Raw genomic sequence first — 72,089 nt, 5'->3', positions numbered from 1 at the left:
CTAGAGGTTTGGGCGTCACCCATTATGGATGGGAGCGCCCGGGGGGAGGCGGCCATTGGCACCTCAAACGGGGAGGCGGTCCCCTCTAAGGATGGGGACGCCGAAAGGGAAGGCGGCCATAGGCCCCTCCCTGGGGAGGAGGGGCTACGGACCCCTCCTCGGAATTTCCCGGGGCCCGGACATCTGCGACGGCAGATGTGGTAAGTTGTGTGGGGTGGGAGGGGGGTCTACGCTACCTTCTAGACACCTCACACGAGTCCTCGGACGACCACTAAGATGGCGTCGAGTTAACAGGGGGCCCCCGATAAGACAAGGGAAATTGGAAGTAGGCACAGAGGTACAGTCCGCTGTGCGACCGCCCCTCACAAGTGAGGGGGGAATTCTGGTATTGGGGATCTGACACCGGTTACGACCTTGCCGTTGGCCCGTAACGTTAGGATGTACAATTTCAATGTTCAGAAATGCATTTGCAGGATGTTTAGTATCGGCTAGGAGAACCTTTGTATTAGAGATGTGTTAAGGTCAGCCAAGAACATCGTAATGTGTAAATGAAATTGTACATGATATGAAACTGTTATTTTAATGTTTTAATTTTGTTTCATATTTTAATAAATACGGCCGGGAGGGTAACTCCCTCCCGCCTTCCAAAAGTTCAGAACCGTTTCCGTCTTCCCATCCTTGGGGAATTTTTGTGTTGAGAGGGGGTGGCGGGTATCTCAGCCATATGACTCGAAGAGCTGGTAAAAAGTTCATGAGTGTTTCACCAAGGTTGGTGCGAGTAAGTACTCGATATTTCTAGTATCTCTAGACACGAGACATGGCTCGTGTTTCAGGATAGTATCTCTCATCAGTAGAGAAAAGTTCTGGGGTGGCAGAGAAGGCCGCCAAACAACCGTCACAGGCCTCGCTGCCTCTCAGGCGCGCGGGTGCGTCTCCAAAACCTCATCAGCTTGGGGGCTCACGGGATCCCTATAACAGGAATCAACGATGGGAGCACACTGCTAGCCTCTCTGCAGGATCGCCCCTCTGCATTCTGGTATATGCAGTGCGTGTGACTCGAAGAGCTGGGAAAAAGTTTATGAGTGTTTCACCAAGGTTGGTGTGAGTAAGTACTCGATATTTCCAGTATCTCTAGACACGAGACATGGCTCGTGTTTCGGGATAGTATCCCTCATCAGTAGAGAAAAGTTCTGGGGTGGAAGAGAAGGCCGCCAAACTACCGTCACAGGCCTCGCTGCCTCTCAGGCGCGCAGGTGCGTCTCCAAAAGCTCGTCAGCTTGGGGGCTCATGGGAGCCCTATATCAGGAATCAACGATGGGAGCACACTGCTAGCCTCTCCACTGGATCGCCCCTCTGCATTCTGGTATATGCAGTGCGTGTGACTCGAAGAGCTGGGAAAAAGTTCATGAGTGTTTCACCAAGGTTGGTACGAGTAAGTACTCGATATTTCCAGTATCTCTAGACATGAGACATGGCTTGTGTTTCGGGATAGTATCCATCATCAGTAGAGAAAAGTTCTGGGGTGGCAGAGAAGGCCGCCAAACAACCGTCACAGGCCTCGCTGCCTCTCAGGCGCGCAGGTACGTCTCCAAAATCACGTCAGCTTGGGGGCTCACAGGAGCCCTATAACAGGAATCAACAATGGGAGCACACTGCTAGCCACTCCACCGGATCGCCCCTCTGCATTCTGGTATATGCAGTGCTTGTGACTCGAAGAGCTGGGAAAAAGTTCATGAGTGTTTCAAAGGGGTTGGTGCAAGTAAGTACTCGATATTTCCAGCATCTCTAGACATGAGACATGGCTCGTGCTTCGGGATAGTATCCCTCATCAGTAGAGAAAAGTTCTGGGGTGGCAGAGAAGGCCGCCAAACAACCATCACAGGCCTCGCTGCCTCTCAGGCGCGCAGGTACGTCTCCAAAAGCTCGTCAGCTTGGGGGCTCACGGGAGCCCTATAACAGGAATCAGCTATGGGAGCACACTGCTAGCCTCTCCGCCAGATCGCCCCTCTGCATTCTGGTATATGCAGTGCGTGTGACTCGAAGAGCTTGGAAAAAGTTCATGAGTGTTTCACCAAGGTTGGTGCGAGTAAGTCCTTGATATTTCCAGTATCTCTAGACACAAGACATGGATCGTGTTTCGGGATAGTATCCCTCATCAGTAGAGAAAAGTTCTGGGGTGGCAGAGAAGGCCGCCAAACAACCGTCACAGGCCTTGCTGCCTCTCAGGCGCGCAGGTGCGTCACCAAAAGCTCGTCAGCTTGGGGGCTCACAGGAGCCCTATAACAGGAATCAACGATGGGAGCACACTGCTAGCCTCTCCACCGGATCACCCCTCTGCATTCTGGTATATGCAGTGCGTGTGACTCGAAGAGCTGGGAAAAAGTTCATGAGTGTTTCACCAAGGTTGGTGCGAGTAAGTACTCGATATTTCCAGTATCTTTAGACATGAGACATGGCTCGTGTTTCGGGATAGTATCCCTCATCAGTAGGGAAAAGTTCTGGGGTGGCAGAGAAGGCCGCCAAACAACCGTCACAGGCCTCGCTGCCTCTCAGGCGCGCAGGTGCGTCTCCAAAATTACGTCAGCTTGAGGGCTCACAGGAGCCCTACAACAGGAATTAACGATGGGAGCACACTGTAGCCTCTCCACCAGATCGCCCCTCTGCATTCAGGTATATGCAGTTGGTGTGACTCGAAGAGCTGGGAAAAAGTTCATGAGTGTTTCACCAAGGTAGGTGCGAGTAAGTCCTTGATATTTCCGGTATCTCTAGACACGAGACATGGCTCGTGTTTCGGGATTGTATCCCTCATGAGTAGAGAGAAGTTCTGGGGTGGCAGAGAAGGCCGCCAAATCACCGTCACAGGCCTCACTGCCTCTCAGGCGCGCAGGTGCGCGTCTCCAAAAGCTCGTCAGCTTGGGGGCTCACGGGAGCCCTATAACAGGAATCAACGATGGGAGAACACTGCTAGCCTCTCCGCCGGATCGCCCCACTGCATTCTGGTATATGCAGTGTGTGTGACTCGAAGAGCGGGTAAAAAGTTCATGAGTGTTTCACCAAGGTTGGTGCGAGTAAGTATTCGATATTTCTAGTATCTCTAGACACGAGACATGGCTCGTGTTTCAGGATAGTATCTCTCATCAGTAGAGAAAAGTTCTGGGGTGGCAGAGAAGGCCGCCAAACAACCGTCACAGGCCTCGCTGCCTCTCAGGCGCGCAGGTGCGTCTCCAAAAGCTCATCAGCTTGGGGGCTCACGGGATCCCTATAACAGGAATCAACGATGGGAGCACACTGCTAGCCTCTCCGCAGGATCGCCCGTCTGCATTCTGGTATATACAGTGCGTGTGACTCGAAGAGCTGGGAAAAAGTTCATGAGTGTTTCACCAAGGTTGGTGCGAGTAAGTCCTTGATATTTCCAGTATCTCTAGACACGAGACATGGCTCGTGTTTCGGGATAGTATCCTTCATCGGTAGAGAAAAGTTCTGGGGTAGCAGAGAAGGCCGCCAAACAACTGTCACAGGCCTTGCTGCCTCTCAGGCGCGCAGGTGCGTCTCCAAAAGCTCGTCAGCTTGGGGGCTCACGGGAGCCCTATAACAGGAATCAACGATGGGAGCACACTGCTAGCCTCTCCACCGGATCGCCCCTCTGCATTCTGGTATATGCAGTGCGTGTGACTCGAAGAGCTGGGAAAAAGTTTGTGAGTGTTTCACCAAGGTTGGTGCGAGTAAGTACTCGATATTTCCAGTATCTTTAGACATGAGACATGGCTCCTGTTTCGGGATAGTATCCCTCATCAGTAGAGAAAAGTTCCTGGGGTGGCGGAGAAGGCCGCCAAACAACCGTCACAGGCCTCGCTGCCTCTCAGGCGTCCAGGTACGTCTCCAAAATTACTTCAGCTTGAGGGCTCACAGGAGCCCTACAACAGGAATTAACGATGGGAGCACACTGTAGCCTCTCCACCAGATCGCCCCTCCGCATTCAGGTATATGCAGTTGGTGTGACTCGAAGAGCTGGGAAAAAGTTCATGAGTGTTTCACCAAGGTAGGTGCGAGTAAGTCCTTAATATTTCCAGTATCTCTAGACACGAGACATGGCTCGTGTTTCGGGATGGTATCCCTCATGAGTAGAGAGAAGTTCTGGGGTGGCAGAGAAGGCCGCCAAATCACCGTCAAAGGCCTCACTGCCTCTCAGGCGCGCAGGTGCGTCTTCAAAAGCTCGTCAGCTTGGGGGCTCACGGGATCCCTATAACAGGAATCAACGATGGGAGCACACTGCTAGCCTCTCCACCGGATCGCCCCTCTGCATTCTGGTATATGCAGTGCGTGTGACTCGAAGAGCTGGGAAAAAGTTCATGAGTGTTTCACCAAGGTTGGTGCGAGTAAGTACTCGATATTTCCAGTATCTTTAGACCTGAGACATGGCTCGTGTTTCGGGATAGTATCCCTCATCAGTAGAGAAAAGTTCTGGGGTGGCAGAGAAGGCCGCCAAACAACCGTTACAGGCCTCGCTGCCTCTCAGGCGCGCAGGTGCGTCTCTAAAATTACGTCAGCTTGAGGGCTCACAGGAGCCCAACAACAGGAATTAACGATGGGAGCACACTGTAGCCTCTCCACCAGATCGCCCCTCCGCATTCTGGTATATACAGTGCGTGTGACTCGAAGAGCTGGGAAAAAGTTCATGAGTGTTTCACCAAGGTTGGTGCGAGTAAGTGCTTGATATTTCCAGTATCGCTAGACATGAGACATGGCTCGTGTTTCGGGATAGTATCTTTCATCGGTAGAGAAAAGTTCTGGGGTAGCAGAGAAGGACGCCAAATAACCGTCACAGGCCTTGCTGCCTCTCAGGCACGCAGGTGCATCTCCAAAAGCTCGTCAGCTTGGGGGCTCATGGGAGCCCTATAACAGGAATCAACGATGGGAGCACACTGCTAGCCTCTCCACCGGATCGCCCCTCTGCATTCTGGTATATGCAGTGCGGTGACTCGAAGAGCTGGGAAAAAGTTCGTGAGTGTTTCACCAAGGTTGGTGCGAGTAAGTACTCGATATTTCCAGTATCTTTAGACATGAGACATGGCTCGTGTTTCTGGATAGTATCCCTCATCAGTAGAGAAAAGTTCTGGGGTGGCGGAGAAGGCCGCCAAACAACCGTCACAGGCCTCGCTGCCTCTCAGGCGCGTAGGTACGTCTCCAAAATTACTTCAGCTTGAGGGCTCACAGGAGCCCTACAACAGGAATTAACGATGGGAGCACACTGTAGCCTCTCCACCAGATCGCCCCGCCGCATTCAGGTATATGCAGTTGGTGTGACTCGAAGAGCTGGGAAAAAGTTCATGAGTGTTTCACCAAGGTAGGTGCGAGTAAGTCCTTGATATTTCCAGTATCTCTAGACACGAGACATGGCTCGTGTTTCGGGATGGTATCCCTCATGAGTAGAAAGAAGTTCTGGGGTGGCAGAGAAGGCCGCCAAATCACCGTCAAAGGCCTCACTGCCTCTCAGGCGTGCAGGTGCGTCTCCAAAAGCTCGTCAGCTTGGGGGCTCACGGGATCCCTATAACAGGAATCAACGATGGGAGCACACTGCTAGCCTCTCCGCAAGATCGCCCCTCTGCATTCTGGTATATGCAGTGCGTGTGACTCGAAGAGCTGGGAAAAAGTTCATGAGTGTTTCACCAAGGTTGGTGTGAGTAAGTACTCGATATTTCCAGTATCTCTAGACACGAGACATGGCTCGTGTTTCGGGATAGTATCCCTCATCAGTAGAGAAAAGATCTGGGGTGGAAGAGAAGGCCGCCAAACTACAGTCACAGGCCTCGCTGCCTCTAAGGTGCGCAGGTGCGTCTCCAAAAGCTCGTCAGCTTGGGGGCTCATGGAAGCCCTTTAACAGGAATCAACGATGGGAGCACACTGCTAGCCTCTCCACTGGATCGCCCCTCTGCATTCTGGTATATGCAGTGCGTGTGAATCGAAGAGCTGGGAAAAAGTTCATGAGTGTTTCACCTAGGTTGGTGCGAGTAAGTCCTTGATATTTCCAGTATCTCTAGACACGAGACATGGCTCGTGTTTCGGGATAGTATCCCTCATCAGTAGAGAAAAGGTCTGGGGTGGCAGAGACGGCCGCCAAACAACCGTCACAGGCCTCGCTGCCTCTCAGGCGTGCAGGTGCGTCTCCAAAAGCTTGTCAGCTTAGGGGCTCACGGGAGCCCTATAACAGGAATTAGCTATGGGAGCACACTGCTAACCTCTCCGCCGGATCGCCCTCTGCATTCTGGTATATGCAGTGCGTGTGACTCAAAGAGCTGGGAAAAAGTTCATGAGTGTTTCACCAAGGTTGGTGCGAGTAAGTACTCAATATTTCCAGTATCTCTAGACACGAGACATGGCTTGTGTTTCGGGATAGTATCCCTTATCAGTAGAGAAAAGTTCTGGGGTGGCAGAGAAGGCCGCCAAACAACCATCACAGGCCTCGCTGCCTCTCAGGCGCGCAGGTGCATCTCCAAAAGCTTGTCAGCCTGGGGACTCACGGGAGCCCTATAACAGGAATCAACAATGGGAGCATACTGCTAGCCACTCCACCGGATCGCCCCTCTGCATTCTGGTATATGCAGTGCTTGTGACTCGAAGAGCTGGGAAAAAGTTCATGAGTGTTTCACCAAGGTTGGTGCGAGTAAGTACTCGATATTTCCAGTATCTCTAGACATGAGACATGGCTCGTGTTTCGGGATAGTATCTATCATCAGTAGAGAAAAGATCTGGGGTGGCAGAGAAGGCCGCCAAACAACCATCACAGGCCTCGCTGCCTCTCAGGCGCGCAGGTGCGTCTCGCAAATCACGTCAGCTTGGGGGCTCACAGGAGCCCTATAACAGGAATTAACGATGGGAGCACACTTTTAGCCTCTCCACCAGATCACCCGCCTGCAATCTGGTATATGCAGTGGGTGTGACTCGAAGAGCTGGGAAAAAGTTCATGAGTGTTTCACCAAGGTTGGTGCGAGTAAGTCCTTGATATTTCCAGTATCTCTAGACACGAGACATGGCTCGTGTTTCGGGATAGTATCCCTCACCAGTAGAGAAAAGTTCTGGGGTGGCAGAGAAGGCCGCCAAACAACCGTCACAGGCCTTGCTGCCTCTCAGGCGCGCAGGTGCGTCTCCAAAAGCTTGTCAGCTTGGGGGCTCACGGGAGCCCTATAACAGGAATCAGCTATGGGAGCACACTGCTAGCCTCTCCGCCGGATCGCCCTCTGCATTCTGGTATATGCCGCGCGTGTGACTCGAAGAGCTGGGAAAAAGTTCATGAGTGTTTCACCAAGGTTGGTGCGAGTAAGTACTCAATATTTAGAGTATCTCTAGACACGAGACATGGCTCGTGTTTCGGGATAGTATCTCTTATCAGTAGAGAAAAGTTCTGGGGTGGCAGAGAAGGCCGCCAAACAACCATCACAGGCCTTGCTGCCTCTCAGGCGCGCAGGTGCGTCTCCAAAAGCTTGTCAGCCTGGGGGCTCACGGGAGCCCTATAACAGGAATCAATGATGGGTGCACACTGCTAGCCTCTCCGCCGGATCGCCCCTCTGCATTCTAGTATATGCAGTGCGTGTGACTCGAAGAGCTGGGAAAAAGTTCATGAGTGTTTCACCTAGGTTGGTGCGAGTAAGTACTCAATATTTCCAGTATCTCTAGACATGAGACATGGCTCGTGTTTCGGGATAGTATCCCTCATCAGTAGAGAAAAGTTCTGGGGTGGCAGAGAAACCTGCCAAACAACCGTCACAGGCCTCGCTGCCTCTCAGGCGCGCAGGTACGTCTCCAAAATCACGTCAGCTTGGGGGCTCACGGGAGCCCTATAACAGGAATCAACAATGGGAGCACACTGCTAGCCACTCCACCGGATCGCCCCTCTGCATTCTGGTATATGCAGTGCTTGTGACTCGAAGAGCTGGGAAAAAGTTCATGAGTGTTTCACCAAGGTTGGTGCGAGTAAGTACTCGATATTTCCAGTATCTCTAGACATGAGACATGGCTCCTGTTTCGGGATAGTATCTATCATCAGTAGAGAAAAGTTCTGGGGTGGCAGAGAAGGCCGCCAAACAACCATCACAGGCCTCGCTGCCTCTCAGGCGCGCAGGTGCGTCTCGCAAATCACGTCAGCTTGGGGGCTCACAGGAGCCCTATAACAGGAATTAACGATGGGAGCACACTTTTAGCCTCTCCACCAGATCACCCGTCTGCAATCTGGTATATGCAGTGGGTGTGACTCGAAGAGCTGGGAAAAAGTTCATGAGTGTTTCACCAAGGTTGGTGCGAGTAAGTCCTTGATATTTCCAGTATCTCTAGACACGAGACATGGCTCGTGTTTCGGGATAGTATCCCTCACCAGTAGAGAAAAGTTCTGGGGTGGCAGAGAAGGCCGCAAAACAACCGTCACAGGCCTTGCTGCCTCTCAGGCGCGCAGGTGCGTCTCCAAAAGCTTGTCAGCTTGGGGGCTCACGGGAGCCCTATAACAGGAATCAGCTATGGGAGCACACTGCTAGCCTCTCCGCCGGATCGCCCTCTGCATTCTGGTATATGCCGTGCGTGTGACTCGAAGAGCAGGGAAAAAGTTCATGAGTGTTTCACCAAGGTTGGTGCGAGTAAGTACTCAATATTTAGAGTATCTCTAGACACGAGACATGGCTCGTGTTTCGGGATAGTATCTCTTATCAGTAGAGAAAAGTTCTGGGGTGGCAGAGAAGGCCGCCAAACAACCATCACAGGCCTTGCTGCCTCTCAGGCGCGCAGGTGCGTCTCCAAAAGCTTGTCAGCCTGGGGACTCACGGGAGCCCTATAACAGGAATCAATGATGGGTGCACACTGCTAGCCTCTCCGCCGGATCGCCCCTCTGCATTCTAGTATATGCAGTGCGTGTGACTCGAAGAGCTGGGAAAAAGTTCATGAGTGTTTCAACAAGGTTGGTGCGAGTAAGTACTCGATATTTCCAGTATCTCTAGACACGAGTAATGGCTCGTGTTTCAGGTTAGTATCCCTCATCAGTACAGAAAAGCTCTGGGGTGGCAGGGAAGGCCACCAAACAACCGTCACAGGCCTCGCTGCCTCTCAGACGCGCAGGTGCGTCTCCAAAAGCTCGTCAGCTTGGGGGCTCATGGGAGCCCTATAACAGGAATCTACGATGGGAGCACACTGCTAGCCTCTCCGCAGGATCGCCCCTCTGCATTCCGGTATATGCAGTGGGTGTGACTCGAAGAGCTGGGAAAAAGTTCATGAGTGTTTCACCAAGGTTGGTGTGAGTAAGTACTCGATATTTCCAGTATCTCTAGACACGAGACATGGCTCGTGTTTCGGGATAGTATCCCTCATCAGTAGAGAAAAGTCCTGGGGGGGAAGAGAAGGCTGCCAAACTACCGTCACAGGCCTCGCTGCCTCTCAGGCGCGCAGGTGCGTCTCCAAAATCTCGTCAGCTTGGGGGCTCATGGGAGCCCTATAACAGGAATCAGCTATGGGAGCACACTACTAGCCTCTCCGCCGGATCGCCCTCTGCATTCTGGTATATGCAGTGCGTGTGACTCGAAGAGCTGGGAAAAAGTTCATGAGTGTTTCACCAAGGTTGGTGCGAGTAAGTACTCAATATTTCCAGTATCTCTAGACACGAGACATGGCTCGTGTTTCGGGATAGTATCCCTTATCAGTAGAGAAAAGTTCTGGGGTGGCAGAGAAGGCCGCCAAACAATCATCACAGGCCTCGCTGCCTCTCAGGCGCGCAGGTGCGTCTCCAAAAGCTCGTCAGCCTGGGGGCTCACGGGAGCCCTATAACAGGAATCAATGATGGGTGCACACTGCTAGCCTCTCCGCCGGATCGCCCCTCTGCATTCTAGTATATGCAGTGCGTGTGAATCGAAGAGCTGGGAAAAAGTTCATGAGTGTTTGACCAAGGTTGATGCGAGTAAGTACTCGATATTTCCAGTATCTCTAGACATGAGATATGGCTCGTGTTTCGGGATAGTATCCCTCATCAGTAGAGAAAAGTTCTGGGGTGGCAGAGAAACCCGCCAAACTACCGTCACAGGCCTCGCTGCCTCTCAGGCGCGCAGGTGCGTCTCCAAAAGCTCGTCAGCTTGGGGGCTCACGGGAGCCCTATAACAGGAATCAACGATGGGAGCACACTGCTAGCCTCTCCACTGGATCGCCCCTCTGCATTCTGGTATATGCAGTGCATGTGACTCGAAGAGCTGGGAAAAAGTTCATGAGTGTTTCACCTAGGTTGGTGCGAGTAAGTACTCAATATTTCCAGTATCTCTAGACATGAGACATGGCTCGTGTTTCGGGATAGTATCCCTCATCAGTAGAGAAAAGTTCTGGGGTGGCAGAGAAACCTGCCAAACAACCGTCACAGGCCTCGCTGACTCTCAGGCGCGCAGGTACGTCTCCAAAATCACGTCAGCTTGGGGGCTCACAGGAGCCCTATAACAGGAATTAACGATGGGAGCACACTGTTAGCCTCTCCACTAGATCGCCCCTCTGCATTCTGGTATATGCAGTGCGTGTGACTCGAAGAGCTGGGAAAAAGTTCATGAGTGTTTCACCAAGGTTGGTGCGAGTAAGTACTAGGGGTGCGCTGCCAGCTACGCTCCGTGCACAGAGTGTGCGTAGTGCCGCCTACTCCGCATTTTGCGTAGCGGGCGTAGCCAGGCGGCACTACGCACGCTCCGCAGACGGAGCGTAGCTGGCCGCCACCCGCCTCCCTCCCGCCCGCCCTAAATACTTTCAATTAAAGGAATCAAATAATTTAAAACGCACTTACCTTGTCCGCCGCTGCCCGCCGCGTCCCCGGGGCTCGCTATCTTCCGTCTTCCGTCTTCTTTACTAATGCGCATGCGCGGGCGGCCGCGCATGTGCATTTTCTCGTGAGAAATGCGCATGCGCGGGCGGCCGCGCATGCGCATTAGTAAAGAAGACGGAAGACGGAAGATAGCGAGCCCCGGGGACGCAGCGGGCAAGGTAAGTGCGTTTTAAATTATTTGACTCCTTTAATTTAAAGTATTTAGGGAGGGCGGGAGGGAGGCGGGTGGCGGGGCTGGCGGCCAGTGGTGTTTGCGGAGTGGGGCTACGCGGAGTGCGGAGGTGGGCGTAGTTTCTCGCCCACTTCGCGTAGCTCCGTGAAGCCCCACTCCGCCAACTCCGCCCAGGGTTAGTAAGTACTCGATATTTCCAGTATCTCTAGACATGAGACATGGCTCGTGTTTCGGGATAGTATCCCTCATCAGTAGAGAAAAGTTCTGGGGTGGCAGAGAAGGCCGCCAAACAACCATCACAGGCCTCGCTGCCTCTCAGGCGCACAGGTGCGTCTCGCAAATCACGTCAGCTTGGGGGCTCACAGGAGCCCTATAACAGGAATTAACGATGGGAGACACTTTTAGCCTCTCCACCAGATCACCCCTCTGCAATCTGGTATATGCAGTGGGTGTGACTCGAAGAGCTGGGAAAAAGTTCATGAGTGTTTCACCAAGGTTGGTGCGAGTAAGTCCTTGATATTTCCAGTATCTCTAGACACGAGACATGGCTCGTGTTTCGGGATAGTATCCCTCACCAGTAGAGAAAAGTTCTGGGGTGGCAGAGAAGGCCGCCAAACAACCGTCACAGGCCTTGCTGCCTCTCAGGCGCGCAGGTGCGTCTCCAAAAGCTTGTCAGCTTGGGGGCTCACGGGAGCCCTATAACAGGAATCAGCTATGGGAGCACACTGCTAGCCTCTCTGCCGGATCGCCCTCTGCATTCTGGTATATGCCGTGCGTGTGACTCGAAGAGCTGGGAAAAAGTTCATGAGTGTTTCACCAAGGTTGGTGCGAGTAAGTACTCAATATTTAGAGTATCTCTAGACACGAGACATGGCTCGTGTTTCGGGATAGTATCTCTTATCAGTAGAGAAAAGTTCTGCGGTGGCAGAGAAGGCCGCCAAACAACCATCACAGGCCTTGCTGCCTCTCAGGCGCGCAGGTGCGTCTCCAAAAGCTTGTCAGCCTGGGGACTCACGGGAGCCCTATAACAGGAATCAATGATGGGTGCACACTGCTAGCCTCTCCGCCGGATCGCCCCTCTGCATTCTAGTATATGCAGTGCGTGTGACTCGAAGAGCTGGGAAAAAGTTCATGAGTGTTTCAACAAGGTTGGTGCGAGTAAGTACTCGATATTTCCAGTATCTCTAGACACGAGTAATGGCTCGTGTTTCAGGTTAGTATCCCTCATCAGTACAGAAAAGCTCTGGGGTGGCAGGGAAGGCCACCAAACAACCGTCACAGGCCTCGCTGCCTCTCAGACGCGCAGGTGCGTCTCCAAAAGCTCGTCAGCTTGGGGGCTCATGGGAGCCCTATAACAGGAATCTACGATGGGAGCACACTGCTAGCCTCTCCGCAGGATCGCCCTTCTGCATTCCGGTATATGCAGTGGGTGTGACTCGAAGAGCTGGGAAAAAGTTCATGAGTGTTTCACCAAGGTTGGTGTGAGTAAGTACTCGATATTTCCAGTATCTCTAGACACGAGACATGGCTCGTGTTTCGGGATAGTATCCCTCATCAGTAGAGAAAAGTCCTGGGGGGGAAGAGAAGGCTGCCAAACTACCGTCACAGGCCTCGCTGCCTCTCAGGCGCGCAGGTGCGTCTCCAAAATCTCGTCAGCTTGGGGGCTCATGGGAGCCCTATAACAGGAATCAGCTATGGGAGCACACTGCTAGCCTCTCCGCCGGATCGCCCTCTGCATTCTGGTATATGCAGTGCGTGTGACTCGAAGAGCTGGGAAAAAGTTCATGAGTGTTTCACCAAGGTTGGTGCGAGTAAGTACTCAATATTTCCAGTATCTCTAGACACGAGACATGGCTCGTGTTTCGGGATAGTATCCCTTATCAGTAGAGAAAAGTTCTGGGGTGGCAGAGAAGGCCGCCAAACAATCATCGCAGGCCTCGCTGCCTCTCAGGCGCGCAGGTGCGTCTCCAAAAGCTCGTCAGCCTGGGGGCTCACGGGAGCCCTGTAACAGGAATCAATGATGGGTGCACACTGCTAGCCTCTCCGCCGGATCGCCCCTCTGCATTCTAGTATATGCAGTGCGTGTGAATCGAAGAGCTGGGAAAAAGTTCATGAGTGTTTGACCAAGGTTGATGCGAGTAAGTACTCGATATTTCCAGTATCTCTAGACATGAGACATGGCTCGTGTTTCGGGATAGTATCCCTCATCAGTAGAGAAAAGTTCTGGGGTGGCAGAGAAACCCGCCAAACTACCGTCAGAGGCCTCGCTGCCTCTCAGGCGCGCAGGTGCGTCTCCAAAAGCTCGTCAGCTTGGGGGCTCACGGGAGCCCTATAACAGGAATCAACGATGGGAGCACACTGCTAGCCTCTCCACTGGATCACCCCTCTGCATTCTGGTATATGCAGTGCGTGTGACTCGAAGAGCTGGGAAAAAGTTCATGAGTGTTTCACCTAGGTTGGTGCGAGTAAGTACTCAATATTTCCAGTATCTCTAGACATGAGACATGGCTCGTGTTTCGGGATAGTATCCCTCATCAGTAGAGAAAAGTTCTGGGGTGGCAGAGAAACCTGCCAAACAACCGTCACAGGCCTCGCTGCCTCTCAGGCGCGCAGGTACGTCTCCAAAATCACGTCAGCTTGGGGGCTCACAGGAGCCCTATAACAGGAATTAACGATGGGAGACACTTTTAGCCTCTCCACCAGATCACCCCTCTGCAATCTGGTATATGCAGTGGGTGTGACTCGAAGAGCTGGGAAAAAGTTAATGAGTGTTTCACTAAGGTTGGTGCGAGTAAGTCCTTGATATTTCCAGTATCTCTAGACACGAGACATGGCTCGTGTTTCGGGATAGTATCCCTCACCAGTAGAGAAAAGTTCTGGGGTGGCAGAGAAGGCCGCCAAACAACCGTCACAGGCCTTGCTGCCTCTCAGGCGCCCAGGTGCGTCTCCAAAAGCTTGTCAGCTTGGGGGCTCACGGGAGCCCTATAACAGGAATCAGCTATGGGAGCACACTGCTAGCCTCTCGGCCGGATCGCCCTCTGCATTCGGGTATATGCCATGCGTGTGACTCGAAGAGCTGGGAAAAAGTTCATGAGTGTTTCACCAAGGTTGGTGCGAGTAAGTACTCAATATTTAGAGTATCTCTAGACACGAGACATGGCTCGTGTTTCGGGATAGTATCTCTTATCAGTAGAGAAATGTTCTGGGGTGGCAGAGAAGGCCGCCAAACAACCATCACAGGCCTTGCTGCCTCTCAGGCGCGCAGGTGCGTCTCCAAAAGCTTGTCAGCCTGGGGACTCACGGGAGCCCTATAACAGGAATCAATGATGGGTGCACACTGCTAGCCTCTCCGCCGGATCGCCCCTCTGCATTCTAGTATATGCAGTGCGTGTGACTCGAAGAGCTGGGAAAAAGTTCATGAGTGTTTCAACAAGGTTGGTGCGAGTAAGTACTCAATATTTCCAGTATCTCTAGACACGAGTAATGGCTCGTGTTTCAGGTTAGTATCCCTCATCAGTACAGAAAAGCTCTGGGGTGGCAGAGAAGGCCGCCAAACAACCGTCACAGGCCTCGCTGCCTCTCAGACGCGCAGGTGCGTCTCCAAAAGCTCGTCAGCTTGGGGGCTCATGGGAGCCCTATAATAGGAATCTACGATGGGAGCACACTGCTAGCCTCTCCGCAGGATCGCCCCTCTGCATTCCGGTATATGCAGTGGGTGTGACTTGAAGAGCTGGGAAAAAGTTCATGAGTGTTTCACCAAGGTTGGTGTGAGTAAGTACTCGATATTTCCAGTATCTCTAGACACGAGACATGGCTCGTGTTTCGGGTTTAGTATCCCTCATCAGTAGAGAAAAGTTCTGGGGGGGAAGAGAAGGCCGCCAAACTACCGTCACAGGCCTCGCTGCCTCTCAGGCGCGCAGGTGGGTCTCCAAAATCTCGTCAGCTTGGGGACTCATGGGAGCCCTATAACAGGAATCAGCTATGGGAGCACACTGCTAGCCACTCCGCCGGATCGCCCTCTGCATTCTGGTATATGCAGTGCGTGTGACTCGAAGAGCTGGGAAAAAGTTCATGAGTGTTTCACCAAGGTTGGTGTGAGTAAGTACTCGATATTTCCAGTATCTCTAGACATGAGACATGGCTCATGTTTCGGGATAGTATCCCTTATCAATAGAGAAAAGTTCTGGGGTGGCAGAGAAGGCCGCCAAACAACCATCACAGGCCTCGCTGCCTCTCAGGCGCGCAGGTGCATCTGCAAAAGCTCGTCAGCTTGGGGGCTCACCGGAGCCCTATAACTGGAATCAACGATGGGAGCACACTGCTAGCCTCTCCGCCGGATCGCCCCTCAGCATTCTGGCATGTGCAGTGCGTGTGACTCGAAGAGCTGGGAAAAAGTTCATGAGTGATTCACCAAGGTTGGTGCGAGTAAGTACTCGATATTTCCAGTATCTCTAGACACGAGACATGGCTTGTGTTTCAGGATAGTATCTCTCATCAGTAGAGAGAAGTTCTGGGGTGTCTTAGAAGGCGGCAAACAACCGTCACAGGCCTCGCTGCCTCTCCAGCGCGCAGGTGTATGTCTTCAAAAGCTCGTCAGCTTGGGGGCTCACGGGAGCCCTATAACAGAAATCAACTATGGGAGCACACTGCTAGCCTCTCCGCCGGATCACCCCTCGGCATTCTGGTATATGCAGTGCATGTGACTCGAAGAGCTGGGAAAAAGTTCATGAGTATTTCACCAAGGTTGGTGCGAATAAGTACTCAATATTTCCAGTATCTCTAGACACGAGACCTGGCTCGTGTTTCGGGATAGTATCCCTCATCAGTAGAGAAAAGTTCTGGGGTGGCAGAGAAGGCTGCCAAACAACCATCACAGGCCTCGCTGCCTCTCAGGCGCGCAGGTGCATCTGCAAAAGCTCGTCAGCTTGGGGGCTCACCGGAGCCCTATAACTGGAATCAACGATGGGAGCACATTGCTAGCCTCTCCGCCGGATCGCCCCTCAGCATTCTGGTATGTGCAGTGCGTGTGACTCGAAGAGCTGGGAAAAAGTTCATGAGTGATTCACCAAGGTTGGTGCGAGTAAGTACTCGATATTTCCAGTATCTCTAGACACGAGACATGGCTTGTGTTTCGGGATAGTATCTCTCATCAGTAGAGAGAAGTTCTGGGGTGTCTTAGAAGGCGGCAAACAACCGTCACAGGCCTCGCTGCCTCTCCAGTGCGCAGGTGTATGTCTTCAAAAGCTCGTCAGCTTGGGGGCTCACGGGAGCCCTATAACAGAAATCAACTATGGGAGCACACTGCTAGCCTCTCCGCCGGATCACCCCTCGGCATTCTGGTATATGCAGTGCATGTGACTCGAAGAGCTGGGAAAAAGTTCATGAGTATTTCACCAAGGTTGGTGCGAATAAGTACTCAATATTTCCAGTATCTCTAGACACGAGACCTGGCTCGTGTTTCGGGATAGTATCCCTCATCAGTAGAGAAAAGTTCTGGGGTGGCAGAGAAGGCTGCCAAACAACCATCACAGGCCTCGCTGCCTCTCAGGCACGCAGTTGCATCTCCAAAAGCTCGTCAGCTTGGGGGCTCACGGGAGCCCTATAACAGGAATCAACGATGGATACACATTGCTAGCCTCTCCGCCGGATCGCCGCTCTGCATTCTGGTATATGCAGTGCATGTGACTCGAAGAGCTGGGAAAAAGTTCATGAGTGTTTCACCAAGGTTGGTGCGAGTAAATACTCAATATTTCCAGTATCTCTAGACACGAGACATGGCACGTGTTTCGGTATAGTATCCCTCATCAGTAGAGAAAAGTTATGGGGTGGCAGAGATGGCTGCCAAACAACCGTCACATGCCTCGCTGCCTCTCAGGCGCGCAGGTGCGTCTCCAAAAGCTTGTCAGCTTAAGGGCTCACGGAAGCCCTATAACAGGAATCAGCTATGGGAGCACACTGCTAGCCTCTCCGCCAGATCGCCCCTCTGCATTCTGGTATATGCAGGGCGTGTGACTCGAAGAGCTCGGAAAAAGCTCTTGAGTGTTTCACCAAGGTTGGTGCTAGTAAGTACTCAATATTTCCAGTATCTCTAGACACAAGACATGGCTCGTGTTTCGGGATAGTATCCCTCATCAGTAGAGAAAAGTTCTGGGGTGGCAGAGAAGGCCGCCAAACAACCATCACAGGCCTCGCTGCCTCCAGGTGCGCAGGTGCGTCTCCAAAAGCTCGTCAGCCTGGGGGCTCACGGGATCCCTATAACAGGAATCAACGATGGGAGCACACTGCTAGCCTCTCCGCCGGGTCGCCCCTCTGCATTCTAGTATATGCAGTGCGTGTGACTCGAAGAGCTGGGAAAAAGTTCATGAGTGTTTCACCAAGGTTGGTGCGAGTATATACTCAATATTTCCAGTATCTCTAGACACAAGTAATGGCTCGTGTTTCGGGTTAGTATCCCTCATCAGTACAGAAAAGTTCTGGGGTGGCAGAGAAGGCCGCCAAACAACCGTCACAGGCCTCGCTGCCTCTCAGGCACGCAGGTGCGTCTCCAAAAGATCGTCAGCTTGGGGGCTCACGGGAGCCCTATAACATGAATCAACAATGGGAGCACACTGCTAGCGTCTCCCCAGGATCGCCCCTCTATATTCTGGTATATGCAGTGCGTGTGACTCGAAGAGCTGGGAAAAAGTTCATGAGTGATTCACCAAGGTTGGTGCGAGTAAGTACTCAATATTTCCAGTATCTCTAGACACAAGACATGGCTCGTGTTTCGGGATAGTATCCCTCATCAGTAGGGAAAAGTTCTGGGGTGGCAGAGAAGGCCGCCAAACAACCATCACAGGCCTCGCTGCCTCCAGGTGCGCAGGTGCGTCTCCAAAAGCTCGTCAGCCTGGGGGCTCACGGGAGCCCTATAACAGGAATCTAGATGGGAGCACACTGCTAGCCTCTCCGCCGGGTCGCCCCTCTGCATTCTAGTATATGCAGTGCGTGTGACTCGAAGAGCTGGGAAAAAGTTCATGAGTGTTTCACCAAGGTTGGTACGAGTAAGTACTCAATATTTCCAGTATCTCTAGACACGAGTAATGGCTCGTGTTTCGGGTTAGTATCCCTCATCAGTACAGAAAAGTTCTGGGGTGGCAGAGAAGGCCGCCAAACAACCGTCACAGGCCTCGCTGCCTCTCAGGCACGCAGGTGCGTCTCGAAAAGCTCGTCACCTTGGGGGCTCATGGGAGCCCTATAACAGGAATCAGGAATGGGAGCAAACTGCTAGCCTCTCCCCAGGATCGCACCTCTGCATTCTGGTATATGCAGTGTGTGTGACTCGAAGAGCTGGGAAAAAGTTCATGAGTGTTTCACCAAGGTTGGTGCGAGTAAGTACTCGATAATTTCAGTATCTCTAGACACGAGACATGGCTCGTGTTTCGGGATTTTATCCCTCATCAGTAGCGAGAAGTTCTGGGTTGGCAAAGAAGGCCGCCAAACAACCGTCACAGGCCTCGCTGCCTCTCCAGCGCGCTGGTGTATGTCTCTAAAAGCTCGTCAGCTTGTGGGCTCACGGGAGCCCTATAACAGGAATCAACGATGGGAGCACACTGCTAGCCTCTCCGCCGGATCGCCCCTCTGCATTCTGGTATATGCAGTGCGTGTGACTCGAAGAGCTGGGAAAAAGTTCATGAGTGTTTCACCAAGGTTGGTGCGAGTAATGTCTCAATATTTCCAGTATCTCTAGACACGAGACATGGCTCGTCTTTTGGGATAGTATCCCTCATCAGTAGAGAAAAGTTCTGGGGTGGCAGAGAAGGCCGCCAAACAACCATCACAGGCCTCGCTGCCTCTCAGGCGCGCATGTGCATCTGCAAAAGCTTGTCAGCTTGGGGGCTCACCGGAGCCCTATAACTGGAATCAACGATGGGAGCACACTGCTAGTCTCTCCGCCGGATCGCCCCTCTGCATTCTGGTATATGCAGTGCGTGTGACTCAAAGAGCTGGGAAAAAGTTCATGAGTGGTTCACCAAGGTTGGTGCGAGTAAGTACTCGATATTTCCAGTATCTCTAGACACGAGACAAGGCTTGTGTTTCGGGATAGTATCTCTCATCAGTAGAGAGAAGTTCTGGGGTGTCTGAGAAGGCGGCAAACAACCGTCACAGGCCTCGCTGCCTCTCCAGCGCGCAGGTGTATGTCTTCAAAAGCTCGTCAGCTTGGGGGCTCACGGGAGCCCTATAACAGAAATCAACTATGGGAGCACACTGCTAGCCTCTCCGCCGGATCGCCCCTCTGCATTCTGGTATATGCAGTGCGTGTGACTCGAAGAGCTGGGAAAAAGTTCATGAGTGATTCACCAAGGTTGGTGCGAGTAAGTACTCGATATTTCCTGTATCTCTAGACACGAGACATGGCTCGTGTTTCGGGATAGTATCCCTCATCAGTAGTGAAAAGTTCCGGGGTGGCAGAGAAGGCCGCCAAACAACCATCACAGGCCTCGCTGCCTCTCAGGTGCGCAGGTGCGTCTCCAAAAGCTCGTCAGCTTGGGGGCTCATGGGAGCCGTATAAGAGGAATCAGCTATGGGAGCACACTGCTAGCCTCTCCGCCAGATCGCCCCTCTGCATTCTGGTATATGCAGTGCGTGTGACTCGAAGAGCTCGGAAAAAGCTCTTGAGTGTTTCACCAAGGTTGGTGCGAGTAAGTACTCAATATTTCCGGTATCTCTAGACACAAGACATGGCTCGTGTTTCGGGATAGTATCCCTCATCAGTAGAGAAAAGTTCTGGGGTGGCAGAGAAGGCCGCCAAACAACCATCACAGGCCTCGCTGCTTCTCAGGTGCGCAGGTGCGTCTCCAAAAGCTCGTCAGCCTGGGGGCTCACGGGAGCCCTATAACAGGAATCAACGATGGGAGCACACTGCTAGCCTCTCCGCCGGGTCGCCCCTCTGCATTCTAGTATATGCAGTGCGTGTGACTCGAAGAGCTGGGAAAAAGTTCATGAGTGTTTCACCAAGGTTGGTGCGAGTATATACTCAATATTTCCAGTATCTCTAGACACGAGTAATGGCTTGTGTTTCGGGTTAGTATCCCTCATCAGTACAGAAAAGTTCTGGGGTGGCAGAGAAGGCCGCCAAACAACCGTCACAGGCCTCGCTGCCTCTCAGGCACGCAGGTGCGTCTCAAAAAGCTCGTCACCTTGGGGGCTCATGGGAGCCCTATAACAGGAATCAACAATGGGAGCAAACTGCTAGCCTCTCCCCAGGATCGCACCTCTGCATTCTGGTATATGCAGTGTGTGTGACTCGAAGAGCTGGGAAAAAGTTCATGAGTGTTTCACCAAGGTTGGTGCGAGTAAGTACTCGATAATTTCAGTATCTCTAGACACGAGACATGGCTCGTGTTTCGGGATTTTATCCCTCATCAGTAGCGAGAAGTTCTGGGTTGGCAAAGAAGGCCGCCAAACAACCATCACAGGCCTCGCTGCCTCTCCAAAGCGCTGGTGTATGTCTCCAAAAGCTCGTCAGCTTGTGGGCTCACGGGAGCCCTATAACAGGAATGAACGATGGGAGCACACTGCTAGCCTCTCTGCCGGATCGCCCCTCTGCATTCTGGTATATGCAGTGCGTGTGACTCGAAGAGCTGGGAAAAAGTTCATGAGTGTTTCACCAAGGTTGGTGCGAGTAATGTCTCAATATTTCCAGTATCTCTAGACACGAGACATGGCTCGTCTTTTGGGATAGTATCCCTCATCAGTAGAGAAAAGTTCTGGGGTGGCAGAGAAGGCCGCCAAACAACCATCACAGGCCTCGCTGCCTCTCAGGCGCGCAGGTGCATCTGCAAAAGCTCGTCAGCTTGGGGGCTCACCGGAGCCCTATAACTGGAATCAACAATGGGAGCACACTGCTAGCCTCTCCGCCGGATCGCCCCTCTGCATTCTCGTATATGCAGTGCGTGTGACTCGAAGAGCTGGGAAAAAGTTCATGAGTGTTTCACCAAGGTTGATGTGAGTAAGTACTCGATATTTCCGGTATCTCTATACACGAGACATGGCTCGTGTTTTGGGATAGTATCCCTCATCGGTAGAGAAAAGTTCTGGGGTGGCAGAGAAGGCCGCCAAACAACCGTCACCGGCCTCGCTGCCTCTCAGGCGCGCAGGTGCGTCTACAAAAGCTCGTCAGCTTGGGGGCTCACGGGAGCCCTTTAACAGGAATCAACGATGGGAGCACACTGTTAGCCTCTCCGCCGGATCGCCGCTCTGCATTCTGGTATATGCAGTGCATGTGACTCGAAGAGCTGGGAAAAAGTTCATGAGTGTTTCACCAAGGTTGGTGCTAGTAAGTACTCAATATTTCCAGTATCTCTAGACACGAGACATGGCTCCTGTTTTGGGATAGTGTCCCTCATCAGTAGTGAGAAGTTCTGGGGTGGCAGAGAAGGCCGCCAAACAACCGTCACAGGCCTCGCTGCCTATCAGGCGCGCAGGTGCGTCTCCAAAAGCTTGTAAGCTTGGGGATTCACGGGAGCCCTATAACAGGAATCAACGATGGGAGCACACTGCTAGCCTCTCCGCCGGATCCCCTCTCTGCATTCTGGTATATGCAGTGCGTGTGACTCGAAGAGCTGGGAAAAAGTTCATGAGTGTTTCACCAAGGTTGGTGCGAGTAAGTACTCTATATTTCCAGTATCTCTAGACACGAGACATGGCCCGTGTTTCGGGATAGTATCCCTCATCAGTAGAGAAAGTTTCTGGGGTGGCAGAGTAGGCTGATTTGCATATGGTCATGTCTGAACTGTGGTGGCTTAGTGAGCAAAATAACGATGGACTAGACCCTGGTCTTTGACGGGGGTGAATGTTTTGCCATAATGCAACATTCCGTCTATCATCTAATTTGTTTTGCTGTTCACCCTATGTGGGAAGGGTATGCCCAGACGTGGGTCCCTTGCTCACTATGCCACTGGAGTCAAGCTATCATGGCTGAAGACGGCTTATAGCCAGAAACTGGTCCTAGGTTGCTTGATTCTGGTCCAGGGAAGACATGGCTTGGCAGTTCAGGCTGGACTGTTCCCATCGGGGTCAAGACTAATTTGCATAAGACCATGTCTGAACTGGGGTGGCTTGGAGAGCAAAATAATGATGAACTAAACCCAGATCTGTGACTGGGGGTGAATTTTTTGCCATTGTGCAACATTCCGTCCATCATCTTGTTTGTTTTACTGTTCCCCCTATGTGGGAAGGGTATGCCCAGACGTGGGTCCCTTGCTCACTATGCCACTGGAGTCAAGCTTTCCTGGCTGAAGACAGCTGATAGCCAGGAACCGGTCCTAGGATGCTTGATTCCGGTCCAGAGATGACATGGCTTTGCAGTTCGGGCTGTACTGTTCCCATGAGGCACAGGGTCAGGACTGATTTGCATATGGCAATGTCTGAACTGGGGTGGCTTGGTGAGCAAAATAACGATGGACTAAGCCCACATCTGTGACTGGGGGTGAAAGTTTTGCCATTGTGCAACATTACGTCCATCATCTTGTTTGTTTTGCTGTTCATCCTATGTGGGAAGGGTATGCCCAGACGTGGGTCTCTTGCTCACTATGCCACTGGAGTCAAGCTACCCTGGTTGAAGACGGCTGATAGCCAGAAACCGGTCCTAGGATACTTGATTCCGGTCCAGGGAAGACACGGCTTGGCAGTTCAGGCTGGACTGTTCCCATGAGGCCCAGAAAGGACTATGAGACAAGCAGCACTATAAGGAAAGACAAGTGTCAGAGTCACCAAATGTCCACAGGAGCCGATGATGGTGTGCACGCCACTCCACCTCAAACGCCACCCGAAATATTAAATTAAGGGGTGTGCCTCAAGCAGTGGGGAAAGTGGAAGTGGAGAGAAAAGAGAGACACAGCCTTCTCCTGTAGTATGCAGTATACTTCACTTGGTCAATGTGGTTTCTTCACTGGTTTGGTACCTGCATAGGGAATATGATTGACAAGCATGCAACTAAACATTTATAATACATTAATGTTTCACTATTATAACAAGTACCACCATAGTTCTTACCAAGTTGACCCTAGGCTGTCGCTTCTCTCTTGCATTTGTTTTTTGATTGTATATTATGCTTCACTACATGGGAATAAACATACTATTAATACAGTTCTAATTCCTGTTACTGCTCAAATTTGCTGTCTTTTGTATTATATAATTGAACAACAACGGTCCTTGACAAAAGGGAGATACACATTTGAATAATTATAGGCTACAATCTGCGCTATAATGAACACGAAGTCCAGCCGGACTTCAAAATTTAATCAATAGTATAATAGGTAAAATAAACAGAACAACAAATAAACAGTGGGACACAGTTCTGTATCCACAAGGCTGAACAAACAATTTACAATACATACAAATAAGGAATTTTTCAGGCAATTGAAAAGGGATCGAGCAATGAAATAGAATCAATTTGCTTCACACATGTAGAAAAAACATATAATTTTGGCACATAGTAGTGAACTGGTGTTTAGACTACACCAGTTCACTACTATGTGCCAAAATTATATGTTTTTTCTACATGTGTGAAGTAAATTGTTTCTATTTTATTGCTCCCTCCCTTTTCAATTGCCTGAAAAATTCCCTATTTGTATGTATTGTAACTTGTTTGTTCAGCCTTGTGGATACAGGACTGTGTCCCACTGTTTATTTGTTATTCTGTTTATTTTGCCTATTATACTATTGATTACATTTTGAAGTCCGGCTGGACTACGTGTTCATTATAGCGCAGATTGTAGCCTATAATTATTCAAATATGTATCTCCCTTTTGTCAAGGACCGTTGTTGTTTATACTAATACCTCTGGTCCTTGCTTACCAAGTGGGTTCCCTTGTCTCTCTAAAAAAGTCTTTTGTATTATATTCACCTTAGATCTTTTTCTTTTACTGCCTTAGAATACTGCCGGTAATTATTCTCTATTAGCAAACTCCTCTGACGTTTCTAATGGAATCTTAACGGCAAACTAAATCATTAATTGATTGACATACCCCTTAACAACTCTAGGACATATGGAATACGAGTATTACTGCTCTGAAAACACCCCCTGGCATCTCTAGTCAAACCTCTGTGGTGTTTTCTGAAGTCTCCTTCGAAGCAGCTAGTCAAACCACTGTGGTGTTTTCTGAAGTCTCTTTCGAAGCGGCAATTCAAACAGATTTTGGTCCGCTGACAAGTCCCACGTTCCTCATTCGTTGTTGTAGTTGCAAAAGATGAGTAGAGATATCCAGCCACCACTAAAATTACAAATACCCATGCGCGAACGGAAGACGCTTCTTCTTTGCGTTGGGCTACAGTTGAAGTGCTCAGTTCCTTCTTGGAACGCGCACTTCATATTTGGTGCCGGTCCCGTGGTTTAAAGCACTAGACCGCGAACCTGCATTGTGAAAGTCGCTACCAGTGCCGCCATTTTCACTACATGAGTTCTGTATGCATTTCAAGCAACATTTTAATAAGAGTTTTGTTGTTGCAACTCTTTTAAATCACCTTGATTATTTACTTTGTTTTGGTGAATGTCTGTTTGTGTTTACATCTCTGCTCACAGTGTGTGTGGTCATCACATTAATCCTGTCAACAAGTGAGAATATGGAAAGAGGGGAAATATCAGAAGAGAGGGGACAGTATAAGCAGAGAGAGGTAGACTATGAGGAGAGACAGGAGAGATTATAGATTATAAGGGGCAAGTATAATTCCTTAAAGTACACAGACACTCAGTGTGATTCTAGACAAAACACATTTACTACACTAAAATGTTTAAGAGACTGAAGACATTCCACGTATATAACTACTACGTTTCAGTGGACAGCCCTGACTCATTTTTCAAATACATTTCCAATTTGCTGTATTATTTTTTGCCAACATTACATCCAAAAATGTGACACAATAGAACAAGAAAGAGGCCCAAAGGGCTTGTAAATCTGCCCCAAGTGTATGCAGCAGTCTATGCATACTGACTGGGGAATTGCTAAGAGAGAGATATGAGGAGAGAGGGAGGATTAAGAGGTCAGAGGAGGGAGTATAAAAAGAAGGGGGAGCCTTAGGAGACAGAGGAGACAATGAGGACAGAGGGGGACTAAGAGGACAGGAGGGACTATGAGAACAAGCAGCACTATAAGGAAAGACAAGTGAGAATAAGGAAAGAAGGGAAACATCAGAAGAGAGAAGACAGTATAAGCATAGAGAGGTAGACTGTGAGGAGAGACAGGGGAGATTATTGAAAAAGGGGCAAGTATAATTGCTTAATTGTAAATCTTCCAAATAGTGTATGCAGCAGTCTATGTATACTGTTTACAAAATTGTACATTTAGAACACAAGCCTAATTCTAAACAAACAACACTATTAACTACTCTATAACTAAAAAAAGTGACAGCACACAATCTACATTTTTTAGTACTGCACTTTATGGCACAAAGGTGACTCACAAAACACATAAACTTACCAAATGATTTTATCACAATAGTTATCCAAATGCAGACAAACTCAGAATATCATTCTACAAACTTTACAAGGATAAACACATTACTCTTACTAAAAATAAAATGCACCACATACATTCCCTCACACGTTATTAACTCACCTCTCAAACTGATTGGTAGATTAAGAAGAAAGCCACTCACACAGCAGATAGTCCTGTACAGAAACTCTCTGCTTCAGTGCTTGCAGCAGAACCAAGAAATGGCACATTTTCCCTCTCAATTTACACATATATACACGTTAATAACAAATCAAATTCCATCACACAATAATTCAAAACCATACACTCATTTCTATTGGTTCAACATTTCAAACCTTTCCAACTGACATAACTTTCCTACCCCCAACAGATCATGCAAAAATGAACTGCCAACAGAAGTCAAAAGTTCAGCACTCTATAAAACACTGCTCCTCGACAAGTTTAAACTATGCATAAGTACTTACTTATAAGTACCAATAAAGATAAAAGGTCTCATTAGAACCAACCAACACATAAAGACATAAACTTGATAGATATCTGTAAAACATATTTTTTTAATGGATTTTTTTATTGCTTAGATACGCTTACGGGACGACTTACAGACTTTGCACCGTACGTCGTACGTTCGAGCATGGTACGCGTACGGTAAATCTATCTTGAAAAAAAAAATAGCCTCTATGACTAATTAATATAATCCCCGGGGACCCAATCCCCCGGGGCTAAAATATAACATTGGGTATCTTGAGGGAAGCCCCAATGCCCCCACGGTCCCAGCCGGCTCCCCGTGTCCTTCGGGAGCCGGCATTGCGTTTCGTCAGAGAGAGCAAGCTAACATGCTGCTCTCTCTGACAAAAAGCAATCTGACTTCCTATTTGAAAGAGAGAGCAGGTTGCTATGGTAGGGTGGGAGCAGCGAGGCTCCCGCCCTACCATAGCAAACAGCAGTGTCCTGGGGGTAGGCAACCCGGCGATACTGCAAGAGCTGGCACTGTGGGGGTGGCGGTCCCCAGGGCCACCACAAGGCCCCAGGAGGGGGGTCGCGCTGCCCCCTCCCAACATTGAAAACCCCGGGGTGGTGGTCCCCGGGGCTGGGGGGACCGTCACGGAAACTGCAAACTGCAGTGTCCCGGGGGTAGGCAACCCGGGACACTGCAGGAGCCGGCTTTGGGTGGGTGGCGGTCCCCAGGGCCACCACAAGGCTCAAGGAGGGGGGTCCCAAACAGCAGTGTCCCCAGGGGTAGACACCCCAGGACACTGCAGGAACTGCCCCTGGTGGCCCTGGGGAAGTGCCTGTCCCCAGGGCCATCACAGGCTCCAGGAGGGGGGACACGCAGCCCCCCTCCCAACATTGAAAACCCCGGGGTGGTGGTCCCCGGGCCAGGGGGGTCCGTCACAGACCCCCCTACATTCAATATTTTATTTTTATTTTTTTTATAAATCTTTTTATTATTTTAAACAAAGACAGGAGATAGATATATCGGGGGCCATACATTCCGGTACAATAATGAGGTGAACAAGCATAAAACAGGATATATTCGAGCAATGCAAAAACAGTGGAGACGCCTACGCTTACGTTGGAGGAACAGGATGTGCAGTAGTACAATATACGATCCACATTTAGCACCAGTCCTCAGAGCTTGTCTACCCAAAACAATCAGAATAATAACTGAAGCATGATCACCCGATATTAGAAGACGATTGAAGTCAGGATATTCCACCCACTATACTTATAGAGAAAAGTGAAAAGAAAGTGAAGAAAAAGAAATCATAAAAACAAAAAAAACAAGACAAAATTTAAAAAAAAACATCCCCCCACCCTGCACCCCTGCATATGGCTGTTCCCTAACCCCAACTAGCAGTGTACCTGTTGCCCCAACTAACTAATTTCTAAAAGTAGAAAGAGAAAGTGGAGGAGGGCAAATCCATACATGCCCCCGATCCCCCCCTCCTCCCTGCCAGAACCAAGAATCCCCAAGCTAAAGTCCAGCAATCTATTAAGCCGCATATACGTAGCGCATTAGGGGAAACTTTAAACACCGCCCAACCTCCCAAACGCATCATGATAGCAGATCCCCTGTCCAACAGGACTCAATGCTAAACTCAATCACTCAGTCTCATCCTTGACCCGTCCTATTAGACGTGCGAGCCCCTTCCGGACAAACTGTCACCTCCACAGGATATTCAGAACACGAAAAAGATATATCAAAGTTCAAATCGGGATGTAGCGGAGAGATGAAAGCGCTGAGAACATCATCAAGACCAAAAACTCTCTTCGCCATTATTGACTCCCAGCTTCGTTTCGTCCACCATCTTAGTAGTGCTGATATACGAGGGGAGACACGGTTTCCAGCCAGAAACAGTTCCCATCAAAAGACTCCGGAATAGGAGCACCTAGCAGTCCTTCCTTAGTCAGCAACGATCGTGGGCCGGACAATCCATTCACAGCATCGAGCACGCTTCCATCAACCAAAACATCGGTCTGAGGCTCCAACACCTCCCACAGTACGGGGTCTGCTTCTTCCAACAACGTGGCCATTTTGGGGGTCTCAAGTCGTTTCATTACTTGTAGTGGAGTAGGGTCCGGTCCACTCTGCCCGATTTCAGACAAACGCTCCGTCATTTTATGAATTCGGGCTTCAACACGATCATGAAGTGACTCAATGGCTGCCAACACAGTTCGTAGTGACGGTTCACTCTTAGTCCGTTCTACCACTCCTCGGTCGATCTCAGTCATGTTCACGTCCCAAGAGAGCTCGGTCTCTCAGGGGGGAACTGATAGATGTGGACCGGACAGCAGCAGAGGGGGACTTATCGGTCGGTTCAATATCAATCCGGACTCAGCTACCGCAGGCGGAGATCTCAACCCAGCAAACACCGGTGGGGCCAGATCGGGTCACCGGGCCAGGGACCCCCGCCCACCGCTTCAGTTGTGCATCGGCACCCCTCCTTCGATGTTACCAACTCAGCCAGTCGTCGTCAACTTCGGTCCAAAAAACTTCCACTTCGGTAGACCGGACCCTGTCTCACGTCACGACCACAGCCGATGTTGTTCAACTGCGGCCCGGCTGGGTCAGTACTCGATACCCCAGCTTCCAAGCTGGTCTAGGCCGCAAATTGCCACACAAAATCTCGGGATTACACCATTAAGTTGTAGTTCGGTTCACACACACGGAGGCAGGGCGCAAAATCAGGATAAATGACAGGATCATCTGGCAGGAGTCGGAGGTCGGCGGAGCCGGGAGGGATGGCGGTCCCTGGAGGTGCGGGGGCCGTAAGCCCCCTGCATACTTTTCAAATAAGCCCCGGGGTGTCAAATTAGCCCCGGGGGTGGCGGCCCCTGGGGCTGGGGAGCCCCTCTGGGTCCCCCCATTACTGAAAAAAATTGCAGCTGGAGTTTGGCCCCCCGGGGGATAATAAGGAATAAATCGGTCTTCAGGATTTTTTTTCTTTTACACCGCGTACGCATACCATGCGCCTATCCCGCGTTTTAAAAAGATAATAATAATAATTGGGGGTCCTTGTGGAACCCCCCTGAGCAGGCCTTGGGGGTCAGGGTGTGTCTACCCTGCCCCCTTTGCATGTTTTTATGTTTCTTTTACTGCTTTCTTGTGCCTCAGTTTTACCAAGGCACAAGATGGCTGCCAACACTTTATGGTTTGGAGTGTTGACAGACAGTTGACAACCAATGAGCATGCAGCTCGTGCTCATAATGGTACGCTTGACCCTTACTGTACGCGTACGGTATTTCATCCAAATATTTATCTATGACTCTCAGGAACTACTGAATCGATTTACACAAGTTAACAAAAAGTGTGATCTGTGAACAGAACTCTACCTTTTTGCCAAATTTGGTGTAATTCTGTTCAGCCGTTCGGGCTGTAGCCCTGGCTAAAGGTCCCATGGAAAATTGCATTGGGAAATCACATCTTGGGACCCCCCTTTTTTCTCAGCCCCCACTTCACAAATCACCCCCAATCTTTCAGGGAAGTAGCGGAGAGGAGCAGGCTATTTTCTTGGAGAATTTCGCGAAGATTCGGCCACCGGCGCCAAAGTATTTCCAAATAAAATGTTGAGGATTTCCTATGGAAACTAGGTCCTAACTATAACTACCTACTGGCGACCGCCAGTAGGTAATAATATATATATCTATATATATATATATATCCGAGAATCCTGTCAGAATAGCCGCCACGTCTTCATTCACGCGCTGCCAGCAAACAGGACACAGACCCGGTATTGGTGCTTCAGATATTTATTCGCCCAAAAGTCAGAGACTCGTTTCGCAGCGCAAACGCCGCTTGTTCACTCGACAATTGATTTTGACTGAGGAAGCAATTTTAAAGTGACAGTGCAGAATTTTTGTGAATCACGTGAGTGACAGACATGGAAGACATACGATTTCGCGCGTGTTTACATTGCTGCATGTGCGCTGGTTTCCAACTGGCAGATAATTTTTTATATACACAATTATACATGATAAAATATACATGCAGATATATATAAAATTTCTCATAACTTGATACATATATATCAGTAAAATACTGTAAAATTCAATCTGTACCTTTGTTGTGTTGTCAATTGCGTTTTTTTAGATGTTCTTGTAAAATACATACACCTATTTCCAGTTGGAGGTATTTTTTTGTTATATAACACCTTCCATAGAGAACACTTCTAAATTGTGTCTAATGTGCTAGTGAAATTAAAATCGTGTCCAGTGTGTATCATTTGGACAATTTTCACTAACCTAATGTGCCGATGCAAGTTGCTGTTATCTATATCGCCATAATTGATCACCACTGTTATTCTCTTTCATCTCTTTGTCACCAATTTTTTTGTTTCATTTTCTTTAACACCTGATGCTCAATATTTCCATCATATACGTCCAATCTGCAAAGATAGCGGGTTTCCTGTCTCAAAGGATTAGGGGTGCTGCTTTATCCCAACACTTAGATATGTTTACCTCAAACAGTTTCAACACCGATGCATCTCATTTCATTTGATAGCATCTATGTCTTGTATGTGCAAAGTACAATACCTAAAATATCGTAAAAATGTTCAAAAACATTAAAAAAATATCTGTTAAAATATCCAAAGATATTTAAAAATATTTTAAAACACCTATACAAAAAGTAATATAATAGTAAATAAATAGACCTAAAATTCATCCATCTACACAATATCAACTTTCGAGAAAGTGCTGAGTTGTAGGCAGTGGTTTGTTCCACCTCTCATTTAAACATTTGGGGACATGCAAATGGAATATCTAATAACCCATTATAATTCTGTGCTTTACTCCACACAAGTGTACAAGTCCTCTGTTAAATTCAAGCCCTGAGGATGTTTGGAATCGAGTAACAGGGTATATCTGGTTTCCAACTTCCGTAATTTGCTTTCCCTGTCACCTCCGCGCCTGTTGGGGGAAACTGCATCTATTAAGTAATAGGACAACCCTTTGTTATTAGATCCGTGGTGTTCCTTGAAATGTCGCGCCACCGGATAAGTGTTGTCCATATTCGTTATTGCGCGGAGGTGTTGGAGTACTCTGACATGAGCCTGTAACTTAGTGCTGCCCACGTAGACAAGTCCACATGGGCATGTCAGGACGTATACTGTATACTCTGTTTTACAGGTTAGCATTTTATTTATTTTGTACGGTTTGGAGTTGAATGGGCTAAAATAAGTTTTAGTATTGACCCCATGAGTGCATGCCTTGCATGTATTACATTTTCTGAACCCTTTTAAATTCTGATACCAGGTAGGTTTAGTTATGATTTCAGGATCAGGTACCACCAGACAATCCCTCATTGAGGGAGCTCTGCTATACGTAATGGACGCCCTCTGCGGTAGCAGGGGTCCTAATATGGGGTCATTAAGGAGTATGGGCCACCCTCCCTGGATGATTCTTTGGAGTGCCTTGTGTTGTTTACTGTCCCCAATTATAAGGCGGAAACTCTTGTCTTCCTCTGACTCCCTCGCTTCGCTGTGGCAATGCTCCTGATCCTTATGGTTGCTTTTAGCCAGCAAATCGTTCCTAACTAGTATCTCTGTTTTGGCAATGGCATGTTCTGCTATTTGTCTAGAGTAGCCTCTTTCTACGAATCTTTCTTTGCTAAGTTGTTGGGCCTTTTCTAGTTCATCTCGTGTGCTGCAAACCCTCTTGATTCTAAGCATTTCGCCGTAAGGGATGGTATTCACTAGATGGCGCCGGTGAGAACTGGAGGCATGTAGCACAGAATTTCCTGCTGTTTTCTTCCGACACAAAGTAGTTTCTAATTTGTTGTTACTTATGTATACTTTGGTATCTAGGAAATTCACACTGGTATCAATAATTTCAGCAGTGAACCTCAGTTTTAAATCGTTGTTATTGATTTGTGCCACAAATCTCTCTGCTTCCTCCCTGGTTCCAAGCCAGATGACAAAGAGGTCATCAATGAATCTGAGCCACAGTTTTACCTTAGTTGACATAGTATCACTGTGGTTCCCCATGAGGACTAGCTTCTCCCATTTGCCCATATGGAGGCAGGCATAGCTCGGGCAGAAGCTAGCCCCATGGCAACTCCTTGAATCTGGCAATATAGCAAATGATTAAACATAAAGATGTTATTGTAGCGGCAAAATTCTATCATTGCTAACAGCATTTCATTGTGTTGTTTGTAGATTGGTTCTCGGTTTCTCAGGTAATACTCTACAGCCTGTATGTCATCCTCATGTACTATACTTGTATATAATGAAGACACATTAAGTGCCATCAGTATATACTCAGAATTCCATTCAAAGTTTTCCACCTTATTTATGAAGTCGCTAGTGTCTCTTACGTAGGAGGGTAAGGATTTCACATAGTCCTGCAGGAAATAGTCAACGTATACTGAAGTTTTTTCCAAGATGCTATTTCTAGCGCTGATAATAGGACGTCCTGGTGGTGTTTTGTTGTCCTTATGGATTTTTGGTATGAAATATATTGTGGGTACAACCGGATTGTCATTCTTTAGGTATTTGTACTCATTTTCACTTATTAGCAATTTATTTCGCCAGCTTGATAGTCTTTTGTAATAAGTTCAATAGATTTCTTTCAGTCTTGTAACATCTGTGCGTGTATAACATTGTCTATCATTTAGTTGGCTTATGGCCTCCTTTATGTATTCATCATGTGCCCATAGGACTATGTTTCCTCCCTTATCACTATTTCGTATCACGACTTCTTTATTATTTTTCAATTTTTTCACTAATTGGAAGTACTTGTGGTCTTGGTTGCGTGTTTTTGGATGGTCATAGCTATTTTTTTATTAAATTTTTTGATTTTTCCAGTGATGACCTCGTGAAAAGTGTCAATGGGATCATGCAACATAATGGGGCAAAATTTCGATTTTGGCTTGAAATGAGTCAAGCCAGCTCCTTTGGTAGATATGTTGGTGCTCTGTGGAGCACCCATTCCAGCCGTAATGTTATCTTGATTCCACAGCTTCTCTAGTTCCGCTATTGTATTAGATCCCGATGGTGTGCTTTCAACTAGAGGGTCATCAAAGTTGTCTATATTGATTTGTTTGTTTTTCATAGCATATAGTTTCTTTAATTTCAATTTCCTTATTCCTTTATATACATCCATCCAGATGCTAGGGTAATGAAAGTTGTTGGGTGGACAGTAGGACAATCCGAGACTTAAGGCGCTTTCTTCTTTAGTGGTTAGTTTGATTTTGGAGAGATTTACCACTGTTTGTGTTACTTTTTTTTCCTTTTGTTTTTTATTTTTTTTATTAAACAAAAAAAGAGAAACATATTACAATACACATTGCAGAAAAGGTTTTAAACAAAAAAAAAATACATAAATAAAAATAAACTTTGCACATCCATATAAATGATCAGATGATAAGTACTAAAGTGGCGATTTTAAAACATACAAAATCGATATTGATATCGACAAGGGAATAATAGTATTCCTAAAGGAGGAAGATACACAACAATCGATACCCAGTAACTCAATAGATCTTTAGCCAACCCATTCAGCCACCGGTGCCCAGATTCTGGTTGCCAATATCCGGCTCCTCCCCCCTTTGCCCGAAAACACAGAAAATTCTAGCCGATGGAGGGCTAACAGTCTTGCTCGCCATTGTGCAAACGTCGGGGCTTCAGCAGATAACCACTGAGAGGTGATACATAAACATGCCTGGGACATAGCAATGAATAGCAGAGCTAATTTATAGAATGAATGTGTACCAGCTAAGCTATTGCCCACATCAACCCGAATATTACTAATGCAGGAGTCACTGAGCAGTTTGTCTTAAGTATGGAATTGATAAAATGCTCAATATCATCAAAAAACCCTACAAGTACTGGGCAGGCATAGAACATATGTATTATGTCTGCGGTCGACGAATGGCAGCGAGCACAAATGATGCCCTTACTAGCACCCCATTTTGCGACCTTCATTGGTGTATAGTACAGGTCTAACATGGCCATATAACTTTGTTTCTTTAATGAACCTGATGCAATGACCTTACTAGCAAGTTCCAATACCAGGGCTAAGTTAATACCTGTCAGACCTAGTTTAGCTTCCCACTTGGCACTTTGTACTAATAAGTCAATTTCCTTATTCCTTTATATACATCCATCCAGATGCTAGGGTAATAAAAGTTGTTGGGTGGACAGTAGGACAATCCGAGACTTAAGGCGCTTTCTTCTTTAGTGGTTAGTTTGATTTTGGGGAGATTTACCACTGTTTGTGTTACTTTTTTTTCCAGTAACTCCTTTTTCTTCTTGGCTGCTTTTGATTTTGATTTGCGTTTTGCTGCGTTGCGTCTCTGTTTGCGCTTGATGTTTGCCCGCTTCCGTGTGTTTGTGATTGAGTCATAGGCCTCAAGGTTGCCAATCTTTGGGCCGCTAAAATATTAATTTCTTCCCCCGGCGATGGTCTGGACCCAAAAGCGCCGCTTGGGGTATTTCTTAGTTCTGAACCATCTTCACTATTAGATGTTAATTGATCGCTAGATGTTGTAGCTGCATCTTCATCTGCCCTTCTTTGGCGACTGTTCAATCTGATATTAGTGCCTTGACCTATGTATATATATATATACATTTTATTTATTATTACTCATCTCCCGCCCCAGCCAAACACTGCGCTGCATTGTGGTAATTGCACTTTTCCAACCCTAGCTGCAGTGGATATGAGAGAGCACACGAGGGCCAGGTGTGTGTTTTTCCAACGAAGGCATGGACAGTACCACTGCCTGCTGGTCTCTGTAGTGCTCAGCAATAGTCCTCCAGTGAGTTGTGAGCGTGCTGCTTGCTATAAAATTAATAAAAATCCTGAGTGGGTAGGTGGAATGTCCCACTAACTCCAAGCTGTTTCGTATGATTTTCACAACGCCCCTCCTGTCCATCACACTGCTGCACGTGTGGCTGGCATCAGCATTGGTCCGCTACAGCACGGTGGAGCCTCTTCATGGCTGGAGTAGCCATTTCAAATCCAACAAGAGAGTTATCCCCTCAAAGGATCCACACACAGGAAGGTCATTCTTCAGGCTTTATTTGGTGAAAGCAACAGCTAGGATGGCAGAAAACTTCACCACCAATATTGAGCCAGATGCACTTTTTGCTGCTCTCTCACTTAATCATGGGCAGGATTGTAGAACAAACGCACCACAGATCAAGCAACTGATATACTCATGAGGCCCGCCCCAGTGGACATTGACAGTACCATTGCCTGCTGGGCTCTGGTTTCTGTAGTGCTCGGCAATAGTCCTCCTGTGAGTTGTGAGCGTGCTGCTTGCCATCAAATAAAAAGAAAAATCCCCAGTGGGTAGGTGTAATGTCCCACTAACTCCAAGCTGCTCCGTATGATTTTCACTGCACCACTCCTGTCCCTCAAACTGCTGTACTCCTGGGTGACGTGAGCATTGGTCCTCTACAGCACAGCAGGCCCTCTTCAAGGCAGGACTGGCCATATCAAATCCAACAAGAAAGTTGGTTCCTCAAAGGAGCCACACACAGGAAGGTAATTCTTCATGCTTTATTTGATGACAGTTAGGTTGACAGACACTTCACCTGCTATATTGAACCCAACGCGTTTTGTGCTGATCTTGCACTTAGTCATGGGCAGGATCGTAGAACAAACGCACCACTCTTCAAGCACCTAATACACTCATGAGGCCCGCCCCAGTGGGCGTGGATGTTACCAATGCCTGCTGGTCTCTGTAGTGCTCGGTAATAGTCCTCCAGTGAGTTGTGAGCACACTACTTGCCAAAAAATAAATAAAAATGCACAGTGGATAGGTGAAATGTCCCACTAACTCCAAGCTGCTCCGTATGATTTTCACTGCGCCCCTCCTGTCCATCAAATAGCTGTACACTTGGCTGGCATAAGCATTGGTTAGCTACAGCAAGGCGTGGCCTCTTCACGGCGGGACTGGCCGTTTCAAATACAACAAGAGAGTTGTCCCCTCAAAGGAGCCACACACAGGAAGCTAATTCTTCATGTTTTCTTTGGTGAAAGCAACAGCTAGGATGGCAGAACACTTCACCTGCAATATTGAGTCCAGCGCGTTTTTTGCTGCTCTTGCACTTAATCATGGGCAGGATTGTAGAACAAATGCACCACAGTTCAAGCACCTGATATACTCATGAGGCCCGCCCCAGTCGATGTGGACAGTACAACTGCCTGCTGTACTTTGTAGTGCTCGGCAATAGTCCTCCAGCGAGTTGTGAGCCCCCTGCTTGCCATAAAATAAATAAAAATCCCCAGTGGGTAGGTGAAATGTCCCACTAGCTTCAAGCTGCTCCGTATGTTTTTAACTGCACCCATTCCGTTCATCAAACTGCTGTCTTCAACGTCTACATGACGTCTACATGAGCCTTCAACGTCTACATGAGCCCCCTCGCGGCCATCGTACGCAAACACCACCTCAGCATAATCTCCTACGCCGACGACACCCAGCTGATCCTCTCCCTGACCAACGACCCCGCCGCCGCCAGAGCCAACCTGCACGAAGGGATGAAAGAGGTAGCCGAGTGGATGACGACCAGCCGCCTGAAACTGAACTCGGACAAGACGGAGGTCCTCATCCTGGGCTCCTCTCCCTCCGCCTGGGACGACTCCTGGTGGCCTCCCGCCCTGGGCACCGCACCCAAACCGACAGACCATGCACGTAACCTGGGCTTCATCCTGGACTCCTCCCTCTCCATGACCAGGCAAGTCAACAACGTCTCCTCGGCGTGCTTCAACATCCTACGCATGCTACGAAAGATCTTCGTTGGATCCCCACCGAGACCAGGAAGACCGTCACCCAGGCCCTCGTCACCAGCCGACTGGACTACGGCAACGCCCTCTACGCCGGTACCACCGCCAAGCTCCAGAAGAGACTCCAGCGGATCCAAAACGCCTCAGCCAGACTCATCCTCGACATCCCACGATCCAGCCACATCTCCGGACATCTGAGAGACCTTCACTGGCTCCCCGTCAACAAGAGAATCACCTTCCGCCTCCTCACCCACGCACACAAAGCTCTACACGACCAAGGCCCGAGCTACCTCAACAGCCGAGTCAAATTCTACGCTCCCAAACGCCACCTCCGTTCAGCCAACCACGCCCTCGCCGCCGTCCCCCGCATCCGAAGAGCGACTACAGGAGGAAGGTCCTTCTCCTACCTGGCCGCCAAGACCTGGAACTCCCTCCCGTCCGACCTGCGCCTGACCCAAGACCACCTCTCCTTCAGGAAGAAGCTGAAGACCTGGCTGTTCGAGCAGTAGCGGCACCCCCCCCCCCCAGCGCCTTGAGACCCTACGGGTATGTAGCGCGCTTTATAAGTGTCACTGATTGATTGATTGATTGACTGTATGCCTGGCTGGCATCAGCATTGGTCGGCTATGGCGCGGTGGGCCTCTTCACGGCAGGACTGGCCATTTCAAATCCAACCAGAGAGTTGTCCTCTCAAAGGAGCCACATACCAGAAGGTAATTTTTCACGCTTTATTTGGTGAAAGCAACAGCTAGGGTGGCAGGACACTTCACCTGCAATATTGAGCCCGACGCATTTCATGCTGCTCTCGCACTTAATCATGGGCAGGATCGTAGAACAAGCACACCACAGTTCAAGCACCTGGTATACAAATGAGGTCCGCCTCAGTGAGCCTGGACAGTACCACTGCCTGTTGGGGTGTCCAACGTGAGTGACCACAATTTACTGATTGAGCATGAGACAGTAAAAGAAAGCATTCTCATCTCAACAACCTTGCGTAGAATAGCTTACTTGGGCATGCAATCTGCACAACAGATTAGTGCTACTAGTACTAGTAGTAGTAAGGAGTCATTACTACTACTACTACTACTACTAGTAGCCTAGGACCAATGGGTTCTCTGAGTCTTACAGTACCACTACTAGGCAATCCACATATAAGGGTAGAGGGGAAGCTGAGCGAAAACCCAGAAGAATGCAAGCTGCAGGCAAATTAATACTAAGTCAGAGGTTAGTCAGAGGCAGTTTGTTTTTATGTAAGAATAAAAGCAGACACTAGAAACAATGTTAGCAGGTAATGGAGGAAAAAAAAGAACTTAGAAACAGATGGATTGAAGAGGATTTGGGAAATTTTAGAATTAGGTAATGGAAATAATAGAGCAGTAAAAGTTGCAGAAATAATAATATAACAACACCAGGAGAACATACTGGGGCCAGCAGCAGAGCCATCTGTGCCTGAGGCCACTTCCTGCTGCTCCTGGGAGCTCCCTCCAGCTCCCGCACCTGCCTTAGCACTGCCAGCAGATCCAATCTTCTTGCCCCAGATGAAGTCATGAGAGAGGACGCATCACACAGACCGCTAAATTACCAATAAATACTAACTAACAAACTACTACCACTATCTTAGTGACAGGACAGCCTGACAGTACAATTGAAAGGACTAGAGTCTTTCCTATCTGCATTACCTAATTTAAATTCTTTAACCTCTCTTACATAACCAGCCCAAGAGCGGGCAAATTTGCAAACAAGTACAATTAGTTCGTTTGGTAGCGCCAAGCATCTGTCTGGAAAAATACCTATCACATAATATAAGATTTTAAAACATAAGTTACCTGCATGTAAGCAGCAGCAGCATTTTAGGTATTTTTGAAAAAAAAATGTTCAACAACACAGAACAGAAGAACACAATAGTAATATAATTAGCTACACACCGAGCCCTGGGACCTCCAGCAGGGCCTGCTCCCAGTCCAGGATATCGGACCACCAGTGCGTCAATTGGTTACGGGTTAGCCAGACCGCAGAGCAGCAAAACACTGCCCAGTGCACCCTCTACCTCTATTGGTGATGCTCCTGGAGCCTGTACCTGGACCTGGACAAAAAATAACTGTGCAGCCACTTCCACCTCAGGAAAAAAGGCCTGTGCCTTCACCCCTTCCAGCCAACGCCTCCCGCAAGGTAGGCGGTTGCGGCTCTCGCACCTCAAGCTCTTCCCCTGGCCATTAGTCTTTTACACACTCTTCACCATGGTTTTGCAGGGGCGGGGGGGCGCTAAAGAAAATGTAGAGCGTAAGAAAGAAAGTAAAATACATTTAAAAAGCAAGTAATAGAAAAAGAGTGAAAAGACACTAAAAACAGTCAAAAAAGTAGAAATAAACTCAAAATATACAATCAGGAAAAGAGAGGGATAGATAATAAACAAAAAAGATCAGAAAAGAGTTTTTAGAAACAAAGTATTGAAAAGATATAGGGAGGATAGAAAAACCGGCCCAGAACCATAGCAAACATGAAAAACAAGATCGCCATGCCCATTGGCGACCGCATGGTGAAGTTCAAGCGATATTTCCCTAGAGCACGCAATAAGAGTTCCTGAACATGCAACACGTGTTCCTGAACATCAAAAACGCATTGCGAATGGGGAGAAAAAGCCACTCCGCACTTGCAAAACTCCGCGTAGCTCGCAGAGGTTTTTTGCAACTTCACGACTACGTGAAGTCCGCCCAGGGTTACTTCTATTATTGATAGCTGTAATCACTTTTGATCCAAGCGTTTTTGCTTAAAGTCTTTCTTTTCTTCCTTTCAATCAATCTCCAAATGTTTGCACTCTTTCATACAAAATTCTTTATTATTTCAGTTTTCAGACATCTTTTTGGCCGACCCAGCCAATGCGTTTAATACGTTATGGGAAATTATCAGGGCCCAGAATAATTTTATAGTGAGAAAAAACAATGCCTCAACGCACGCGTTTTGTGCTCTTACCCAAAAATTGGATGGTCCCTCCTTTCAGCCACTAGTAACAATTATTAATGCAAAAGTTGTAACCAACCCTGGCATACACAAGTATGGTGATGCAGAGTGAAGACTCACAAATCTTGGATAAATTCCAACCAAATACTTATAAATGTGTTTTTGGGCTTTCCCTTAATGCCTAAACAGCGATCGCGGAAGTATCAGTCTAGCGCGGACGCGGTGCCGATACTGATCAGACACCGACAAAGGACGTTGCCCGGCACTTAATAATTGCTCCAGTCTTCCGAAGGTCACTTGAGGACCTGTTATTTACCAATTGAGAGAAATACCCTGAATTACCCAACAGAGACAACACTGGCAACTTTGTTTGTGACAAGCACCGGCAGGCCCTAGGGGGCACCGGTAGGCCTCTCTACCAGCTACTTTTTAGTGGCCCAACTTGCAAGACCAATCCGATTGAATTCTAAGTTGAACCATTAGACAACCAGGAAGATACTAGGTGACCCACCCCCTACAAGGTTGGACGGAGGTCCACTCTGAGCAGTCTAGTGGTGTTCAACTTAGATCACCCTTAGGAATACGGCCAAGCCTTCCCCTCCCTCCCGCCCCCATCCCAACATTTTGTCCTGAAGAAGACCCGCAGCTGAGGTCCCAAATACCCCAGGAGCACTAGGGTCGAAACGTTGACGCTTATCATTTTGGATGCCTGTACCCGGTTCAGTTCAAGTCCCTTTCCCTTTCAATTATTGTGGACAGGTTGTTATGATAGCGGAAGCTGTCCCACTTTGGTTTCTGTAAATAGTACAATTGTATATTGCACTCACTCTCCTTTCCCCTTTTCTCTCTACATCACTAAGAGCACCCCTTTTCCCTTTCTCACGGACTATACCCTGATAGTCCTTGGCGCCGTTTAGAATTGTTTTATGATATTGTAAATAAATACGTGAATTTTTTGACATAACGAGAAATCAGAGTGTGGTTATAATCAATGTTTCCTTTCACAAATTGTTTTTGCTTTATTTTGGGTACTCTTTATGATTGCAACCAATGTGCACAAAACCGATAGTTCTTAAATATATCTCCCCCATGTTGCTTTAATCAACATATGCAGATCAAATTGCACTATTGAGTAACGACATAAGTTTGGTACTAGTTCATAGTCAAGGACCATCCTTTTCTTTATACACTTTTAAACTTGTCACAAGTTTGGTCGATGAGTTATGGCAGTCCCTGATGAATTATGCTAATTTTAACTACAATAAATATTTATGGTCATCCCTGGAAACAACTAATGCAATGGATGACAAGAATACATTCTTGACTCAGCCACATGCCTGGATGGTAATACAGACGTATGTCACCCGGCAACTGGCAGCATATCTCTCCAGAACTCATCCAGAGTATTTAAAGAAAAAGCTATTGACCATTCGCTTAGAAGTACTGCCGTCCAACTGGTTTAGAGATGTAAAGGATCAGAATCATGTAGGCAATCTGACAATTCAAAGGAAGATATTATACACTTGATCTACATATGTCCTACACTAAAGTGAGCCCGTACTGTATTGCTTAAGCAAATATTCAATGAGCGGGGGAGCCGAACTTGCAGATTGGCCATAATGAAGAGCTGAGATCCCACTGACCCCATATGAACTGTATATTCTTGAAATTCCTGACATTGCAAGAGTAATTATTTAAACTGACCAATAGGCACAGCACAAACAGCAAACTAGTACATTGACAATGAACTAGATGACTATGAAATACAGTCTTAAAATCTCTTAACATCCTGGTTTGCAGTACTTTTCACAAATCAAATTAATATATTAAATTGCTATGTGTATGTGCAATGACACTATAATTATTCTTCATCAGTTGAGAGATGATAAACATTGCAGAGCACTTACATAAAGAATAATGATAATTGTTAGCATTGTAAGAGTGTTTAGGTCGGTCTAGTTCAGCAAGTTGATGCCTATAATGTAGTATTTATGTACAATTGCAAATAATGCAATCATAATATATATGCACAAAGCCACTTTAAATTGTTAAAGCAATGATTTAGTACAACACAAATATAATCAAGCATCTATTACAGTATGATTTTATATTGAATTGAGCGTTTAATCCTTTTCCACACATGTGCTTATGTTGCACCAAGGCTGAAGTTTCAAATAACTAGGGGGCATATTACCAAGCAATAGCGGTAATTATCGCTATTGCTTGGTTAGAGACAAATATTTACCGTTGCGCTGCGGCGATTTTTACCGCAAATAAACCTTGGTATTACCAAGGTTTAACGCAAATGCGATAAAAATCGCCGCAAAGCATGAATATCGCTGAAAAGTTGGATAACATGGCTAAGAAATGCTCAGGGGCAGGTGTTAGCTTTTGGAGATATTCGCGCTTAGCGCGAATATCTCCAAAAGTTGGTAATAGGAGATAGCGATGTTAGCGACTGTTTTCAGTCGCTAACATCTTGGCACGCCCACTTTGCATGTCATTAGTGATAAATATCACTGACATACAAAGTGGGGCCCAAGATGGTCGCTATCTCCTACTAGCTGTCGCAAACTGGTGTTAGCGACAGCTAGGTAATAGGGAGATAATTTTATCTCCTCTTTCTTGGCTTTTAAAGCCAAAAAAAGCAGAGATAAACACCCTTGATATTATGCCCCTGTGTTTTTAACCAGTAAACACCCATTATCCCCCATCTTTGTTCCCGCATACTATCACTCCGCATACTTTTACAACGAATCTACCATGACTCCACAATGCCATTATAATGGATGGCATTACATTTTTATATGCTTTTACCACACATACATTTACAACGAAATTCATTGTAAATGCATGGATGGTAAAAGCATGTTTTTTTATATGTCAGGATAAGGTAAGTATGGGTATAGGGGTATATGTTTTGGGGTTCTGAGGTATATGTTTTGCGGTGATTGTGTAGTTTAAGCGTTCAGGGATAGGTTTGGGTTTTGGGGTACTGGGGTATTTTTAGGGTTAAGGGCTAGCTTTTAGTATTGGGGTACAGGGGTATTTATATTGTTCAGGGATATGTTTGGGTTTTGGGGTACATGGGTATTTTTATGGTTAAGGGCTAGGTTTGGGTTTTGGGGTACAGGGGTATTTTAGGGTTAAGGACTAAGTTTGGGTTTTGGGTTACAGGGGTATTTTTACGGTTCAGGGATAGGTTTGGGGTTTGGGGTACAGGGGTAGTTTTAGGGTTCCGGGATAGGTTGTGGGTTTTGGGCTGCATGGATATTTTTAGGGTTCAGGGATAGTTTGGGTTTTGGGGTACAGGGGTATTTTTAGGGTTCAGGGCTAGGTTTGGGTTTTGGGGTACATGGGTATTTTTATGGTTTAGGGATAGGTTTGGGTTTTGGGGTACATGGGTATTTTTATGGTTCAGGGATAGGTTTGGGTTTTGGGGTGAAGGGGTATTTTTAGGGTTTAGGGATAGGTTTGGGATTTGGGGTACAGGGGTATTTTTAGGGTTCAGGGATAGGTTTTGGGTTTTGGGGTACAGGGGTATTTTTAGGGTTCAGGGATAGGTTTGGGTTTTGGGGTACAGGGGTATTTTTAGGGTTCAGGGATAAGTTTGGGTTTTGGGGTACAGGGGTATTTTTAGGGTTCAGGGATAAGTTTGGGTTTTGGGGTACAGGGTTATTCTTAGGGTTCAAGGGTAGGTTTTGGGTTTTTGGGTACAGGGTTTTTTTAGGGTTCAGGGATAGGTTTTGGGTTTTGGGGTACAGGGGTGTTTTTAGGGATCGGGGATAGGTTTGGGTTTCGGGGTACAGGAGTATTTTTAGGGTTAGGATGGGTAGTGTTTAAGGGTGAGGGGGTATTTTAAGGAGTAAGGGTGCGTTATGTTTAAGGGGTGCAGGAGTATTTAAAGGGACCAGGGTGGGATTAGTTTTTAGGGTGTAAAGGGTAATTTAAAAAAAAATTAAAATTAAAAATATATATAAATACATACATTTTATATGAATATATATACAAATATATATTTAAACAATGCAATTTAAAAGAATAAGGGTCAGATGTAGGTAATTTCCATTTACCGATTCTTAAATACCGACTCATACCGAATCGGTATTTCTGAATCGGAAAATGGTATGTAGCAAACAATTCGGTAAAACTTACCGATTCGGAATGACTCGGTATTTCATTTCGGTATATACCGAATCGGTAAATTCCGAATTGGTAAATTCCGAATCGGTGAAACCCATGCATTCCTATGGGCCTCTTGGCCCATAGGAATGAATGGGTTTTTCCGAATCGGAATGTACCGATTCGGAATTTACCGATTCCGTAAATACCGAATCAGAAACTTCAAAAAACGACATGTGAGCCTGCCAACCAATCAGGGACACCCTACACACCCCACAACCAAGGCCCAGAGAATCCAACCAATCAGAATGAAGCACCCCTCCCCAGTACCTGGGAGTGGCCACACCCATGCAGGTGCACATCAACTGAACAAACAATTGAGCTGAAGTGAGAGGAGCAGAGCATCCACAGCCAAGCAGTGCTACAGAATGGAGTCACATGAAGGCCCAAAGGATGGTGGGGAGCGCAAAAGAAAGATTAAGTTCAGCCAAGAAAAACTTCAGGTGGCAGTGGAGGAAATCGTAAGCTACTATAATCAAATTTTCTGGAGACAGTCTCTGCATGTTGCAGAGAATGTGAAGAGGAACATATGGCTTGGCATCCAGGGCAAAGTGAATGCCATTGGTGTGATCCACAGGGACATCGAGGACATCGAAAAGCGATGGTATGACCTGCGCATCATAACCAAGAGGAAGATCGCTGCACTAAAAAAGGATGCTGGTCTGACAGGAGGTGGCAGGGGTAAAGCACCAAAGCTGACTGAGTTGGAGGAGCTTGTTGAAACCACCATGGAGCCTAAATGCATCCATGGGACTGGAGACCTGGACAGCACAGCAAAAGCAACAAAGAAACAAGGTAAGAGGCATGTACCCTAATCCACAACCATCAACCTGAACCCGTACCCCACTGTGTAGGAACATTACGCTGCTGCACAGCTAATACTTGGTGCCAGCAATGCATCATGGTACACATAGTCATGAGTACATAGATGCAATGCATACACTACAAGACTCTGCAAGGCATGCCACACACATCACCAAGAATTACACACAGGTGAACAAAAACATTGACCCTATGTCAATTTGATTCCACAGGAGAGTTCTCACGCACTCCAGCACCAGCAAGGGAGGAGAGGGCACCAGCAGCTAAGAGAAGGGAGAAAGAGAAGAAAAAAACAGGTCACAGCGCTGTAGAAGGAGGCAACACCACCACCCAGGAAGCCTCACTACCAGAGCGAGCCACAACACCTGTCCCACAATCACCGTTGTTGTTTGGATCTCCTGATTTGTTAAGGACACCGCCTACAACCATAGCAACGTCCAGGTTGGCCATGCAGGGAAGGGCAAGTAGGACTGATGAGCCCCCTCAGAGGATCCTGCAAACCTCTGATTCGGAGGATGAGGAAGTTGTACCTCAAACAATTGCACCTGTGGCCAACAAGGCCAGACCACAGATTACATCAGGAGCTGCGTGCACCAGTGTCCTTGGCAGGAGGGCACGTGAAGGTGGCGACGGGCAGGAAGATGAGAGTGTCTTCTGTGGCCTGGAGGTCACAATGGTCAAAGTGCAGCGCGTGCAGGCCAAAGCACTGTTAGCCGTGCTTAGGCAGGTTCGCTGCATGAATAACAAAATGATCAACATGGACAAAGGAATAGGCCACATAGCATGTAGTTTGGAGGCAATATCAAAGGGGATAACAGACATCTCCACATACATGGGTGTACTGTCGGATAAGTTGGACAGGGATCAACTACAGCCTGGCAGGGAGCGGCAGTACATGCGGCAGCAGACAAAGGCAATGAACAAATTTTCTACTGCTACGTCACTACTTTGCAGACGCTCTATATCCATGCAGGATGCAATTGTGCACTGCTGCACAGACTTGACACGGGGCATGGGAAGGGTGACCTCTGCAATGGAGCAAATGCTAACCACTAACACAGGCAATGCTGGTGACACGGGTGTGGAGGAGACATAGGGGTCAACCAGGAGGAGGGGCTCCAGCACACCTGTACCAGAGGTGCACAGGAGCGGCAGGCATAGCCATGCTGAGTCAGGCCCCAGCCGAGATATTGATAGCCAGCCACATCAATCGCGCAATGTGGTGTGTGGACGTAAACACTGACCAATGCCGCAGTTCCACATGACTGCACACAGTGACGGCAACTGAGCAGAAACAGTCATGGACATATGCTTTGATGGTCAATGGCTTTTCCTATGTGATGATGATGTAGTGACTATTAAACAACACTTGTCAAACACTATACCTGTCTATGAGTCATACATTACCTAGAAATATCGACGTGTAATTTCTGTCCGTCTCAATCTCCCATCTGTTGCTGCTGGTCCTGTTGCTTGGGGGTCTGCATGTTCTTGGTCATCATCAATGTCTTCGTGATGTGTCACCTCCACCTTCGTGCCTTCTTTGGAGGCAAGATTGTGCAAAATGGAACAGGTCACTATTATCTTGCAACACAGGATGGGGTTGTACTGTCGAGCACCTCCACTCTTGTGGAGGCAGCGAAACCTGCTCTTGAGGAGTCCAAATGTTGGCTCCACTACGTTACGAGTTGACCTGTGTGCAACAATGTATCGCCTTTCGCCTCTGTTAGTTGGGTTGAGGTACGGTGTGAGCACAAAGGAACGCAGGGCATATGCACTATCGCCTAGGAGGGAATGAGAGGTACATGAGTTACATTTGCATGTCACATTCATCTGCCATTCATTTTAGGGTGTGTTACACTTATTTACCTAGCAGATATCCATCACCAAAATCTCCAGCAACAAGCCTTGTGTATATTCCACTGTTCTGGAAAATGTAGTTGTCGTGCGTGCTCCCAGGAAATTTGGCCACTATGTCTGTGATGATGTTTCCGGCATTGCATGTCACCTGCACATTTAGGGAGTGCGTTGACTTACGGTTTCTGTAGATGTGTTCAGTGGCTGCAGGTGGGCATAGGGGAATGTGGGTGCCATCTATGCAGCCTATCACATGCGGGAAGTGTGCCAGTCCATAGAAGTCAGTTTTTGTTTTGGCAAGTTCCGCAGGTGTGTCAGGGAACCGGATGTAATGTTTCATTCTCTGCGTCATGGCATCCATTAACTTCCTGAAAAAACAGGACAGACAGCTCTGGGATACACCACCTACTGCAGCTATCACACTCTGGTAGCTCCCAGAGGCAAGCAGGTGTAGGCTACATAGCACCTGTACATGGGGTGGGATGGCGTGGGCCCTGGGTGTTGGGTGATTCAGGTATGGGTGGAGGTCTCTTATTAAGTCCATGATGGTTCTGGGGTGCAGCCTGTACCTCTGAAGTATCTCAGGCTCAGTCAATTGGAACAGGGTGATCCTCTGCCTGTACATCTGCTCCTCCCTTCTCCATACCCTCTGACCTGCAGCCTGTAGCCTTTGCCTCCTCGCAATCACATAGAATGCCGCCATTCTTGCAACACTGTTGCATTTTGGGCCCATTTTTATAGCCTGCACCTGGTTACCACCTGCTTTCAGTCCGTGGTAAATACCGACTCTTAAATACCGAATTTCATTTAATTCAGTATTTTAGCCTTTCGTACATCTCGATGGGCATTTTTTCTGATTTCTTATTTACCGATTTGGAAAATATGTAATCGGTAAATACAGATTCGGTATTTTACCGATTCATATTTTCCGATTCGGTACATCTCGTTTTCTAAATACCGGTCGGTAACGGACGATTTTACCAATTTTGGGCAGTTACCGACCGGTATTTGCCTACCTACATCTGGCCCTAAATGTTTTATTTAAATAAAAAAATGTATATATATACATTAAACATCTTTAAAAACACAGACCCTGGAGTGCGAGTCTTCTTGTGTGACTGCAGCGCGGATGTTAGCTGTCAGCCCTTTCGAAAATATATATATATATATATATATATATATATATATATATATATATATATATATATATATATATATATATATATATATATATATATACATATATTTATTTTTAAATAATGTACTTTTACAACGTATATGACTTTACAACACATGCATTTGCGTTGTAATGGCATGCGTGATAAAGTCATATGCGGGGTAAAAGTTTTAGGAATGATGGCTTTGCGGAGTAATAGTCCTGCGTTGTAAAAATTGCGGAGTGATGGTATGCGGGATGTTGGATTGCGGAATATCGTCACATATTCGGTTTTAACCATATTCAACGTCATGATGATGCACAATTGTCAGACCTATTGGAACATATATTACTGCATTTTCTTTGCATGGTAGAAATTAACCTAAATGTGATAAGTAATACCAGGCTGATATTTTACCTAAATATACCCTGCACCTAAATGTGATCTTTGCTCCTAAATATGTTTTTGCTCCTTATGTTTCCGCACTCCTGCTGATGTTAGCACAAAGTTGATTTTACGCCTTAAAGTGATTTTCACCAAATGTAATTTGCAATAAATGTAATTTTGCTTAGTGTTTTAAATGGCTGTTATTTAGTCATCAAGAGTATTTTTGCATCTAATTGTAATTCTGACCTTAACTGTGTTGTCCCTTCTAAATGTGGCTTATGTGCCTAAAGGTAATTCTTTGCTCCTATTATGTTGTACCATGGGTGAGTTTGCAGCTGAATGTAGCTTTTCTCCTTTTTGAATCCACAGTCGCTAATACTTTCCAAAAAGAGCTTTCTGCACCTAAAAACATTTTCCACCTAAATATGATTTTGCATGTAAAATTGATTTGTGTTGCAAGACGGTTTCCATACTTTTGCTGACATTACACCAATATTAATTTTGCACCTCCATGTTAGTGCGACAAATTGTCACTACATTCTCTTTCTACACTGAGTGATAGCCTAGGTTTTCATCTTGGGAGTCGCACACTAAGTTCTCAGAATCAATAGCTTGAAGGTTTTTTCACTCAGAGCCATTACAGCTAAGCGGCAAAAATCTCTTTTTGGAGAAATAAAAACGTACTATACCAGCTTTGACAAAAACCAGAACAGAGAGAGACTCACCGCTCATTATGAAAAGTGGAAAGTTGGGGTGCAATCCTTGAACATCAGTTCCTAAATTTGCAAAACATAATTTCAAGCCATGAATACCCTAGAAGTTTCTAATGTGCAAGCTAACAGTGTTATCATGCCTACAATCTCTAACAAATACACACGACTTTCTCATCGTCCTTTAGTCACCCATCTCCACAAAAACACCCGATACAACTCACAGCATTAAATTAGCGTACATAATGTCAACCTAAATCAAGGTTCGGAGTATAATATGAATCATAGCTACTTTTACACTGACAGAAACTAAAATGCTGCCAACGACCAAATACACTTCCCTCATGTCAGCTACCATTGCTCATACATGCATCTTCCCTCTCCCCTTTCACCCCAGCTCTCAATACAGTCCAGCTACACCAAAATAAAAAGCTCTAAAATTGACACGCCAAAGAAGGAATCAAACACCCTTAGGCATGATTCACCTGAGAGTCTCAGTTATTCACCATATGCTGCATACAGCCATTTACACTGGGCAAAGCACACATCTTGTCTACTTCACAAGATTAACTTTTTTGACATTAATCTGAAGCTGTGTCACTAGTGTGAGATTATACAAAGTCTGAAAATCATCCTCTTCATTTTTCTTTCTGGAAAGTAACTTTTATATCAGGAACTGCTTTCCTTACTGCCCCTCGCAGTCAACTCCTCTATTGCTAAAGAGCCCAACTTACACACAACCCTAAAGCTTCAGTGCATTTCTCATGCTTGCAAACCCCACCCAATGTCATTGTACCATGGTCACAGATCCCTTAAAACATACCCAATGCTAATAACACAGTCTCCAAGGCTGGATGTCCTAAATACATTTAAAGAACAATCAGCCTAAGCAATTGCAAACGATTCATCTTCTCGCAGCCCAGTGACCCATACCCTACAGTTCAAAGTGACCCTGCTGTAATATTAATGGCTGGTCTATAATGCAATGCCGATCCCTATCCTAAATTTATGACCTTGACCTCACTGCACTCATGGCAACCTGATTCTTATGCTCTGTACCACTACCTGATCAATAGGTTTCAATATCAATTACTTATGTGGACAAAAAAGCTATTAGGGGGTATACCTATTCATGAAAGACCCTATAATGTGAACTAATTGACCAAATTACCTCCTCCCCCTTCAAATGCTTCACCCTGAGATTGGCAAATCAGCACATATGAAAACCCTGCTTCATCTCTTCACATCAAAAACAGTTTTGTTATTAGTTTCCTTTGATTATAACACTGATCAACTTCCACTTGTGATCAGATTTTCATAGAATATTTCAACCTCCACAGGGAAAATGCTAAAGTCACCCACGTATCACTTTTCAAATCTTCCCAACAGAAGTAGCTTAACAGAACATTGCACCATCTCTACCTATATTAAGAGTTTGGAAAAGTGTAACTTTTTTTCTTTTAGCATAAGTGGCAGCCATTTTGACTGTTGCATATGTTTAATTTCTGTCGTGTTCATTTTACTCTCTGCTGTTCGTCTTTTCATCCAGCCTGTGTCCTCTAACTTTAGCGACCTCTCTGACATGGTCAATCTGGTGTATGAGCTGGGGGTTTGCAGCTGCCAGTGCACCTGGTCTCAGAGGTGATCGATGATAGCTTATTGCTGCCATAAACATTCCTTCTTTCCCATTCTCATCTTCTGACCATCTGGTCAGGCTTTGTTCTTGTTTGCTTATAGCTATTTCCGTGCTTAAACCTGTTCCCTCCAGTTTTCCTTCTCATGAGATTGCATTCTAACAAACAGTATATAAGGACGATGGTTTTTGCATTATGTGTACTTCCTCCCACAACACTTAAGGGTGTTGTTCGCACGCAGTACTGCACATAAACTTGGTTTGTTTCACTTCACTCCAGTGGCGATCTCTCTTTTGTTAGTCTTCGGACCCATGGAAGAGAGGGTGACCCTGCACCTGTGTGCCCTCATGGGGGTACATTTCCACAATTGGCACCAAGCACTGGGGCCCCATTGGAGATGCAGAAGTCTGAAGGAGTGGTCTTGATGGAAGATCGAAATTATCACTGAGGTCGCTCACTGCATGAGAAGAATTTTGTTTTTGCAGCCAATGTGAACTTTCCGGTTTTCTTGTCTTGACCCTCCGGGTTGTGGCCGGTCTCAACTGGGGCTTCTTTGGCGAATTTTGCAGTGACCATTAGGTTGACCAGAGATCGGCAGGTTGGAGTTGAAAACTTCTGTTTGGTAAGGTCACTGATGCGGCACTCTTGATTGTTTGGTTTGGTTTTTGGTATTCATTCTTTGCAAAGACTGAAGACAGGTATTGTGATATTTTACATGTACTTGTAAAAGCATTCCTGCCTGCTTTGAGCACACTTTGCAAGTGGTGCTGCTGTTGTAGTACTAGAAGTGCTTTGGAACAAAGTCAACCGGCTCCTCCAGAAGAGACGCCGAATAGAGATATGTATATAAAATGTGGTATTTGTCCCATAATGGGGATTGTTCACATTAGTGTGTTTTTTCAATAGGAAGAATAGACAGGATATGTTTGATAGTTTGCATATGTGGGATAAGGAAGTGCGAGAGAGAGCGAAGAACAGCGGAAAACAATGTATCAGAAATGTGTTGAATTGAGAGATGAGGAGATGCAGGAAGGGATAGAAAAGGTAGAGATAGAACATTGATTGCAGCTAAATGGCCAGTACCCTATTCGACGTCCTGTCTATTCACTACTTAATAAACCTCATGATGACTCTATTTTATTAGAGGGACCCCCACCCCTGTATAAATCTCAATTCGAGTGCCCCTGAGGGAGGTAATTCTGATGAGGAAATCTCCTCATCAGATGATAAGGACAAAGATCAGCGATCCATGCGACAGACTCGCTCTACTCTGTCTAGCGCAGATAAAGATAAATTGAAGGGCAGTGCTAGAGAGGAATCTCAGCGGAAGACTACAATGATGATCCTCACAACTACAGTTCAGGCTTGGGAAGACACAAAACAGTTATATTTTTTAGAAAAGTTCTGTTGGAGATATTATATAATTGTGGAAAACAGGGGGGAGAGCAAGGGATGGTGTTGACCCGGGGTGAACGGAGAATACTCCTATTCCCCTGGTCAAGGACTGAGTTAAACAAAGAGAGGAGTACCACCAGAAGTAAAACTGAAGGTTTCCTAATGGGGTGTTTTGAATGATAAAAGGAAAGAATTCATCCTTTTGTAAGAATCCCTCACTCACCAACCTAGTGGTGACATGCTTCAACACGTGAGGTACAGTGGAGCAGGTTGTAAATGTAAGTGCAAAAAATGGAATGTTAAAAATTGTCCTGGTTTAACTTATAAAAATTTGAATTTTATTTTAAAGCAACTGGACAATATTAAAAGGGGTGGCAAGATACTGAGAGGGAAGTTACGACCAAAGTATCTCTATATGTGTATTGGTGTGTTGGTCAACATGTTTCTACCATAAGGGTGAGTACCCGGTATTCATCAGGACCATAAACAAGGAGATGGTCATTATGGGCCCCCTAAAAGGCACACCCTATCCTAAATCCTTGTGTACTTATTGGCAAAATCGCCAATGGTAAGATGCTCGATCAAAAATGGATGAGCATGGGAATTAAAAAGCAAAAGACCTGTGGAGAAGAGAGAAAGTAAACATTTGTCAGGCGTGATCATTCTTACTAGCCTGTTACGTTGTTGCAGGAATGTTGCAGGAATGTGTCTACATATTGCGACAATTTTTCTGTTGGACCTCCAATACTTGATATAATTGGTCTACCTGGTGGGGATTGCTGGTTTCTATGTATCTTAGGTAGTACATAGATAAATGGGAATCTGGGTTTATCTACTTTGAGATATAGCAATTCATCCTGGTTAATGATTGCCTCCACCCTAGGCACCTATAATGAATACACAACTACTAGGTAACTACCGTAATTTGTGAGCGCCACTCCCAGCCAGGGTACAATCATCCCAATCAATAAACTAAATCGTTCATGCTCTACATTCACAAAAGGGAAGGTTGTGCCCTCTCGGGCTTAACACACGATAAACAAAGCCCCGTGTGCATATTTTTCTGCTGCCATGGACCCAGTCGCTCGTGCGCTGCCTGGATGTTTCCAAGTGGTGGCAGTAACAGCTGTATCCATATGCCAGAGTGAAGTAATAGTTTTATCACACAAACAGCTTGTGTTTGTACCCCATTAAGTTGATGCCTTGCTAAACCAAACAAAGACGCAGCATTTGACTAGTGTACACTTGACAGGATATGAATTGACACTTTTGGCCCCCCATATCACGCTAAAACGATGCTTGACACTAAGTCCTGGAACACTATTACCTTTTCCAGCTACTCAGCCTCAGTCACAAGAGCCACATGATTGCATATTTCTCACTAAAGAACAGACGAAGGGTCACGTTGACCTGCACGACACGCCCTTCTCCATTCCAGATGGGAAGTTGTGGGTTGATGGGTCATGTTTGAAATTACCCGATGGCACCACATCTGCTGCCCATGCTATTATGACACTCCAGGCAGTAGTTTAGACAGCTTGCATCCCACAGAAATTGGCCCAAGCAGCTGAGCTGATTGCCCTAATAAGAGCATGGACCTTAGTAGAGACTTGCTTATCAATGTCTACACTGACAGACAGTACGAGTTTGGGGTAGCGCACATTTTTGGCCGCTTGTGGAATGAATGCAGTTTCCTCACTTCACATGGAACACAGATAGTGCATGGAAAACTAGTGCACAATCTTCTTACTGCCTTAACTTATCCCAAGAAAATAGCTATTGTTAAGTGTATTGAACACAAGAAGGTGACAGATAAAACAGGAGCAGGTAATGCCTTTGCGGATTGCACAGCTCGTGAGACAGCAACGCAGTAAAGCACCACGTCTATGTATGTGGTTAAGTCGCAAGCTGAACGTTGGCATAATACTAGACAGGAAGTTTTGGATATGAAACAATCTGCCTCCTTTGATGAATTAAACCAATGTGCTAAGGAGGGAGCATTGGACGATGAGGGATGTAGAAGGAGCAGAGATATGACTAAATGTATGTTGCCCACTGCATTGCTCTACCTTCTGATCCATATGGCACATGGTCCAGCTCATGTTGGCGCATCTTCAGTTGCAAAGCAGCTTATGCAAGTCTGGGATCATCCTGATATTGCTGGAACCGCTAAAAAGATAGTCCAGCCTTACCTGATTTGTCTTCAGTTTAATCCTGGGCAGGGAACGCAGACTCCAACGGGAGGTATTGCAATGCCATCCACACCTTTTGAGGTACTACAAATGGACAACATTCAGTTTGAGCGCAGTAACAATCTTAAATATGTCTTAGTAGTAGTTTGCACCTTGAGTAAATGGGTGAAGGCATATGCTACAAAAGACAATACAGCCCTTCCAACTGCAAAAATATTCCTAAAGGAGTTCTTTCCTCGATTCGGTGTTTGCGGAATTTTATGGAGTGATAACAGGCCCCATTTCATTGGACAGGTTGCAGATTATGTCATGAAAGGGCTAGGGGTCAAGCAGAAGTTCCATGCTGCTTTTCACCCACAGTCAGCAGGCCTGGTGGAATGCTACAACTCCACACTGAAATTGAAATTGGCAAAAATACTGGCTTCCACTTCTCTGAAATGGCCTGATGCATTGCCTTTGGCACTGCTTTCCATCAGATCAATACCTCATATACGCTCTGGGCTTACCCCATATAAGATCGTGTTTGGCAGGCCCATGAATATTTGAGTGGTCCCTAATCCTCGCCTTATAGATGTTCTGCCTCACGCATTGATGAGCAGATCCTCCTCGCCACCGAAACTGCAGTTTGAGTGACCAACAGGAAGAATTGGTCCCAAGCCAGTTACTGCAAGAAAGTTTCGTTCACCTTGGTGGATCCCACTGTGCTGAAAGATCGTTGTGACATCTTGGTCACAGAGACATGATGAGCAGGTTCACCTGAAACAACTGAGGAAGTCTTCCCGGACAACATGATCCCTGGTGCTTCCAGGTATCTACTTTGACCCAGGAAGAAAGGCAGATCCACTGCAAAACAAGACAGGTAAAGCCATTATCCTTAGTGGTTGAGTATGACTACAAAGGGGGGTCACCTATTAGTTGTACTCATCTCAATGCCAGTAAAGAAACCAACGTCCAGTCAGGACTCTTAGTGCACTTCCTTTCTTGTTGTTTGCTGATGAAAATGAGGTTGCCTAAGAAGAAGGAGATCACAGCGACAATGTGTAACAGCTGTACAATCTGTATCCTTGGTCTGACTTTGTCTGCTGCCATTATCGCTACTGGAATGTGGATAGTGGGGGAAGCAATGCCTGGAGCCTCCTTGCCTAACATTACTGGTACATTGCCTTGGTACAAAAAAACCCATCATTTTGATTTGCTGCAACATGAACAGGGATACTGTCAAAATTAGAGAAACAATTAATTTCTTCAAATGTTGCATAAGACACACCAGCTAAGCAATGCTACTAACTGTGGGGTTTGTGGCAAGATTCCTCCTCATCAGAACATAAAAGTAATTTAGTTGTTCCCATTGCCATTTTCTCACAATAGTTCATACCAAACTTGGTTTATGCTTCTTACAAATTTAACCTCTCTAAAACATGGGGTCTGGGCGACCTCAACGCCAAACTGAATAAAGCCTGCTATCTTAAAGAAGATGGGGATCCACAAGCAAAAGAGACTGCCTTGGAAATGGAAGAAAACAGTAGAGGAAGTGCAGCAACAAACTATGTGTATCCGAACTGTAGGTCGGCTAAAGGAAATGGGCCAGCTGTTATCTCCGTTTCTCTGACTACTGGCCCCCTTTGTGTACAGAGTGCTGGCAATGCGCCAGTGGGCCACAGTAACTGTACTAGAGTGTTGCAGATGTCTACGAGAGGCCGAAGCAGCTTCCTTGCATCACGTCATACTTATTTGTTTGTGGAGCTAAGGCAGACTACTTCCTGCCTCCAGGCTGGTCTTGTACCTGTTACATAGCCTTTCTCTTACCACCTGTGTTTCTAGTTCGCTCAACATACCACCAAGATTTGCAATTGCTCGATCACCATGCTGGTAGTAGGGGAACATGTGCAATTGATGTCTCCGTAGTCCACCAGACAGAGACCACATGGGAATAATATACAGACTTTAATAAAGGATTCTTCTTCCTTGTTGGCTCAGTACAGAACAATAAGCTGGTCTGTCGCCTCACCCATACAATGGAGGCAGTAATCATTCAAACAACTTCAGCCTCAGGAAATTTGACAGAAGAACAAGCATCGATCCGCATGGTTGCTTTACAGAACAGACTTGTATTAAATGTTATTTTAGCTGATCGAGGTGGAGTATGCCGCATCATCGGAACAAGCTGCTGTGTCTTCATACCAGACAATTCACCTTCTTTCTATGCGGCCATCACCAAACGTTACAAAATAGCCACTAAAATACACCAAGACTCAAAAACATGGACTTGGACTGGGGGGTTTTGGGACTTATTTTCAGCTTGGGTTTAAAAGTACTATCAGTTCTCTTCATATTAATAGCTATTATCTTCTCTTGGTGCTTGTGTATTCATTGTGTCCCAATGCTCTGATCCCTCTGGTCTTCTGCCTGTACTGCCTGCATTCCGTCTAAAGTGAATATCCAAAATGTAAAAGCCCTTCTGGCAATGGAACAAGAAATATATAGATTTATAGCAATAGACGTTGAGAACGTATGAAATACCTCTAAGAAGGATCACAACTGTCTTAGCTTATGCTAAAAGGGTTGTCTGTGGAAAAGTGTAAATTTTACTTTAGTGGCAGCAATTTTGACTGTTGCATCCATTTAATTTCTGTCATGTTCATTTTACTCTCTGCTGTTCGTCTTTTCACCCAGCCTGTGTCCTCTTACTTTAACTGACCTCTCTGACATGGTTAATCTGGTGTACGTGCTGGGGGGTTGCAGCTGCCGTTGCACCTGGACTCAGAGGTTATAGATTGATAGCTTATTGAATGAAATGAAAATGTGTTTTGTAGAGCGCAATAAGTTGCCCGGAGGCGTCCTAGCGTTATTGCCCCCATGAACATTCCTTCTTCCCCCTCCTCATCTCCTGACCAATGGGTCAGGCTTTGTTTTTGTTCGTCTATAGCTATTTCCATGTTTAAACCTGTTCCCTCCAGTTTTCCTTCTCATGAGAATGCATTCTAATAAACAGTATATAAGGACAATGATTTTTGCATTATGTGCACATCCTTCCACAACACTTGAGGGTGTTGTTCAGACGCAGTCCTTCTCATGAACATTTAATACACCTGGTTTGTTTTACTTCACTCCATTGCCGATCTTCCTTTTGTTAGTCTTTGGACCTGTGAACGAGAGGGTGACCGTGCACCAGTGTGCCCTCACAGGGGTACACTTCCACAAGAGCTCTAGCCTGAATGAACTACAAATCTCCAATCTCTTCAAATTGTTGGTCAGACCACAATTCCAATCTTGAGACAACCTTCCCATTTCAAACCCAGACTAGACATGGTAAACTTTTGCAACTTCAAAAATGTTTTTACAAACAATATTAAAGCCTGCAAGCTTTACTTAAATGTACCAATGAATGGAAACACAGACATGCACAAAAAACAGAAAATGGCATTTGTTTCTCCCTGCAATCTTCTTTTTATGTGCCTCTTACATCTTTGCCCCCTGTTTTACTTCCCATGGTTGCAGTGCTTCTAATTTTTTTATTCCCTTACCTTGCAGTGCTGGTGCCATGTCTGTCTTAGCATGAGCTCATTAAAACATGATCTTTTGGATTTCCGATGCTTCTTCAGTACTTCGGGAGCAGTATTACAGAAAGCACTCCCTGGGTGCAAAGGGGTTGTGTGCCCACTTTGTACACTCGGCTTAACTTTTGTAGAACAGAAGGGGCCCCAGACACTTGTTCAGCCCCTTCTGTTATAAAGATAGATTGGTGCACATGTAGTGAGTGCCAGCACTAACTCATGAGGAAAGGGGTGTGTCCCCATGCAAATGAGGGAATCTCTTTACCTCTGCAAATGCAGTATATTATGGACGTAGGCAAAGAAGCTGCCAGGAAGGAATGTCTGACAAAATATAGAAAGACAAAATATCGATGTCAAAAATATTGTTTAAAAAAAATGTTTTTTTAAATTAAAAAATATGTAAAATAAAATAAATAATACTTAAAAATATATTAAACATATTTAACAATATTTTATAATATTTTAAATAATAATATTTTAAATTAATAAGTAATATATATGAAAAAATAAAATAAACATATACATATAATATGTAATATAGATACTTATTTTTTTTTCAGAAACCGATATTGACAGACATAGTTATACAGTAGCAAGCATGCAGCCAGTCGGCTGTCACCATTTTCAATAAGTATATCGGATGGGTCAATTGTACAGCACTTTAGCCGACAACCCGAGGGCCCAGCGGCAATGAAACAGACATGTCACAGCCATACATTAAATCGCAGGAGAAATAAAATCTTTTTTCTTTTATGTTTTTTTAGAAAACCAAACAAACCAAAAAACAAGAAAAAAGAAATAACTGTGGAGGCAAAACATACAGCTTATACACAAGTGATCCTCCTGGAGAGGGAGTACCACACCCACGGTTGTTACCCAGCAACAATTGAAGCTAAAAGCTATAGGGACAGCGAGGCGGGAGGGGGAAAGGGGGAAGAGAGCCAGCAAGCAATATATGAACAAAAATCAAGACCAGAAGGAACATCATGCTAAGGGGAGTGCAACACCTCCGGTGGAGGCACAAAAGGGGGAGTACAGATCTCTCCACGATACTGGTTCCACTAATTCCATACCCTCCCCCACTTCTTGGGCCTGCCCCGAGCGATGTAGACTGTTTTTTAGCGAAACATGCACCAGTCCATGTTTCTGGACCAGGCCGACAGACTGGGTGCCCTCGCTGATCCCCACAGTTGTGCAATGTCACGTTTGGCGACCATATTACCCAAGGTGGCCCACTGTGTCTGAGCCACGTTGTAGTCATTGCGCTCCCACACATTCAGGAGACACCTTCGGGCCTCAGGCAAGATCGAAACACCCGTCACTTCTTCCATAACGCCATGCACACGATTCCAAAAGGACACCACCGCTGGACATTCCCACAAAAAATGTAGGAAAGTACCCACCATTCCACACCCCTGCTTACACAAGCCATCCGAAGCATATCCCATACGTAACAATCGAGGGCCCGTCACATACACTCGGTGTAGGATTTTCAATTGCACCAGTCGCAGGCGGGCCGGGATCGCCACCTCCTTTGGGGAGGATATCGCTGCCTGCCAATCCTCATCGTCAAGTTCCAATCCATCTCTGGTCCAGGCCGCACGGAGCTGTAAAAGAAGGTCTGCTCGGTCATTTATTAGTTTCTTATATATAAGAGAGATCGTACTGTCCGGGACATGGCCGTCGAGCACTCTGTCCTCCAGGGGTGAGGATTCCGGAACAAGAGTGCCGGTCGGGAGGACCGAGCAGATGGCATGCCAGACCTGCAGGAACTGGAAGTATTCTCGATCGCTGAGTTTATATTCAAGTTGTAGCTCATCAAAAGTCTTTATCCTATCTTTCCACCAAAGATCCCCCACCTTGCTGATACCAATGAGGTCCCATTTCTCAAAGCCCTTGGTAGTCCACAAATTGCCTAATCTCTCGGAAACGTAGAGTGGAGTCGCTCGAGTGACGATGCCTGACCAGCCCATAGCAGCATTAGCGTTGTACCAGATCCGCACCGCAACCTTAGTAGACCCCGTTAACCCCATATCTGACCGTTTAGAATAAAGTGCCCTGTAGTAATCCCCACCCGGCAGCAACCATTTATCCATAGCAAAAGCCGGGTTAGAAGCCGGGGCATACATTGCATGGTTAACCGAGCTCAATTGAGAGGCCCAGTAATAGCGCCTAATATCAGGTAACGCTATACCGCCATCATACCAGGGCAGCGTGAGTTTAGCCAAGGCAATCCGGGGATGTCCAGTCCACAGCAATTTTCTTTGGAGGCTCTCGATCTCATGGAAGTAGCTGGTAGGCACGAGATCCAGAGTGTTTTGTAGTGCATATAAAAATCTAGAGAGGGACATCATTTTGAAGAGGGCCGCCCTGCCCACCAGGGACAGCGGCAGTCTGCCCCAGGCCTTCACACCTGCCTTTAAACGAAGAAGCGGGGTAGCAAATTGCGCTGATACCTGATTGCAGGATCACGCGAAACATATATACCTAACTACTTGAACCCAGAAGGCGAAATTTGCATTGGGCAATTACGTGGTATGAGTGGTGTATCGTCCGTGAGCGAGTAAACACAGGACTTACTCCAGTTAATCACTAAACCAGAGTTCCTACCGAAGGAACTAAGGACGTCAAACAGCACCCCCAGAGATTTCCGAGGGGAGGTGAGGTAAAGAAGAATGTCGTCCGCATACAGTGAGATGCGGTCTTCAAAGTCGGGGGTCCATCTGATACCCCTGAGTGATGGCTCCCACCGCAACCAAGCGGCCAAGGGCTCCAAAGCCAAGGCAAAGAGCAGCAGAGACAGAGGGCACCCTTGTCGTGTACCCCCCCTAAGACAAAAGAAGCCGATACTCTACGATTACCAACCACCTGGGCCAGGGGCTCTTCATATAGTAGCCGGACCCAGCCAATGAATGTCGGTGCAAAGCCAAACTTCGACAAAGCCGCCCATAGGTACGGCCATTCCACTGTGTCAAATGCCATGGTGGCATCCGGAGAAACCAAAATGGCTGGCTCACGTAGCGTCTCCGCCCTCTCCAGTACGCCGTGGAGACGGCATACATTCAACGCGGTATTGCGGGTCGGAATAAAACCAGACTGATCTGGGTGCATCAAGTCTCCTATCACTTTAATCAAGCGATTAGCCAATAATTTTGCCAGGATCTTGGGTTCCGCATTAAGAAGTGAAATGGGCCTATAGGAGGTACACAACTCACTGTGTTTTCCATCTTTGTGTATTACTACGATAGACGCCAATCTCTGATCTCGGGGGAGCAAACCCTTCTCCCTAGACTCCAAGAACATCGAGCGAAGATACGGCGCCATTTTGTTCGGATACAACTTGTACAGCTCGATGGGTATGCCGTTCGGGCCTGTAGCTTTTCCAGAGTGTATGGAGCGAATAGCGAGCGCCACTTAATCGGTGGAAAAGTCTGCCTCCATAAGCTCTCCATCAGATTCGGACAAGCAAGGCAAAGCGATATCCCTGAGCAAAAGACACGAGTCCTCTTCCGGCCGGTCTGAGACCGGCGCGTACACCTCGGAAGTGGCAAGCAAACTCCTCCACGATCTGTAGTGGATCTGTCACACGTACACCATCCACTCGCTCAACAACCGGCACCACTCGATTCAGTCTCTCTTTCTTGTCCAGCCAAGCTATCAACTTCCCCGCCTTGTCGCCCACATCATACAGACGGCCCTGTTGCTCACGACTCATGGTTTTCGCGGCATTCGTAACCAGGGCTTTATAGGCAGACTGTTTCAGTTGCAAAATATGTAGCTTATCTCGCATGACCCCAGATCCAAGATCTGCCTCCAAAACTACAATATCAGACTCCACTTGCTCAACCTCTTCATTATGGTGTTTCTTAGAGCCGGCGATCAGCGATAGCGTCTGACCCCGTACAACAGTTTTAAAGGCTTCCCACAGGGACACAGACGAAGACACCGAACCCATATTTTCAGCAAAGTAATGGTCAATGGCCTTAACCACCCCATCCCTGGTCTCTGGAACACCGAGATACCAGGGATTAATCGGGGCGACCCGGCCCCCCGAGTCCAGATGGAGATCTATGTGGATCCATAGCGGGGAGTGATCCGAGATGCCTCTAGGCAAATGTCGGACCTCTCTTACCGTAGTTGCTTGGGCTCCAGGCACAAGGATGTAATCAAGTCTAGCCAAGCTCCCATGGACCCCGGAATGGAAAGTGTATTGAGCCTGCCCAGGGTGAAGCATCCGCCAACAATCAACCATACCAAACGTTTCCAAGAAGCCACCCAGGCAGGACTGCGACGGTGTGAGAGCCCTGGGAGGATGACGATCTTCCAAGCCGCTTACAACAGAGTTGAAGTCTCCTCCAACCACCAAGATCCCCTCAGGAAGCCCCAACACCAGTTACCCCAGGTCAACAAACGAGGTGGTCTGTAGCCCCGGGGGAACATATACTGAAAGGATGGAGATCGCCTGCCCCTTCCACCTACCAACAATGGCCGCATATCGTCCCCTATCGTCCAATATCGTATCATCAATCTCCAAGGGAAGGGAACTTCGAACCATAACACCAGCCCCCCTGGAGCCCGAGGTGAACCCCGAGTGTGCAACCAACTGGTAGCCCCTTCGATTCATAGCGTGGAACGTGTTCCCCACCAAGTGTGTTTCTTGCAATAATACAACATCGGGGGAATGGCGTTTTAAATATTGAAGTACAATCCCCCGTTTTATCTTGTCCCCCAAGCCGTTGACATTCCAATTCAAGACTCTCAACCCCCTACCCCCCATCCCATGAGCAGTGGCAGGGTCCCCCAAACCCCATGAAGGAAACATAGATCAAACTATGCAACAATACGTAGCCTTGGAAACAATTCAAACAGAAAATAAGAACCCCCCCTCCCCCAAAATGCCCCGTACAAACAACCACCCCACCCTGCACCCCTGCGATAATACAAAAAACCACCCCGAGTTGCAGTGTGCCTATCGCCCTACCCACGAAAACTAATCTACAGGAAGAAAAGGAAACACCCCAGGAGGAGGAAAAGTCCCAAACTCCCCTCCGCCCCAGGGTTTGTCCGTGAGAGTGTCATTGACCCAAGAAAGATAGCGATCCACCGCAACACGGTACGGTGGTTACACACGCCAGTGTCCCTACTCCTCCTGGTCCCGTTGGCTTCCCTCTGCGCCTCTGGAGTGTTCTGCATTGTCCCGTTGCATCGATAATGTGTCCAACCAGTCACTGACCACCTCTGGCATATGAAAAAATAGCACAGGCTCATTATGTTCAATACGCAATCGGGCGGGGAAGAGCATAGCATACTTCATGCCCAGGTCTCTAAGTCTACGCTTCACCACTGTAAATCCAAGTCTCTGTTTCTGCACCGAGTGAAGTCGGGGTAGAAGCTGATAGACACATTCTCAAATTTGTTGGGGCCGTTAGTCCTCGAGGCCTGTAAAATGGCGTCCCTGTCTCTGAAATAGAAGATCCTCGCGATGATGGGTCGTGGCGTGGCCCCCTGTTTGCGTCCTCTGCCCGGACCTCTATGGGCACGCTCCACCGCAAAAAAGTTACTGAGAACCTTGGGGGCGAGATGGTTTAGGATCAGATCTTCAACGAGGAGGTCCTTCGATTGATCAGCTGTGGACTCCGGAAATCCGACGATGCGAACATTATTGCGCCTAGCGCGACTTTCAAAATCCTCAAGCCGGCGGGCAAATTGTTCACTCGAGTTCCGAAGGGTCCGGACCTCGGTCTGGAGATCGGAGACATCGGTGGTGAGACTGGCAGCTTTGATATCCAGCGACTTGACTCTCTCGTTAGTCTTGGCCAAGTCCGCCCAAATCAAGCTAACATCGACAGCCACAGTGTCAATCTTGGCGGCCAAAGTTTCATATTGCTGGCCCATAGATGTCTTTATACTCGCAATGGCGCCCATTACATCTCGGAGAGTCGGCTCCTCCGTTTCGGGGGGGCCACCATCAAGGTCTTCAGGGGTCTTGCAAGTTCCACTAGGTGAGCCCTTGTTGCGCGCAAATCGGTCCATAATGGTGGTTATAGTAATGCCACCACGAGTCGAGTTCTTGATTGACCGCTTGTCGCTGTCGGACTTGCCCGCCATGGTGAGCTGCGCGCCCCTTGGGGTCTTCTGGGACCTGGTGAAAATGGTTCCCCATGGGGAAAAACAGCAAGAAATCAAAGTGTAGGGCGCCGGTGAAGAGCAATCAGGCGGGTGCGCATACGGGCCAGCTAGATCACGGGGCAGTCATCCCCAGACGTCTTAGACAGGAAAAACGAAACTGAAAGAAGACCCCGGGTAGTCGTCCGCTTCCATACGCCGTTGATGTTCAATTACTTTCGGGGTGTTTCGGATGCCCAAGTCCCGGGATGACTCACGGTGTAGGCCTTCAGGTTCAGGAGAGAGTATTTCAGGTGTCAGGCTTCCGATTCGAATTTTGAAAAAGGCCAAACAGATCAGGAGAGTCTCAGCTACAAAAACCCATTGTCAGAGACAGGATCCGTGACAGGATAGATGTTGGAGGTGGTGAGGGTTTCGGGAGCTCACAGCTCACGCGACCATCTTGGATGCGCGCTAAGCTCCTCTTAATAAACAATTTTAATAATTATTTTATTAACTTATACATAATTATAAATATTATAAATTACAAATTCATCTATACAGATCAAATAATAACATACATAAAAATTAAATAATTATGCAAAACAAATTAAAAAAATATAATTTACTTTTAATATTGAAAAATAAATCAAATACTACATTACTTAAAACAATACAAAAAATTGTAAATAACAGAGGGAATAAAATACTATTACAACTCCCTAAAAAACAACAGTAAGGAAAATGTTGGATAGCGTAGGGGTAAAAATTACTATTCCCACTCCAGATAGTGCAACAGTAGGGAAAGTGTTGGATAGCGTAGGGGTAAAAATTACTATTCCCACTCCAGAGAGTGCAACAGTAGGGAAAGTGTTGGATAGCGTAGGGTTAAAAATTACTATTCCAACTCCAGAGAGCGCAACAGTAGGGAAAGTGTTGGATAGCGTGGGGGTAAAAATTACTATTCCCACTCCAGAGAGTGCAACAGGAGGGAAAGTGTTGGATAGCGTAGGGGTACAAATTACTATTCCCACTCCAGAGAGTGCAACAGTGGGGAAAGTGTTGGATAGCATAGAGGTAAAAATTACTATTGCAACTCCAGAGAGTGCAACAGTAGGGAAAGTATTTGATAGCGTAGGGGTAACAATTACTACTCCAACTCAAGAGAGTGCAATGGTAGGGAAAGTGTTGGATAGCGTAGGGGTAAAAATTACTATTTCAACTCCAGAGAGTGCAACAGTAGGGAAAGTGTTGGATACCGTAGCAGTTTAAAATAACATACTTATAAATACATTAATATTTAAAAATATTTAATACATTAATTATTAAATACATTTACACTATTTACAAATTCGAATAAATAATGATTAAAATATAATTACCAATTAACAATTAATATCTAATAAATTAATTATTAATACACAACTATAAATGTAATAACTACCTAATTACATATCAATTACTTTACACACTATTCCCCTATAAACGCACAACAAACGTCAATAATAAAATAATACACTTAACATAATTATCAATTAATAAAAATAATTTACCAATTTATAAAATTAATTACCAATCAATAATTAATCAACAATAGTATATTTAGCAAAAACAATGAATGAAAATAAATTATTACCCATTTACTTTTAAATTACTTCCCAACCTCTTCTCCTATAAACCCATAACCGGCTACAGAACATAATTATCAATTAATCAATCAATTAATTGTTTTTACCAATAATAAAAATTAATTAACAATTAATTAAAATTAATTTATAATTCCTACAAATGTATAAATAATTTAGTATAATTAAATTACGTCCCACCCTATTCCCCTATAAACCCACAACCTGCTACAGAACATAATTATCAATTAATCAAATAATTAAAATGTATTACCAATTAATAAAAATGAATTACCAATTATTTAAAATTAATTTAAAATTCCTAAAAATTAATAATTAATGTAGTATTATTTAATTACTTACCACCCTATTCCCCTATAAACCCACAACCTGCTACGGTACTAAAATACAAAATTTACTTGAATTACATCAAAAAATAATAAAATAAATATTAAATTCATAACATTATACATAAAAATCATACAAAAATCGATATTACTAACATCGATATTACTAACATCGATATTAGTAACATCGATATTACTTACATCAACATTAACAAAATCGATATTACTTACCTTCGATATTCTGTCCCTTCTATATTAAAAAATTCGATATTAGAACAAAGATATTATTGTTGGTCGATATTAAAAATTCGATATTTTGTCTGCCTCCCGTCAGGAAGCACTGCGAAAATGTGCCAAAAAAAGGTGGTGCACTGCCATTGCATCCCCTGATGGCATCCCTCTGGATGGGGGATATGGGGGTCCTATGGACTATTTAAAAGTGCGCAGTGGTGCAAATAGGGAAAATGTGTTCTGTGTATAGGGCCCCAGAGGTTTGCAAAATAGGTGCAGGCAGTCCTGATCTAAGACCGATTATCATGATATCCATATAAAATACATCTGCATAATTGGAATATACTCATTTGTTTTGCTAGCACTCATGTTAAAAGTATGCTTTATATCCCTACACGTCTGACAATATGTTGTACACTCTTGGTGTATTTCCTCAGAATTCTCTACAAAGTTTTCTGGAAACTTGACTAATTATCGTTTCACATCTCTTTGAAGTCACGAGCCCACTGCTTTGTAGCCAAACAGTGACATTTCAGTTCTTGTGTGACAAAAGGCGAGTGACTAACTTTTTAAGGCAGTCTCTAAATCAGGGCACTGATCGTGGATATTTATATTTCAATCAGCTGCTAGATCAAATAATGCAATCATACTTTGATCGTCTTTTGGAAAGTGACATCACCTATCAGCACAAGAATAGGCTGAATAAATAACATGACCTTCCTAGAATGAAATATTAAATATCTTATGGAGGAGACACCTCTCCTGTTCTTTGGAAGTCGTAGAACAGATGCCATTCAGCAACATCAGAGTCAGGCAACATCACAAGAGAAAAATCTTTAGATTAGATGAACAGACATTTCAGAGCCTTCCACATGGATTTCCTATTAGCAATGCTATGAGGGGCAATTCATTTACAAGAAAAATATAGTGTTCTCTATTGAATGTCAGGCTCTGATAAAATTGATCCTAATATTTCTGCAGGATCACAGTTGACAGCGTGTGGCTAATCCTAATGGAGAAGCACAGTCTGGGCAATAATCCTAATGAAAAAATGAAAGCTTGATCACTTTCTAGATATTAACGCTCATAAAGACTAGCGAGACCACCGCCGAATGAGTTCCATGTAATAAATGTGCAAAGCAAGAATTCTAGTGCATTAAAAACGTATCATAATGGTAAGATTTTGAGGAATTTGCAAAGCACCCTGATCACCAACAAATGTAACACATCTATTGTAAAATACTTGGATCAGAAGCCCTCTTGTTCCTCGCCTTCATAATAAGTTCTGGAAGAGTATAGTTTTTGATACAAATATATTTCATCTATGTACTGCTCAGTAAATGCAAGAATGTTTAGCTTTTCTGGCACTTCCTTCCCTACAATTTAAAGTTAAAATATTCTAATTAACTAAATGGTGACAATTTATTGCATTGAGAGTTCGAAATAGAGCTATGTGTTAGTTGAATGTGTTTGTTTATGTGTGTTGGTACATGGTTTGTGTATGTATGTTTGTGTGTGGGTGGGTGGGTGCATGTGTGTGTGTGTGAGAGAGAGCGAGAGGGAGTGAGGGAGTGAGAGAGAGAGGATAGTAAGTGCTCTTCTAACTATGGTTAAAATGATTAATCCACTGAAAAGAGTTTTGTGATGAGTAACCATCCTTCTGGTTCTCCAGTTTGGGAACCTGTTGAAGAAATTGTCAGGAAGTCCCTGTAGCCAGTTACTTCTTAAGACATATAGGGGCATATTATCAAGGGGGTTTATCTCCGCTTTTTTGGCTTTAAAAGCCAAGAACGCCGAGATAAAATTATCTCCCTGTAACCTAGCTGTCGCTAACACCAGTTAGCGACAGCTAGTAGGAGATAGCGACCATCTTGGGCCCCACTTTGCATGTCAGTGATATTTATCACTAATGACATGCAAAGTGGGCGTGCCAAGGTGTTAGCGACTGAAACAGTCGCTAACATCGCTATCTCCTATTACCAACTTATGAAGATATTCGCGCTAAGCGCGAATATCTCCAAAAGCTAACACCTGCCCTGAGCAGTTCTTAGCCATGTTATCCAATGGGGGGTGGATAACATGGCTAAGAGCATTAGCTCGGTAATGCATGAATATCGCTGACTTTTCAGCAATATTCATGCATTGCGTCCGTTTTTTATCGCACTTGCGATAATCCTTGGTAATACCAAGGTTTATCTGCGATAAAAATCGCCGCAGCTCAGCAGCAAATTTTTGTCTCTAACCAAGCAATAGCGATAATTATCGCTATGGCTTGGTAATATGCCCCCCAATCTCTACAAGAATAGTTGAAAACCTCAGGGATGAAAACTCTAACTCTGGCTGTGTCCCCAACTGTGTCATTAGGAATCTCACCAAAATTGCTGAAATGGCAGGAGCCTTTCCAGCGTAAATGCAACTGCGAGCTAGCCTCAATGTCATGGAGGCATAAGAGGCTAGTAGACATTTTTATTGTTTTCAAAAAGGTCCCAGACCGGGGTGTCGTTCTCGCAAAACATAATGCCAATTTCATTGACATGCTAGAAGTTTTTCTCCCAGCTCCTGGAGTACAGCGTTTATGTTTTCTTGATCAGAACTTATTCCCATGATGGTCCTAGACAGACAAAATCAGCTTCAGAAACTCTGCCCTAAATTGGGTATGCCTTACGATCCTGTTGATCTGGCAGTCGTCTGCAAGCTGAACTGTCGGCAGAGGGTTTCCGATTGCAGCCTGAGAAGTGCCTCCACTGTCAGAAAGTGGAGTCTCCACCTAAAAATAATAGTGGGGAAGATGTTGAACCTGCCAATTTCCTAGAATTACCAATTACTGCACTCATTTCAAATTCTTTGTTCAGAGCTCCAATCCCTTGTGGCTCACTGAGTCCAGGCTGGATCAGGAACCTGGTCAAAAAACTAGCAAGCAACTCGTAGACCCTCGGACATACCCTTGCCAGACATCCCAGTCATTTTAGAGAGGGGTAATACATGGGGATTATAGGTTTTTAAGGAATGAATAAAACAATGGTATTAGATTCATAAAATTAATTGCATTTCGAATGACTTTGCCTACTTGTAGCAGGTGTAAATGACCAGTGCAATAGTACTCATCAATGTTGTTCCCACTAAAGGTATAATCAGGACACACCTGAAGGGTACACATGGGTAGAACGCGGCAACCCACTTTTGTACAGGGTTGATGCCCCCTACTTGCCAAGAAGTATTAGCCACTAAAATATGCTGAATTTGTCACGTGTAGGTTTCAGATTCTGGAACACTCTCAGCAGTACCTATATTGTCTGCTTTCATTCCGAGCAGCAAAATGCAGGCACAGAGGGAACTTTCAACTTGCCTGAAACAAAGGACAAAATTAAGGGGCCATCAGGCGTCCTTTTCTTCCTGGCTGGGAGCTATCTGGAGCCTCAAACCTAAATGCAATGGGTGGGAACAAAGGCACACAGCATGTTATCACTTCACAGGTACTTAGGAGAGGCATACATTCAGCTTTGTTCTGACCCTGTATATAATAGAGATGCATGTAATGTAAGATGTCAAATGTAATTGTATGCCCTAGTATTTAGACAAATACCAATTTAAATACCACTATTTAGTTTTTGTGATTTTCTTTATAATGTCACTCATTCCAATGCAGGCTGTCAGAGCTCTTTACATCACATATAAACGTTATAGATTGACAATAAATAATATATGTGTTTTCATTGACCCAAAACCAAATCACTCGTTAAATCATGTCATACACTCAAATGTACTTGTGATAGAACTGCTAAACATATGTCTGAAGTATTAAGAGCTGATGTCACTTCCTGTGATATTACTTTCTGTGATGCAACGTATGATGTCACTTGCTTTGATTTCATGTGCCATGATCTCACTTAAATACTGCCTAACCTGATTAGTCATCTTTTTTTAGGACTTGTGCCCAGCTTATAGGGGCATATTATCAAGGGCAGGCGATACATTATCGCCGCTTTTATCGGCAGGAAACTGCCGATAAAGCAGCGATAATGGCCTTGATAATATGCTCTATGAATTCCAATCAAAGCCCATGTGAGTTGTGAACACATCTAACATGGGCTTCGATTGGAATTCATAGAGCATATTATCAAGGCCATTATCGCCGCTTTATCGGCAGTTTCCTGCGGATAAAAGCGGCGATAATGTATCGCCTGTCCTTGATAATATGCCCCATAATTCTAATGGGCTTGGTAGCTTCTGCTGCTGGTCTCAAAGAAATTAATGAGTCACTTGTAATGATGGGCATGATGATCTTTTTGAAAACTTTTTTAGCAACAATAGTTCTTAATAAGCCCCTAAATTCCTTTTGTTGTACAGACCTACACTAAATTTTGTGGTCCATGGTTAAGCCTACTTTTTCTCCTCTCTCGAAACTGTAAGGGTCTTTTATCAATATAGGCTTATTATTGTCAGAATTTTCTTTGACTAGATAACATGGTTTTTATATATTTTAATATTGAACTATTTTGGACTGTATGTTTATGGTATGGCCAGGCCAAATACCTTGGCTGGGCTTGGTCAATCAGATGTAAAAGGCTAAAACTCATTTTTTTTAATTGTGGTCATGTACTGGACCTTCTTACTTAATTTATTGGAAAGTGTATCATTTTTATTTGATTAGCCTCAGGATTTTAACTAACATGGTTTTACTTGTTGTTTTATGTAATGCTTTTATGGTATTTTTACTATCGAAATAAAGCTGATTGACTGACTGACTGACTCATTATGTTATGCTCTTTGGGGCTTATTTATGAGCCCTTGCGTCATTTTGCGCCGCCGGTGCGTCACTTTTTGTGATGCACCAGCAGGGTGTAAAATGCGCAATGGTGCTTAATATTTACAAAGTGACGCATCTAGGTTGATGCGTCACTTTGTAAACCCCTGCGCCACATTATACCTGCGCCAGGTATAATGTATGCAGGGTGAGCGTTCTGACGCAAGTAAGCCTCATAGAAGTGACGCAGTGAAATCTATGAGATTTCACTGCGTCACTTCTAGGACGCAAATGTGTCAATATCTTACGCCTGCCTCACAGCAGTTGTAAGACTGACACAGGCCCTTTCACATGGAAGGGCACATTACTGGAGTTGCGTCACTTTTGTGACACACTCCAGCAATGCGTCATTTTAGCGCCTACAGATACGTCAGAAATACTGACGTATCTGTAACTCCTTGCGACATGATGTGTCATACTGGAAATATGACGCATTCAGCATGTCGCAAGGAGGGTTCAATGAAAAGTGACGCATCGCTGTTTACACGCAGCGATGCGTCACTTTTCATAAATGAGGCCCTATATGTCTGGCAGTTCTGAGCCATCAATGCAACTTAGATTCGAAAATGTGAACCAAGTTTACCTTCAGTTCTCAATTTGAGCTGGTGGCTTCCAGTGCTCGGCAAGGTCACTTAATTGTCAACACTTGTCTACCAACACTGTCCACCTAATTTAGAGACGATCACAATAACAGTTGTTTAAACATTAAAAATGAACAATACCTGGCACCCAAGCCATTCTTACAACTTTGGTGGCATGGAATAATCTGGACTGTCACCCTTGTGGGATTTGTGTAGGTGGTGTCATTGGCATTGCTGGCAGGGGCAATGAATGGTGAGAGTTGCAGTGTCCTCCTGACGAGGTCCCAGGCACTTACCTTTTTTACTTATTAAGAACTACGGGGGAGATTCTCAACCATTTTGCAGTGGATTAGCATCACAAAAGTGACGCTAACCATCACAATATGTTTTTTTCCTGATTCACTTTCCAGTGCAAAAGTTGTTTTGCGCTGAAAAGTAACCCAGAAGCAACGCAAAGCAGTGCAAAATACTACTTTGCATTACTTTGCTTCAAGGGCAAATTACATAGGTGGTACATGACATTCCCATGCAACCAACCATGCGTTTTGATGCCAAACCCTATCTACTAACATTAATAGACAGGGATCAGCGTCAAAAATAAACGTCACTGAAAAGCAGGTGTTAAAAGGAAAAATGTTTTCATTTCTTCTTTCTTTCACGACATTACATGTGTGCTGCATGGTACAGCACTCTTTCAAAGTACTAAAAGGTTTTTAACTTGTTTAGCCATGGTATTTTGTACAGGAAGGTTGTTCTTCCTGTACAAAATACTATGGTAGACTCAGGCGTGCACCGTAGCACTATGGCACTAAGGTGCTTGCCTGGCGTAAGACATATTAAATCAGCGCTGG

This window comes from Lissotriton vulgaris, chromosome 1_1 (assembly GCF_964263255.1).
Source record: "Lissotriton vulgaris chromosome 1_1, aLisVul1.2, whole genome shotgun sequence".
In the NCBI taxonomy this organism is placed as follows: Eukaryota; Metazoa; Chordata; class Amphibia; order Caudata; family Salamandridae; genus Lissotriton; species Lissotriton vulgaris.
The sequence above is the reverse complement of the archived record's forward strand: the minus strand, read 5'-3'. Positions refer to the sequence as shown.